This window comes from Helianthus annuus, chromosome 3, assembly GCF_002127325.2.
Source record: "Helianthus annuus cultivar XRQ/B chromosome 3, HanXRQr2.0-SUNRISE, whole genome shotgun sequence".
Lineage (NCBI taxonomy): Eukaryota > Viridiplantae > Streptophyta > Magnoliopsida > Asterales > Asteraceae > Helianthus > Helianthus annuus.
Window position 1 is genome coordinate 70,348,437 of NC_035435.2, and position 72,089 is coordinate 70,420,525.

Below are 72,089 nucleotides of genomic sequence, written 5' to 3' on the forward strand. Positions count from 1 at the left end.
AGTATCCTCTGCCTCGCATTGATGATCTCTTTGATCAACTTCAAGGGGCTCAGTTCTTCTCAAAAATCGACCTGAGGTCTGGGTACCATCAGCTAAAGGTCAAGAATGAGGATGTTCCCAAGACCGCTTTTCGTACTCGATATGGTCATTACGAATTTTTGGTTATGCCCTTTGGGCTAACTAATGCCCCCGCAGTCTTTATGGATTTGATGAATCGCGTATTTCACAAATTCCTAGACAAATTCGTTATTGTCTTTATCGATGACATTCTGGTGTATTCTAAGAGTCGCGAAGAGCATGAAGCACATCTACATGAAGTACTTGGAACCTTGCGGCATGAGAAATTGTACGCGAAGTTCTCCAAATGTGACTTTTGGCTTAGCCAAGTGTCATTTCTAGGTCATGTCATATCAGCAGAGGGAATTATGGTAGACCCAACAAAGGTTGAAGCTATTACAAAATGGCCAAGACCCAGTTCTGTTACCGAAATACGAAGTTTCTTGGGTCTTGGTGGCTATTACCGAAGATTTGTTGAAAGATTCTCGGTAATTGCTTTACCACTCACAAAACTCCTCAGGAAAGGGGTGAAGTACTCATGGAATGAAGAACAAGAGAAAAGCTTTGAAGAATTAAAGAAACGACTCGTATCCTCTCCGATACTCGCTCTTCCTTCTGGATCAGGAGGTTACCAAGTCTACAGTGATGCCTCAAAGAAAGGATTAGGTTGTGTGCTAATGCAACATGGGAAGGTTATCGCTTATGCCTCCCGTCAGTTGAAGCCTTATGAAGTTAACTATCCTACACATGATTTAGAATTAGCCGCAGTCGTCTTTGCACTTAAGATTTGGCGACATTATCTGTATGGTGAAAGTTGTGACATCTTTACCGACCACAAGAGCCTCAAGTATATATTTACGCAGAAGGAGCTAAATATGAGGCAAAGAAGGTGGTTAGAACTTTTAAAAGATTATGACACAAATATTCAATACCATCCAGGCAAAGCCAATGTAGTAGCTGACGCATTAAGCCGAAAGAACTCCGGGACTATATCTTGCCTACAAATCCAACCTCATGTTAGGAGGGATCTCGAAAGGATGGACATTTGGCTTCAGGTTAGTAACTCTGATGGATATCTAGCTAGAATGCAGATTGAACCCAACCTCATATCCCGGATCAAAGAAGCACAAAAGCAGGATGGAGAACTTTGGGCAATTGTGCAAAATCTCGAGGTGGGTAAGCAATCTGAATTTAGTATAGACCATCAAGGGGTGATTTGGTGCGGCAAAAGACTTTGTGTACCCGATGACTCCACCCTTCGTGAGTCATTGTTAGCCGAAGCTCACAGCTCACCATTTTCGATTCACCCAGGATCTACCAAGATGTATAGAGATTTAAGACAGAACTTCTGGTGGAATGGCATGAAGGAAGACGTTGCTCGATACGTAAGTAAATGTCTCACTTGCCAACAAGTGAAAATTGAACACAAACGAGCAAGCGGTCTGCTGCAGCCATTGGATATTCCCATATGGAAGTGGGATGAGATCACAATGGATTTTGTTACTGGTCTACCTAAGACATTCAAGAAGAATGATGTTGTATGGGTGGTTGTCGATAGATTATCAAAGTCAGCACATTTTCTACCAATTCAGCAAGGATTCTCGGTTAATAAGTTATCCGAAATATTTCTTCAAGAAATTATTCGACTCCATGGCACACCATCTTCCATTGTTTCCGATAGAGACCCACGTTTCACCTCACGATTTTGGAAAGGTTTTCAGGCAGCTTGGGGGACACGACTAAAGTTTAGTACGGCTTTCCATCCACAAACAGATGGGCAGTCAGAACGTACGATTCAGACCTTGGAGGACATGCTCCGAGCATGCGCACTTGAATGGTCTGGAAACTGGGATGAATATCTATGTCTTGTTGAGTTCGCTTACAACAATAGTTGGCAAGCAAGTATTGGCATGGCACCTTTTGAGCTTTTGTACGGTTGGAAATGTCGCGCACCATTATGCTGGGATGAAGTCGGAGAAAAGATTATTGAAGGGCCAGAATTAGTTCAGATTACAAATGAAAAAGTCACTATGGCCCGAGAAAAACTGAAAGAAGCTCAGAGTAGACAAAAGAGCTATGCAGATCAAGATAGACGACCCCTCGAATTTAAAATTGGTGACCACGTATTCTTAAAGGTATCACCTTGGCGTGGTGTTCGTAGATTTGGAATTAAAGGGAAACTTAGTCCCCGTTTCATCGGTCCATTTGAAATCCTTGAAAGAATTAGAGAAGTGTCATATCGACTGGCTTTACCGCCTCAACTCTCTCACGTTCATAACGTTTTTCATATATCCTCTTTAAGAGGATATAATTATCATCCACTCCACGTCATTAGTTATCCGTTACTTACGATTCACGAAGATTTGTCCTACGAAGAGGAACCAGAAGCCATCTTAGATCGACAAGAAAGGGTTTTGCGTAGGAAAGTAATTCCGTTTGTTAAAGTCCTTTGGAAAAATCACTCTGAACACGAAGCAACATGGGAATCTGAAGAATCAATTCGTTCTCTATACCCTAATCTATTCTCGCAATAGAATTTTAGTCGAGTAACGGTAAATCTTGCTATTTGATATATGTTCATTTGTTTCTGTTTACGGTCATTTATGCTTTACCTTATGAGAAGATATTTTAGCTATGACTAAGTATATCTATGTAGGAAATGTCAGTACTAATAGTCACTCTAAGTATCTGTAAGTCTCTATTAACTTTTCATACGGAAAGAATATTTTAAGAAGGACCATTAGGGCACATATATAGGATAATTGACAAGTATAGTCATGACCTTAGTTATAAATTTCAGATACACATGTGTGGTTAGGAGGTTCTAGTTATATAAGTTAGTAACTCTGCTATAAAATTTTCATTTCTGGTACTTATGCGATAGGTTATATGCTTATTTGCAAAAATTTCGAGGACGAAATTTCTTTTAAGGGGGTAATAGTTGTAATGCCCCTAAATTTAAAATCATTAACCACTAAGAAAACCCTAATTAAGACACCCAAGTAATTCTGCACTAACCCTAAAATTTTCAGAATCATCAGAATCAGGATCAGGGCCCCTAAAACTCAGGGGGGGCAAAACCCTAGTTACGATTATCCTCATAACTATCTGTCAAATTCGAAATTTAAGAAACTGTCAACACAGCAAGCCTAGATACACACGTAGCTACCCTATAAACATAGGTTACCCCTCGCGTAGCGCGACGCCCATGGGGGTACCCCTCGCGCTACGCGAGAGGGTCAAATTTCGGGTATAAATAGAGGAGTCTGGGACTTGAAATTGGGCACTTGAACGACGAAAAAACTCACAGTATACGCTGAGTTATAGCAGAAATCGTTCACAACACACACAATTCACGAATCGCTGCCGCAATCAGGGTAATAACTCGATCGCTATTACGATTCAACATCCGATCGATTATAACTATCCGACGATTGTCCGAGTGCTGCTCAAAATTGAGCTTATACTTTATTGTTCATCGTGATTTCGACTTGAATATTTGAGTGCTGTTCGAATTCGGACTATGCTCTGTTATTCGTTGTGAATCCGATCGAATTATTAAGTATTATACTTTGTCGTTTGTCGATAATTCGATAAATGAGTTGAAGTATTGCACTTGTTAATTGTTGTGAAGGTTTAATCTCGTGAATTGACGTAAATGCTGTATTAAGTTACTAACCTAGTTTGTGTGCATGTTATTTAAATTAGGTTAAAAGATTAATTAGTAGTCTAAACTCTGCCCGTATAAATCTAAAACCTTAGCACAAGGTAGCTTCACTTTGGAGTTATTAAGGTACGGATCCTTACCCCACTCTTTATTGCTTCATATTCAAATTGTTATAAAACCACTAAATTACTATATCTGTTAAAAACTCCTCACGTCTTTGATTATCGATTCATTTGACAGTCCGTTCGATTCCTATCCTAATCATTTGATTTAGCTTTCATGTCATGCGATAGTATTATGTTATACTCATTATCGCATGTTCCAATATATGTTCCGTTTTGTTATGAAAATAAGTTTTATAAGTTATGTGAATAAGACCATTTGTACTCTGATACCCTGAGTATCGCTTCTCGTGGAGTGTCCCACGAGCATGTTGTTGTGGCATCAACATCATGTGCTCCATCCGTGACGGAGAGATCAGTTCACGGCGTCTCTTAAGTACAAGTGTGGTACATAAGGCTATTAGGAGGCGTATGGATCGATCCTAGGATTTAAGTATAAGGAGGTGGATAACGGGTATGCCAATTCGCCATCTCATGTGATAATTATGCAGGAGTAGCTACCTGAGTATTGTCACGTTTTAAGTTTGCTCTTGGGTACATCCGTAAGATATGATGATGAAATTATGTTCTTGCATCGTATCATTTTCGCATAAAGTTCCATCCGGATAAGATTTCATATGAAGCATTATTTGTTATTTGAGCCTAAAATTCCGTACTGAGCATTCGGCTCATTCCGTAAACTTTTTGTATATACAGGTCCACAGGTTACTTTGGGAGGGGAAAAGAGAGAAGAATAAAGCCTAGAAATAAATCTGAAGATATTAGTTAAATAAGATGAATGTCTCCGCTTGTATATTAATCTTAATTTTAAAAGTCTTGTGGTTGTATCCTTATCAAATAAATAAATGGAATTATGACTTTTGTTTATGTTACCGTTATTGTGACACGTCAGCCCTTCCGGGTTGGGGTGTTACAGGAAATAAGCTCCAGCGTTGGGAAACTCAGCAACCAGATTAATATTGCTCATAATTCGGTCCAATTTTTTAAAGATAATACCCCCCTGTGTTGGTTGTTCGACCATGTGTAATGAACCCCTGTGCTATTAACATCGAACACATCAATAGAGTTGACACACTCTCTAAATTCACGGGTTCCAATACTATAACTAGATGAACCAGAACTCGAATCATCATGGGATAAAGAGGCATTAAAGTCTCCCATAATTACCCACGGCTTGTCTTTCATGAAAGAGCTATGAGTACACAAATTGTTCCATCAATCCCTTCGATTTCTATAATTGTTATCCGCATAAACAAACGTGCAAAATAAGGATTTTCTATCAAGTTTAAACATTACTTGAGTATGAATCACCTGGTCAGTTTGCGAGAGGACCATAACATCAGCCATATTCGGATCCCATCCAATCATGATCCGAGTCCCTTTTAAACAGCAACTAGCATTTGAGTTCCACATCCACGAGCTAAACACTTTCTGGCAGACCTTAGGAACATTTAATGTGTCGACATGGGTCTCCATAATGGCACAGACTTGAACATGATTATCCACAACTATTTGACGAACCTCCTTCTGTTTGAGGGAGCGGTTCAACCCCCTAATGTTCCAAGAAGCAATACTACCCATTAAACACCCATTGAACCGGGTGTGCTTGCACCCTCAGAATTGTTCGCGATCTTATTTTCCATATATTTAGGAATATCAGCCAGAAGATTGTCGACATCTGTGTCATCGGTCATCATCTCCTCATCAGTGATCTGGTTCTTTCCTTTAGGTTGTACTCTTGCTCGTGTGTTGGTTCCTCCCCCCGTAACATCAGCCATATTACTATTCTCCTCGTTTAAAACATCAAAAGGGTTTGAAGTTTCAATCTTTTCCCGAGTCAGACCTCCATTACCCTGGCTTGACTTTGGTTTTACCACCGGTCTATAAGTAACCTTTGGCTTTTGGTTCTTTACATTCACACCTTGAGTAAACGGTTTTTTGGTTCTCAAAACGGTCCCCTGGAATTCATCATTGTGTTTTTTATTAACCTCATTCCTAGCCATAACAGGTTTCTTTGGACATGAGTTATCACAATGGCCGAACACACAACACAAAGAACACCTCAACGGTTCCCAATCATAATCGACTTTTATCTCTGCTTTCGCATGGCCAGTTCCATCCAAGTTTGGAACAGCGACTATGATACTTTTCTTCAGTTCCTTATCCGCATGTATTTCAACCATGGCTCTTGCAAAGCTGCTCCTCCCCCATGATTCCGTGCACATAGTCGCAGTGTAAGAATCCAGCATTTTTGGTGTGCCAATCTTTGATGCCAACAAGCTCAGCCCATCCTCTGTAAAAGCAGTCAGAGGAACATCATGCATTTTAATCCATACCGGAACAGTTTTAATATCCTGCTTTTCCACCATCACATTCGATGACCATTCCTTTAAAATAATTGGCACATTCCTGATCGTCCATGGACCATCTTCCAAGAGCTTAGCCATCCCCTCTCTCGATGTAAATTTGAAGAAAAAGAAGCCCTTTGCGTTCATCATTACTCTTGAGAGCCCATACTTCACCCAGTTATTTTTAACAAAGTAATCGACAACCGGGTACGCTAGTCTTTTCCCCAAAAAATAACCATACAACGTATTTTCGTATCTATTATGCACCTGTTTTACTGAGGAGATTGGTATCACAACATCAGCACCATCAACTGTTTCATTTGATTCCATTGCCCTGAAGTTGACTTTAACTGGCTCCTTCTTAGATTTCACAGCATTCGCAAAAGACATTGGTTTTTCAGCATTGTTCGTTGAAGACGATCCCATATCATTATCCTTCGGCAAATTTTGAGAGTCCAAGAACGACACACTCTCATAACCATCTTCACTCCGAAAGTCAGCCATGTTGTTCACCGTAACAGGTTTAGTAAAAATATTCTCCACAGGTTTCGATATTTTTTCCAACCCATCGAGAATCGACGCATCAGCTGTGGAGAACATCCCCCTTCTTGGGAGCTTCAGGTTGCCTTCAATGTTCGTAACACGCAACCCTATTCCCTTTTTTGATGACAAACTCCCAGACTCGTTCCCTGACCCGTCACTATTATTCCCCATGCAGCCGCCTCACGTAAACAAAAAAAGAATCCTGCACGAATCAAGAACCCTATCCGCAATAAACAAGAACTTGAGAATGAAACAATCTTGGGTATATGGAAACCCTAATCCGCCACCAATCAGCTAGAATCAACGAACCAGAATAATGAACAACCAGAACGATTTGGCAGTAAACCCTAGTAACAAAAACGAAAAGAAGCAAACCCTAAACCTGATTTCAAAAGATTAGGAACCACGGTAGAAGTCTAGAAACCTTACTCAGAAGGATCGACAACACCACAATTGCTAACCCAGATCAATCAAGAATAAGATCAGAATGAACGAACAAACTAGGGTTTCTTAGGAGAGCCAAAATCGCCCAGAGCCAGGAGGGGATCCAGCTATAAACATAGTCGGCCAAAAGGTTCCCCTGTTGGTGTAAGAGTTTACGGAAACATCCACTCCTTACTTCAGCCCCTAATCTGATCACGAAAGCAAGAAACTGATCCCTTAGAGATGTCGGCCAACAATTATGTGACAAACCTGAAAAAACCTAGCTGCCAACCCTATTTCAAACAAAAGAAACCTGAAAAACCCTAGCAGCCGTCAAGAACAAAATCGATCAAGAAAGGATGAATCAGATTGTAAATGCAGCAAACACAATCTCTCTTTGTATACCTAGTCCAGATTAACAACGAAACCAAACAACCAGCAGCAGCCAAGTGTAGAAAAAATGAAATACGAACCCTAATCTTGAACAAAAACGAATCAAAGAATGATTATATTGAATCGTAAGTGTAAATCAGAATTGACGAGACTCTAATCACACAAAACAATCCCTACAATCATCAAGAAAAACGAATTTTAGGTCAAGGTAGCAAGAGGGTCGATTTTCTCCATTAGAGAGAGAAAGAACTGTTTGCTAAAAACTATGATAAGTACGAATATCCTGTTGGTTTCCACCAGAATTGTTAAGTTCATCCATTCCAATAATGACAGTATGCCGGCTGAAACAAAGGCAACCGTGACAAATCCTAGCCGAACTCAACAACTGAAAACAATCAAAACCCTAGCCGCCGTCAAGTTAAGTTCGATCAAAACCCAACCAGAAGCCAAGTTATCGACAAACCCTAGCTCAGATTTGCAGCCTCCAATAAGATTTCTTTCAGCAATCAGATAACACCCACTAGACAAGACGCTAATAAGTAGCTTGTTGAATGGAAGCTCTGGGCGAAATTGGCGACCACGTGAAACCCTAGCTTTCTTGTTCATCTTGTTCTTGCTGATCTTCTTCTTGATTAATCTGGGTTAGCGATTGTGGTTTTGTCGTTCCTTCTGAGTAAGGATACTAGACTTTACCGTGGTTGCTAATCTTTTGCCGTCAGGATTAGGATTAGTGTTGTTTTTTTTCGTTTTCTCTGCTAGGGTTTGCTGATTTCGTTTGGGTTGCTTGTTTTTTTGATTTGTCTGCACGGTGCATGTTCTAGTTTTTGATTGCCATGGAAGCGAGTCAGATCAAACCGACGGATAACGATGCAAGACATGCAAAGCCGCCGGATATTTTGACATCCACGTTAAACCCTAATAAGGGTTTTGCTTCGAGAACTCTAAACATTGATGGGAAAACGTTTTGTCCACGAAGGGGGGTCTCGTCTGATAATCAGCAAGGGCAGAAAGTTGTGAACATAATAGATGAGCTCACCAAAATCACTGTTCCAGTTGATGTCCAAACTGATGGCCAACATGATGCTAATCTAGAGACTGTGAATTTGGTAGGTGACCGTTCAAACCTGAATCTTTCTCCTCAGGCTACATATGCAGATAGGGTTAAAAATAACATGAAAGGGAAACGTGAGGTTAACTTCAGACTTCTTGAATCCATGGAGACTGTGGAGGAGGCTGATGTGGTTATCCCGAAAGAAGCTGTTCGGCAGGTACAAAAGAAATTCGAGAACGTTCTTTATGGTTATTTTCTGGGTGATAGGTTACCGTTTCCGGTAGTAGATTATTATGTTAAGAATGTCTGGGTGAAGTATGGGTTTGTTAAGGCAATGATGAACTCTGAGGGGTTTTTCTTTTTCAAGTTTGCAACCAAGGAGGGTATGAATCAAGTTCTAGAGGGGGGACCATGGTTGATACGTAAGATGCCATTATTCTTGAATGTATGGGGTCCGACAGTCAGTCTAAAGAAAGATGGAATTAAGTCTGTGCCTGTGTGGGTAAAGTTTCATAATGTTCCTCTTGCTGTTTACTCTGATGATGGTCTTAGCCTTCTAGCTTTGAAAGTTGGTATCCCCAAGAGATTAGATGCTTACACAGCTGATATGTGTATTGATAATTGGGGCCGGACTAGCTATGCTCGTGCCCTGGTAGAGATAAATGCAGAAAACGAGCTAAAGAGTCAAGTAGTTGTAGCTATTCCAAAGATGGATGAAGAGGGTTTTGTAAAGGAAAGCATCAGGATTGAGTATGAGTGGAAACCACATCGCTGTGATACTTGTCGGATATTTGGCCATAATAATTCGTCTTGCCCGAGTAATCCTAAGGATAAAGCTAAACAGGTTACTATCGATGATGAGGGGTATATTATGGATAGAAGGAAGATAGCCAAGCATGGCTTCCCGCAGAAAAAACAGAAGCCGAGATTTGTTTATAAACCTAAGCCTAACTCAAATGGGGCTAGCACTTCAGGTACAAAGGAACAACCGGAAACAAAAAAAGCGTCTTATCATGTGGATACTCAGAATAAGTTTGAAAGTCTAGCCGATGACTCGTTGAAATCAGGAACTTTGAATGAGCTGAATTATGGTGATTCGATTTATGAGAAGCCTCAAAGTTCAGGAAGTAGTCAAGTTGAGAAGAGTCCAATGCATCAAAACCCGTATGATCTTGAGGAGGAGGGATTTCGTGATCCTTTCCATACAGAAGTTTCGTCATTCATGAGTTTGAATAAAAAGAAAGATAATTCTGAGGGGGCAAGCACTCCCGGTGACATGGGTTTACATGGATAGTATAGCTGCATGGAATATAAGGGGCTTGAACCGGCCCCTGAAACAAAGGGAGGTTCAGCAAATAGTTAAAGAAAATCATCTGAATGTATGTGCTATATTAGAGTCTCATGTAGAGGTCTCAAATCTGTCAAAGGTGTGTGGTAGAGTGTTTAAAAAGTGGGATTGGACGTCTAATGGAGCGGTTTGCAACAAAGGAACCAGAATTATTGTGGGATGGAATGATGACCACGTTCAGCTTATGGTGCTAGCTCAAACAGACCAGGTGATGCATGTTCAACTTAAGTCAAAGATTGATTCCAAAATTTTGTTTGTCTCTTTTGTCTATGCTAAGAATACCTATCAAGAACGACGGGTTCTCTGGCAAGATTTATGCAAGCATAGTTTGGTAGCTGGGAGCCATTCGTGGATAGTTATGGGGGATTTCAACTCGGCCCTCTATATGGATGACTGCCTGCATGGTACGTCTACTCCAACAATAGGTATGAGGGAGTTTTTTGAATGTGTTCAAAAGAATGAGTTAATGGACATTCCAGGCCATGGTCTTCACTTTACGTGGAACCAAAAACCTAACGACGGTGTAGGTATCTTAAAGAAGATTGACCGGGTGATGGGTAACGTTGCTTTTTTGGACGATTTTCCGAATGCCCATGTGGTTTATCATCCGTACCGGTTGTCGGACCATACTCCATGTATACTGAAAACGGCTAGAGAGATCCGAATGAAGCCAAAACCTTTCAAGTTTGCGAACTTCATTGCTGCTAAAGATGGTTTTAAGGAGTGTGTTAAGGCTGAATGGAGTAAAAACATGGTAGGTATTCCGATGCTATCAGTGGTGAAGAAGCTTCGAAACCTCAAACACCCGTTACGGAGCCTTCTTCACAAGCAAGGTAACTTGCATGTTAAGGTTAATGATCTTAGAGCTCGTTTGGATGATGTTCATAAACTGATTGATCAGAACCCGTTTGATGCGGATCTACGGGCCAAAGAATCACAGATTATCAAAGACCTCCAGAGCGCTGCTTATGATGAGGAATTGTTTGTGAAACAGAAAGCCAAGCTTGACTGGCTTAGTGCGGGTGACGGTAACACGACTTATTTTCACAATTTCGTTAAGAGTAGAAATGCAAGGAGCAAAATTCATTCTATTAACGATGTTGATGGTAATCATTTTGAAGGCCCAGATGTGGAATGTGCTATAGTTGATCACTACATGAAGTTTTTGGGTATAGAATCTGCGGTGGAGGACATGAATATAGAGGAGTTGTTTTCAAATACCGTAAATCCGGTTGATGCTAATCACATGATTCGGCCTGTGACTCGTGAAGAAATAAAGGCTGCAATGTTTAGTATTGGAGATAATAAAGCTCCAGGGCCAGATGGTTTTACGTCAGTTTTTTTCAAGAAAACTTGGGATATAGTGGGTGAAGAGGTCTCGGATGCGATTATGCAGTTTTTTGATAATGGTAAATTGCTTCAACAGGTTAATCATACTATAATTGCTCTTGTCCCTAAAGTTCCTACTCCTTCGTCGGTGCTCGACTACAGACCCATCTCTTGCTGCAATGTTATTCTTAAATGTATAAGCAAAATTTTGGCGGATCGAATAAAAGGGAGTTTGGGTGGTTTGGTGAATATAAATCAATCGGCTTTCATTCCGGGTAGGAGGATTTCTGATAATATCCTGCTCACTCAGGAGTTAATGCATAATTACCATCTTCATAAGGGAAAACCAAGGTGTGCCTTCAAGATTGACATTCAGAAAGCCTACGATACGGTTAGCTGGTCTTTTCTAAAGTCTATTCTAATCAAGTTTGGTTTCCCTAGTAGAATGGTTGATTGGATAATGACATGTGTGTCCACTGTTTCGTTTTCCTTGAGTGTTAATGGGAATCTTTGTGGTTACTTCAAAGGTAAAAGAGGCCTTAGGCAGGGAGATCCTATATCCCCTTATTTGTTCACGTTAGTTATGGAAGTTCTTTCGTTGCTGTTACAAAAAGCTGCTGATCAACACCCTGCGTTCAGATATCATGATAAGTGCAAGCAGCAGAAGATTATCAACGTGTCCTTTGCCGATGATCTTTTCCTGTTTATTAACCCGGACATGGTCTCTGTTAAAGTGATGCGTGATACATTGGAATTGTTTACTAGAATGTCGGGATTAACTCCGAATCTAGCTAAAAGCACTACATTCTTTTGCAATGTCTCTCATGTGGTCAAGCAGGAAATTCGGTCGCTATTGCCGTTTCAAGAGGGAGAGCTCCCTGTGAAGTATTTGGGAGTGCCTCTTATATCTACTAAGCTTATGTATAAGGATTGCAAGATTCTTGTGGACCGGGTAGATAAAAAGATCGATCATTGGATGAATAAAACTCTTTCTTTTGCGGGTAGACTCCAACTGATTAAATCAGTCATATCGGCTATGCATATTTATTGGGCATCTGTGTTTATGCTTCCGGCGCGTATTATTGGTGATATTGAAAAGCGTATGCGGAATTTTCTATGGAGCGGGGGGCTGAATAAAGTTAGCCATCCTAAAGTGGCATGGAAAAATGTTTTTCTTCCTAAGACGGAAGGGGGATTGGGTATTCGAAGGATCCAGGATATGAATAAAGCTCTTCTTGCTAATCATGTTTGGAGTATTTTGCTTAAAAGGGAGTCGTTGTGGGTTAAATGGGCCCATTCCTACAGGATTAAGGGTAAGAACTTTTGGGATATACCGTTTCGGGGCAGCATGACTTGGGGGTGGCGGAAAATTCTTAAGCTTCGTGCTTCTATTCGTCAGTTTACTTGGTATGAGATTGGTAATGGCCGGAGCACGAATGCATGGCATGATAACTGGTGTAATCATAGTCCCTTGGGAGCCTTCATTACGCCAAGACGCATACATGGGGCGGGATTTAATATGAGCTCTAAAGTTGCGGATCTTGTCAGTCACCGTAGTGAGTGGATATGGCCTAGCTCGTGGCTTCAGTTATATCCGGGTTTGATGAGTCTTGTGCCGCCTATTCTGAACCAAAATGTTCCGGATAAGTTGTTATGGAAGGATAGATATGCTAAGCATAGGGAGTTCAGTACATATGAAGCTTGGGATAACGTTCGTTCGCGGGGGGAAGAGGTTCATTGGGCTGAGCTGGTGTGGTTTTCTCAGTGTATCCCGAGGCATTCGTTTCACATGTGGCTTGTTATAAAAAATAAGCTCAAAACTCAAGATCGGATGGGGATATGGGACGCAGGTAGTGCAACTAATTTAAACCTCATGTGTTGTCCGCTTTGCTGGAACGGTAAAGACTCTCGTGATCACTTATTTTTCCAATGCTCGTTTGGGTTGCAAGTGTGGAATATGGTTAAAGATTTGGCGTACATGGAAACAGTCGATGCCAATTGGGATTCTATTATGAATTGGTTTTATCAAAATCCTTCGGGTAAGTCGTCAGAATTTTTAGTTGGTAAAATGGTTGTTGCGGCTTCAACTTATTTTATATGGCAAGAGAGGAACAATAGATTATTTTCTACAAAGCAGCGGGAGGCTACCTTGATTGCAAATATTATTCTCCATACGGTCCGCATGAAGTTGATGACGTTCAAGCCAGGGAGAGGATCCAAGAGTCCGTTATTGCTAGAGCGGTGGAAGTTCCAAGTCAAGACTATGAGCATTGATCCAGGCTAGAGTGGATATGTAGTCTTTGTGTGTCTTGTTGTTGCCATTGTTTCGGCTTCTGGTCGTGTTTTGATGTGGTTGTTTTTGTTTTGTTTGGTCGTGATTGCTTGTTGGTGTTTTTGGTTTTGCTAGTCTTGGTATGCCAAGGCTAGCCCTAGTGTGCCTCTCTGGCCCACTCGTGTAATTCTTTATTCTTTATATAAAATTCACCGGGGTAACCCTTTACCCAAAAAAAAAAAAACACCCACTAGACACTCCCAATCTGCCGTAATCAGATTGTAGAAACCCTAGCAACCGTACCCAAATATGCAGAAACGAAACCTGACAACCTTGGCGCCGTCAACCCTAATGCAATCAGGAGATGACGAATCAGCGAACAGCAATGATACTCTCTTGTAGTAAACCCAAACCAGATTAAACTTGAATCCAAATAACCACAGCAGCCAAGTGCAAAGAGCCCAAGAACAGAAGAAAAAACGTAACCCTAATACCTAAAAACGGACCAAAGATGATTATAATGAATTGCAAGGATAAACTAGAGATCATAAGACTCTAATCACACAAAAAATCCTCATAATCAGCAAGAGATCACGAATTTTAGGTCACAGAAAGGTGGTCCTCGTTTTTCTCCATTAGAGAGAGAAAACTAGGGACTTAACGGGCTCATTGTAAGGTGTTTGGTCATTCTGATGATTCCTGCCCGAGACAGCCTAGGAGGGCTCCTAAGGGGCCGATCACTGGTCAAAACAAACAAGAGGGAAGCAATACCCGGAAGCAAGTGAAACAGCCGGCTGTAGACAAAGAGGGATTTACGGATGTGGAGCGCAAAAAAGCGGCTAGGAAATCAGGGTTTCCTGTTAATAAGCAGAAGCAGAAATTCGAATATCGGCCGATTGGATCCAAGCCGCAGGGTGGGGCTACTACCTCAGGTCCGCCACCTAGTGTCAAAACGCACAATCCGTTTGATGTTCTTTCGGATACGGGTAAGAATGTGGGTAAAAATGGTGAAGCTCAGCATGATCAGCAGGAATCGGATGAGGAGGAGGTTGAAGAAGTCTACAATGAAACTGGTGCATTTATGACATCGGGTACTCATCCTTTCTCTTCGAAAGCAGGGGCAAGCACCTCTTCTACCAAGTTCTCGAATGGATAGGCTAGCTGTTTTTCGTCTGAAGGGGCTGCTGTTTTGTGGCTACTTTATATTTGATGATGGTGGTTGAGGATTTTGTTTTGTATTTTTGCATTGTTTGTCTACTAGATGTCGTGTCATGATGTATAGTAGACTAGGTTATGGGGTGTTATTGGTCTTTGGTTTTGTTTTGATTTACATATATGGGGCATGTCCTGTATATGAACTAGTGTGGAACATATCCTCACTACTTGTACTTAATTGCGGTTGCATTTTAATAGAATCACCGGGGTAACCCTTTACCCAAAAAAACTAGGGACTTAACGGACCTAACCATTAATTAACACTAGAAGCACAATAACATACCGAGCAAACCAAGGTGAGTTCACACTCTTACCAAGGCATGGGATTCCCGGTGGGTAGGGAATGGGATTGAAGGAAAAGGATTGATGAATTATTTGGACTTACACTGTTACTAGACTATCTACCATCGTGTGACACCTGTGTCACCGCGACCATCAAACAAATACCAAGCCGATAAAAAATATTGTATTTCATACTTGGGACCTTGTATAAATATGTGTATCTTTTGCACATAACAATTCTTGTTCAATTTCAAACTTTATTTCGCTTTCTGGAGAATTATACGCAAGCTGGTGCGTAAACGTACTCAGTTTAAATGCGACAAATACTCCGGAACACCATCATATACTTAACATACCTTAAATAACCTTTACATAACTTAGAAATAAGTTTTTAAGGCTTTGGTATGGCAAAAACAAGTTAATTCGCTTACAGGGACTAAACTTGACAAACTGTGAAAGTATGCCAATCTGAACTGTAACGAGCATTCCGGAACACGTCCATAAGTTAAAAATACCATAAATATCCTTTGCATAGCTTAGAAATAGGCTTTGAGGGGTTTGGTATCCTAAAACAAACTTTTGGATCATTCAGGGGCTAAAAGTGTCAAAAAGTGCACAAGTTTGCACTTTCGCGCATAACTTACGTTCTGAATACATCCGGACATCCAAAAATTTATGTAAGCATCCTTATATTATGCCTTAGTGTTTGGCATGAGAAAAATCCATTCGTCGCGTCATTTGGATCGTTTTTCGCGCTTATGCGCATTCCGTCGTAATTAACTGAACATCGCATTCGTACGGCCAAACGAACCAACACCCGACATATTTTCGAGCATGTTTCATGTCCACAATGTTTAGGCATCATTTTAGGGCCTTAAAGCTGGCTTTACGGGCCTTAGAAGTGTCGGAAATGGCTTAAACATGCAACAGGGACCAAAACTACCATTTCTGAAAAATTGTGCAGATCAGGCATGCCCAGGCGGCCCGCCTGAGTTTTGTGCATATCCTGACGCGGGCCGCATGGCCCCTGCAGATGCAGAAACTTGTTTTCTTGGCTGAACTTGGCCTTTCAAACACGCCAAAGGGCAATACCCTTTCACAATCTCAGGAGCTAAGGGTCATTATGAGCCACCACAACTTTGCGACAAGTGTACGGGTTGGATCGTGACACGATATTGAAGAAACGATCCTAACGGTCTTGCTTTTCCTATAAATACCCCCACCCTTTTTTGCTAAAAACCCACAAAATCTGATCTAAACTCTAAGTTGAGGCCTTTGCTTCATACCTGAGCTCCTGGATCGAGATTAGCTTTCGGGGACCCTTCGTAAGTGTTCTTTCGTCCTTTTATTCGCTTTTCGAGTCCGAAATTCAACGTTTTGTTTGACTTTCTGCGTTGACCAGCCTATGGTCAACACGAAGTTCAATAGAACTTCATAACGTGAGCGTGATCACGATGGTTATAGTCCGTAGTGACTATACCTACTGATTACCACGTTATCTAGGCTCAGTGACGAGTCGTAGTTTCGGCGTTCCAGACGCGTTATACGCGAACGTCGTTAAGGTAGCATAAGCTACCTAAACGGGTCGTAATGGGTCGTAAGCACTTAGGTTAGGTTTCATTTTAGTATGTAGGCTTTGTTAAACCATATTTCACGAGTCTCCATGCTCGTTTGGTTTACGAACCCGCGTACTATCCGATCTTCCGATTTAGGTCCGGTATATTAACATAGCTACCTATTAGGTGCCGTTTGATATTCCGTGATCTCTAGCATTGTGTGATTATTACACAAGAACTTCAAAGCAATCTCAGGTGAGTACATCGAACCCCTCTTTTACTGTTTTCCAAATTGTTTTGGGGTGGAACACATGTGCCTACTTGTTACTTTCATGCTTTCCATGTTTTCACATCGTATACCTGCTATATTCGTTAATACATTATAGTACATGATTTCATTACATCTCATGTTATGTATGCCCATTGTGTGCGTACTTAGTACATGGTTTTACATTACCTTTCATGCTATGTATGCCCCATTGTGTGCGTACTTAGTACATTGCTTTACATTACATTTTATGCTATGTATGCCCATTGTGTGCGTACTTAGTACATTGTTTCACATTAAATTTCATGCTATTTATGCCCATTGTGTGCATACTTAGTACATCACTTTACAATACATTTCATGCTACGTACGCCCATTGTGTGCATACGTAGTACATTATTCTACATTGCATTTCTGTTGCATATGCTCATCCAGCATATGAACACATTATACTACATTTTGAACCGTTGTAACCATTTGACTATGTGGACCGTCTAAACCCTTTGATTATATGAACCGTTCGTAACCATTGAACCGTGTGAACCAGTTGTATCTGTTGACATGATTTACATTTGACAATAGACATTCGACTATACATGAGCATTTCTACAATTGTTAAACACTTCATCTTGATGGTTTGGTTTGAGCAAGTGATCTAAGTAACAAGGCATGTGTAATATGATACAAGCATGGTGGATATACCGCTGGTACTTCCTATATATAAGTGTTTGTATGGTATTACATATCGTAGCGTTACTTGAATCATTTCAATTTGAGACATATAACATTTTATACAAATAACACACTTTTCACGAGACATTGATTTACAAACGACTTATCTTATACAAACTCATTTTACATGGTTATCCATTTAACCACACAGCGTTCTCTTATTTTTACATATCATCTGATCCTACCGTTTTTCAAATGATTTACAAGAAAAGCAAAATACAAGGTTCATGACTAAACATTTTCTCAAAACATAAGTCATGAATTCCGTTTTCACAAAACCAATGTATCTCACAGGCATTTTTATGCTGACGTACCTATTTTCACATGTGTTTTCAGGAGATGATGCATTGGACTTATCAAGACATACTTAGGCGGACCTGTGCCTTAGTGACTTAAAACGAGATAAGAACTAGTTAATTTATGTTATGTACTCTTTGGTTCTTGTTTAAACAATGTATACTTTCATATTTGTTTAATAAAACGAAACTTCATTTGCCATGGATTTGAAACAATAAATTCTGTTACAACACTCCCCGATGTTTCCCCCATGATTTGTATGTTCTTCGTGGTCGGGGTGTGACACATCGTCCTTGGATGTGAAGGACCCATACGTAAAACCTACGTATACATGTACTTACCCCTATCCTCAGGTTGCGAAGGACACTTACGTAAAACCTACGTAAACTTATACTTACTACTGCCTCGGATTGTGAAGGGCACCTACGTAAAACCTATGTAACCCCCGCGTACCACTGTCATCGGGATAAGAAGGACACTTACGTAAAACCTACGTAAACCTCGTACGTACTACTGTTCTCCGGTTAAGAAGAACACTTATGGTTACCTCTAGTCTAGTACATACACACATGGGAAGCCTCCACTAAATGAACATACAATTGACTTAGTTAATGACGCATGGTGATGTAACGAACTTACTTACTGTGAACTCGCTCAACTAGTTGTTAACTCTCTGTTACATGCCTTGCAGGTCGTTAGGTAGACATGGAGCTTGCACTGGGAGGCGCGGTCGTTGTGGACAAGGATCGTGAATGCTTTGATTAAACATTTTGACATTACATACTCATACTTATGTTGGGTTTATTTATATGCTTCCGCTAAACATTGATATTGCACTTATGTTAAAAACGCAGTGGAAAAAACTAAATGGTAAGGCTACGGGGGCGACTTGGGCGATTCGTGAATACCCTACTAGATTTTGTTGTTCCTAATCTCGTTTGATCTTGATTATCATCTTACGGATTTCATTGATCCTTCGAAGGCGATAATCAATCAAGTATAATCAGGTCAGGGTTTTGTGTTCTTGGGTTCCGTATTTTTTATTGAAGTTAGCGGCGGGTTTCTTTATCTTTGACTAGGGTTTCGTATCCAAGTGGGGGACAAAGATAGATTACATTAATTTCTTTGTCTGTTACTTGTTCCATTGTTCGAGGTTGTTCCTAAAGGCTGCTGGGGTTCCTTTTAGTCACGGGCACTTTGTGTTTTACGAGGATTCGGCTGATTCTTTGTTCCATTGTCCGAGGTGACTATTACGGCTGCTAGGGTTTCTTTTGTCAACCGTTTTTGTCTTATTCAAGCCGGCACACATATCATACTTTAATCAGTCTACGCTACATTTGTTTAGTGTGTACGAATTTAGTTTCGGGATGGATGATCTAACCGGCTCGGGTGGTAAGAAACAGGATATTCAAGCGACACCGAGGGCAACGTTTGAAGAAATTGCAGCAAGGTTTAAAATCATTGACGATCTTTCGGCTCAAACTGAACCTCGTAATGTTAACATAATTGATGAATTGGTTAAGAATTCAGATCCAATTGAAGCTGAAAATCTACGGTCAGCAACTAGGGTTTCTGATTGGGAAGGGATTAAACAAGCTACCAAGAGATATGCGCAAAGATTGGATGCTGCTGCTCTGGCAGGTCATGGGAATTTGCAACCTTCAGCGACGACGGAACCATTATCATTTGCAAATGCAGTAAAGAACTTGAATGAGAAGGTGACGGTGAACTTTAGGGAGTTGGAGTCTTCTGAGGTTGTTGATGGAGCTGATGTTGTTATTCCGTTGGCTTCGGTTAAGCAAGTCACGGACAGGTATGCAAACACTCTCTATGGGTATTTCTTGGGTAAACGGCTAGCGTTTCCGGTGGTGGATTACTTTGCTAAGAACAACTGGGTTAAGTATGGTCTGGCTAGATTGATGATGAATGCGAATGGCTTCTTTTTCTTTAAGTTTAAAACTAAGGAAGGGATGGATAAAATGTTAGAGGATGGGCCATGGATGATAAGAAATGTTCCGATTATCTTGAAGATGTGGTCGCCCTCTATCAAACTAGAAAAAGAGGATATTAAAGCTATTCCGGTGTGGGTAAAGATGCACGATGTGCCGCTAACAGCTTATACCGAGGATGGTCTTAGTTTGATTGCATCAAAGTTAGGGGTGCCTAAGATGTTGGATACGTATACTACTACGATGTGTGCTGAATCTTGGGGTAGAAGTAGTTACGCTAGAGCTCTTATTGAAGTGTAGGCGGGGGCTGAATTAAAAAGAAGTGTCACTGTTGCCATTCCATCTTTAGATGGTAATGGTTATTCTAAGGTAGTAGTCAAAATTGAATATGATTGGGAGCCTTTAAGGTGTCCGTCTTGCTGTGTTTTTGGTCATGATGATAGTTCGTGCCCAAAGAACCCTCAGGTTGTTCCGAATGGGGATTATGGAAAAAAGGGTGATGATTTTCAGGTTGTGGGTGCTAAAAAGAAGAAAGCTACTACTCAAGGGCTTCATATAAAAAATCAAAAACCTAAAGTAGTCTATCGTCCAGTTGCCAAACCTAAACCGAATTCGGCTGTAAAAAATTCGTACCAGGTTTCAACGTCGAACCCTTTTGATAGTCTTAAAGATGACGATGGTAATGGTACCATGGTGGGGCGAGTGGCTGGTAATCAGGGAGGTACCAACGTGGGTCGGGTTAAGAAGAAACCTTCGAGGGACGGGCAGGAATCGGATGAGGAGGAGGTCGAAGAAATCTACAACGAAACTAGTGCATTCATGACATCGGGTACTCATCCTTTCTCTTCAAAAGCAGGGGCAAGCACCTCTTCTTCCAAGTTCTCGAATGGATAGATTGTCTGCGTTTCGTCTGAAGGGGCTGCGGTTTTGTGGCCACTTTATTTTTGATGATGGTGGTTGAGATTATGTGTTTGTGGTTTGCTTTGTTTGTCTACTAAATGTCGAGTCTCGATGTATAGTAGACTAGGTTATGGGGTATTATAGGTCTTTGGTTTTGTTTTGTTTTACATATATGGGGCATGTCCTGTATATGAACTAGTGTGGAACACATCCTCACTACTTGTACTTAATTGCGGTTGCATTTTAATAGAATCACCGGGGTAACCCTTTACCCAAAAAAAATATTGCACTTATGTTTTGAACACCGTACATATTGGTTTGGTTGAATTACATTTACACTTACTTATTATTTACATGTTCAATATGATTGGTGGCTTGATCCTGGTCATGTCACGCCTCCAAGCGGTGGTACTCCGCGTGTGGATTTTGGGGGTGTGACAGCTCAGGCAGGAGGTATAACCTGCCATTGCAACTCACTCTAGGATCTTTAGATCCTACCCTCGTGAACCAACGCTTGTGTTTAACTTGTCTCATCTTACTCACACGACAGGTCAACCTGCTCAGCCTCGTGTGTGCACTTTTAAAACTTTTATGGACTGTCGACCTACTACTTTCAACGGCACTGAAGGATCTGTAGGCCTCCTCCACTGGTTTGAGAAGCTCGAGTCTGTCTTCAAAATGTGTGAATGCCCTAAGGCTCGAAGGTTGAAGTATGCTACTGGTACTCTTGAAGGTGTAGCACTCACGTGGTGGAACGCTCAGGTTCAAATGTTGGGGATTGTTGCTGCTAATGCCACCCGAATGACTTCAAGGATTTGATCAAGGAGGAATACTGCAACCGTGATGACATCCACAAGCTAGAAGTGGAGTTCTTCAACTTAAAGATGACGGGATCGGAAATCGAAGCTTATACGAAGAGATCAAACGAACTGGCTATCTTGTGTCCTACTATGGTGGATCCTCCTATCAAGCGTATCGAGCTGTACCTTAAGGGTTTAGTGCCAGAGATCCAGAGTCATGTGACTGTAGCAAACCTCGCTACTATTCAGCAAGTTATTCGTTTGGCTCATAGTCTCACTGATCAGGCAGTCGAGCAGAACAGACTGCCCAAGCGTATTGGTACTACTACTACCACTTCTGATGCCCCCAGCGACAACAAGCGCAAATGGGATGGAGTCTCAAGCAAGGGTTCAACATCAGCTCAGTCTCAGTCTCAGCAGCGAAAGACAAATTACTACAAGAGCCCTGGTCAACAATCTTCTGGTAGTCAAGGGCAGAGTGGGTACAAGGGGAACCACCCCAGATGCAATCAATGTGGTTTTCATCATAGCGGACCGTGCACTAAGGGCACTTGTCAGAGGTGCAGCAAACCTGGCCATGCGGCCAAGGATTGCAGGAGTCTCTACCCTGCAAATCAGCGACGACAGAACCAGCAACAAGCTCCACAGAATCACCGTCAGCAGCAGCAGCAGGGCAACAACAAAGGATGCTTTCAGTGTGGTGCTGAAGGCCACTTCAAAAGAGACTGCCCCGAGCTGAATCAGCGACAAAACAACAACAACAATCAGGGAAATGGAAACAATAATGGGGGAAACAATGGTGGCAACGGTGCCAGGGGTCGAGCTTTTGTGATTGGTCAGGGTGACGCGAGGAACGATCCCAACGTGGTGATCGGTAAGTTTCTTTTGGATGATTTCTTTGTTACTGTTTTATTTGATTCGGGTGCCGATACTAGTTATGTGTCTCTAAAAGTTAGTCAAATGCTTAAGCACGCCCCAACACTTTTGAGCACCAAGCACATGGTAGAACTAGCAAACGGTAAAAGTCTTGAAGCCACACACATAGTTAAGGGTTGTAAACTTATCCTAGCTGGTCAGACCATCTCTATCGATCTTATTCCCATCGTTCTTGGTAGTTTCGACATCGTTATTGGTATGGATTGGTTATCTCAACATCGAGCAGAGATCCTTTGCAAGGAGAAGATCGTCCGCATTCCTCATTCTGGTAAGGAACCTTTAGTGATTCATGGCGACAAGAGTGGTGCTGTTGTGGGCATCATTTCTTTTCTTAAGGCCCAGAAGTGTTTACGAAAGGGCCACACTGCTATTCTAGCCCTCGTTACTGACACCTCAGCGAAAGAGAAGAAGATAGAAGATATTCCGATTGTACGCGACTTCCCTGGGGTATTTCCTGAGCAATTACCTGGTCTCCCGCCCCATCGTCAAGTTGAGTTTCAAATCGAGCTAGCTCCTGGAGCAGTGCCCATAGCTCAAGCACCTTATCGTATAGCCCCATCAGAACTTGAAGAACTATCCACGCAACTATAAGAGCTCTTGGACAAGGGTTTCATTCGTTCTAGCTCTTCACCTTGGGGAGCTCCAGTGTTATTTGTGAAGAAAAAAGACGGTACCTTTAGAACGTGTATTGACTACTGCGAACTCAACAAGGTGACCGTAAAGAATCACTATCCTCTTCCACGCATTGATGACTTATTCGACCAACTGCAAGGGTCGAGCTACTGCTCGAAGATTGACCTGAGGTCAGGCTACCATCAACTGAGAGTCCAAGATGAGGATATCTCTAAGACAACATTCAGGAGTCAATATGGGCATTACGAGTTTCTGGTTATGCCTTTCGGATTGACGAACGCACCTACGGTCTTCATGGATCTTTTGAACAGAGTGTGCAAGCCCTACCTGGATAAGTTCGTTATTGTTTTCATCGACGACATCCTGATCTATTCTAAGAGTTAGGAGGAACACGAGCAACACCTGAGACTTATTTTGGAACTCCTTCGATCAGAGCAGCTATATGCCAAGTTTTCGAATTGCGACTTTTGGCTTCGGGAAGTCCATTTCTTAGGCCACGTGGTAAACAAGGATGGGATCCATGTTGATCCATCCAACGTTGATTCGATCAAATACTGGCCTGCACCTCGTACACCAACAGAAATCCGCCAATTCTTGGGTTTGGCGGGCTACTACAGAAGGTTCATCATGGATTTCTCCATGATTGCGCAACCTCTCACCTCACTAACTAAGAAAGGTGTCACCTATCGTTGGGGTGATGCACAGGAGTCCGTGTTTCAGCACTTAAAAGATAGACTTTGTAGCGCACCGATTCTTTCATTGCCTGAAGGCACAGACGATTTTGTGGTTTATTGTGACCCGTCAATTCAGGGTCTTGGTTGCGTGTTGATGCAACGGGATAAAGTCATTGCTTATGCATCGCGCCAACTTAAAGTTCACGAAAGGAATTACACTACACACGATCTGGAGCTGGGAGCTGTGGTTTTCACACTTAAGATATGGAGACATTACCTGTACGGTACCAAGTACACCATTTACACCGATCACAGGAGTCTCGAGCATATCTTCAAGCAAAAGGAGTTAAACATGCGATAACGTCGATGGGTCGAGCTCTTGAATGACTACGAATGCGCGATCAAGTACCATCCGGGCAAAGCCAATGTTGTGGCCGACGCTCTCAGTCGAAAGGATGCTACACCTAAACGCGTGCGTGCATTACAACTTACCATCCAATCTAGTCTTCCTACTCAGATACGAGATGCTCAGGTTGAAGCATTGAAAGCAGAGAACGTCAGGGCGGAGTCCCTACGTGGATCAAGGAAACGGTTAGAACAAAAGGAAGATGGCGCTTACTACATTACAGGGCGCATCTGGGTCCCATTTTATGGAAATTTACGCGAACTGGTGATGGATGAAGCACATAAGTCTCGTTACTCAGTACATCCTGGTTCGGATAAGATGTACCACGACTTAAAGACTACATTGGGTGGCCTAGTATGAAAGCCCACATAGCAACTTACGTCAGCAAGTGTTTGACTTGTGCGAGAGTCAAGACCAAATATCAGAAACCATCGGGCCTACTCCAACAACCAGAGATTCCACAATGGAAATGGGAGCAAATTTCCATGGATTTCGTTACTGGCCTGCCTAGATCTCAACGTGGAAAGGACACTATTTGGGTGATAGTGGATTGATTAACTAAGTCTGCACACTTTTTGGCTATTAAAGAAACAGACAAGTTTTCTACCTTAGCAGACGTTTACTTAAAGGAGGTGGTTTCGAGGCACGGGGTGCCAACCTCCATTATTTCCAATCGTGATGCGCGTTTTACTTCTGAACTGTGGTCGGCAATGCACAGGTCCTTTGGCTCACGTTTAGACATGAGCACCGCTTATCATCCACAGACGGATGGGTAGTCTGAGCGCACCATCCAAACCCTTGAAGACATGCTTAGGGCATGTGTGATTGATTTTGGCAACGGCTGGGAGAAACATCTACCATTAGTGGAATTTTCGTATAACAACAGTTACCACACCAGCATCCAAGCCGCTCCGTTTGAGGCATTGTACGGTCGTAAATGCCGATCACCTCTTTGCTGGGCAGAAGTTGGAGACAGGCTGACAGCCAAATCACGGGTCCAGAACTTGTAGTAGACACAACGGAAAGGATTGCCCAGATACGACAACGAATGGCGGCATCTCGTGACCGTCAGAAAAGCTACGCTGATAAGCGTAGGAAACCACTCGAATTCGAGGTTGGGGATCGAGTGCTACTCAAAGTCTCACCTTGGAAAGGCGTAGTTTTTTTTGGGTAAAGGGATTACCCCAGGTAAATGTTATAAATGAAAATACGAACAAGGGCATGCCCAAAGCGGACACACCAACTAGGCTTGACATACCAACGCCTAGGACACAAGAACAGCACAACCCACAAACACAACCATCAAAGAACAAACTATAACAAAATGACCAGCACTATACAAGAACAACTAAACGAAATAAAATCAGCTAGCCTGGATCGTTTGCCTCATCATTCGAACCGATCTTCCATGTCCTTAGTAGAGTCTCAATACTCGATTGTCTTCGAAACTTGAACCCCATTAACCGTAAACGGACAACTTCCTTAATCCTCTGAATCACCACATTCTGATCAGCAAAAACATTGGAAAATAGGCAATTATTTCGCTCTTGCCATATGAAGTAAGTCGAAGACGCAATAACCAGCTTGCATATAATATGCCCCGTCTTCTTCGAGCTTGCATTTTGTTCCATCCATGTCATAATCGATTGCCAAGTGCTATCAACATTACCCATTTGAACCATATTCTTAACTTCGTTCCACACTTTTGAAGCAAACGAGCACTGAAAAAACAAATGATCTCTAGAGTCCCGATTGGTTCTACACAGCGGACAACACATGAGGTTTAAATTCGTTACACTTCCCGCCTCCCAAGCAACAAGCCGGTCTTGGGTTTTAAGTTTATTCTTTATGACTAACCATAAGTGAAATGAATGTCGTGGGATGCATTGAGAGAACCATACCCCATCAACCCAGGAGACTGGGTTCTGCCTACACCGAATAGCATGCCACACTTCTGATGAACGAAACGAGCATGAGTTCCCATCCAAATCTTTCCAAACCGTTCGGTCCACCATATTTTGCATCAATTGAGGAACATTTAACCCAATCAAAACCGGGTATAAATCATACCAAGCCTGCGGCCACCTCCAGTTTCCGTTTTCATCAATTAGATCCAAAATAGAAGATGAGATGTTGAAGCCCGCATTAGTTATTCTCTGTGGAGTAATGAATGAGCTTAGCGGACTAAGATGACACCAATTATCCCACCAGACATTCGTTTGAGCCCCACTTCGAACAACTTTCCATATAAAAGGCCTAACAACACTACGAAGAGATAAGATTTTCCTCCATCCCCAGCTCATACTACCTTTGTGTTGATATCCCAAAAACTCCTACCCTTCAATTTGTGTGTATGTATCCATTGAACCCAAAGAGACTTCCTATTAACCAGAATGCTCCAGATATGATTAGTCATAAGGGCCTTATTCACATCCGAAATACACTTTATGCCTAAACCACCCTCACTCTTCGGCAAGCAAACATCAGCCCAAGAGACTTTCGCCTTAACTCTACCCAGATTGTTACCATTCCATAAAAACCGTCGCATAAGCTTCTCAAGATCACTGATGACCCGAGAAGGAATAATAAAAACGGATGCCCAATAGATATGCATGGCTGACAAGACAGAGTTAATAAGTTGTAGTCTACCAGCAAAAGATAGCGACTTATTCAACCAGCTATTAATTCTCTTCTCCATCCGATCTAGAAGAGGTTTGCAATCTTTAAAGGCTAACTTGGATGAAATTAACGGGACCCCCAGATACCTGACCGGCAACGACCCTTCCTGGAAAGGCATGATCCGAAATATATCTTGTTTAACATTATGTGGCACATTACAGAAGTAAGCCGTGCTTTTTGCTGACCAGAAAGGTTAGTAAATTTCTCAATCGCATCTCGAACCTTTTTCACCGAAACAACATCCCCATGCACAAAAATGAATAAATCATCAGCGAAGGAAACGTTAATAATCTTCTGCTTAACACAGTTAGCATGAAATTTAAACATAGTGCTAGGATGGGCCGCTTGTTGTAGAAGCAAAGAAAGAACCTCCATAATCAATGTGAATAAGTATGGCGACATAGGACACCCTGCCTCAAGCCCCTCTTACCCCCGAAAAAACCATGCAAATTACCATTAATACTGAGAGAATAAGTGGTCGTGGTTACACAAGCCATAATCCACGCGACCATCTTTTGGTGAAACCCAAAGCCATGCAAAACATCCTCCAGAAACGCCCAACTAACGGTATCATAAGCCTTTTGGATATCTATTTTGAACGCACATCTAGCCGGACCCCGATTCAAGTGATAATTGTGTATCAATTCTTGAGTAAGCAGGATGTTATCAGATATTTTCCTACCCGGAACAAAGGCAGACTGATTGATACTAACCAAATCACCCAGACTCCCTTTCAATCTATCTGTAATTATCTTGCTGATACACTTGTATAAGACATTACAGCAAGAGATAGGACGATAATCCAGAACCGAATCCGGAGTCTCCACTTTTGGAATAAGAGCCAGAATAGTATGATTAAGTTGCTTCAAAATCTTACCATTATCAAAAAATTCTAAGATGGCCATAGTAATTTCATCACCCACAATATCCCATGTATGTTTAAAAAAAGCCGACGTATAACCATCAGGACCCGGAGCTTTATTCTCGCCAATACTAAACATAGCTTTCTTGATTTCTTCACGAGTAACCTGTCGAACCATATTATCAGCAACAGCAGGACTAAGAACATTAACAAAAAGATCCTCCTGATTAAAATGAATAACTTGGTCCTCCTTGCCCAGAAAGTTTGCATAATGGTTGACTAGAGCAATCGGCACATCTTCACCCTCAAACCGGTTGCCAGCAACATCCTTAATAGATTGTATTTTTGATCTAGCATTTCTACATTTCACACTGTTATGGAAGAAAGAAGTATTAGAATCCCCCGCCATAACCATTCCACTTTAGCCTTTTGCTTTAGAAAACATTCCTCATCATACGCCGCTGACTTGAATTCTTTTAAGTATTCATCCAATTTACTTCTCAACTCAGATACTTTATCATGCAGATTACCTTGTCGAAACAGAATTCTCCGCAAAAACGGCTTCAAATTCTTAAGTTTCTTAGTAACCGAGTACATAGCCACCCCATTAATCGTTTTCCTCCACTCCTGCTCAACCGAAGACCTGAATTCTGGTTTAGAAGTGATAAAGTTTGCAAATTTAAAAGATTTCGGCTTAGCCTTGGTCGGATTTCCCATCCTTAAAATACACGGAGTATGATCCGAAACACGGAAAGGATGATAAAGCACAAAAGCGTCCGGACATGTCTCTAAGAACTTCATATTACCCATCACCCGATCAATCTTTTTCATCAACCTAATTCCCTCCTTAGGCTTCTGGTTCCACGTAAAATGCAACCCATGGCCCATAATATCAATCAGCTCCGTTACCTGAACACAATCATAAAATTCTCGCATACTAATAGTTTGAGTGGATGAACCGCATATAGAATCTTCATGATGCAGAGCTGAGTTAAAATCTCCCATAACTACCCATGGTTTATCATGAGATAAGCCCTTATGCTTACAAAGGTTATTCCAAAGCCCTCGTCTATCCTGATAATTATTCTTCGCATACACAAACGAACAAAAAATAACTTTCATACAAGCCTTGTAGTGAAGTTGAACATGAATAACCTGGTCCGTTTGAGACAAAACCATGACATCAACATCATCCGAATTCCATCCCAAAATTATTCTAGTACCACGATCACACAAGTTACCATTGGACGTCCAACTCCAATTCCTGAAGACCCCTTTACAAACTTTATCAAGCTTCCTGATATCGACATGAGATTCCAGAATGGCACAAACAGCTAACTTATTTTCAGACAAAAGAATCCGAACCTCATTTTGTTTCAGGGGTTGGTTCAAACCCCTAATGTTCCACACAGCGATGCTATCCATTCAAACCATCTGGACCGGGAGTGCTTGCCCCCTCAGATTTATCTTTTCTGTTATCATTCCTCATAAACTTGGACATTTCAGTAGGAACCGAATCCACAACCTCATCATCAATGTGCACTTGGCACCCGCTTGCATTATTCATTACCGGTCTTGTTTCCAACCCGTCATCAGGATCTAACACATCTGCATCTCCATCATTCTTTGAAAGCACCTCAAAAGAATTCTTTATATTAACGTTACCAGCTTTATCATTATTCAGCTTATCATCTTTTGTACCTGAAGTGCTCGGCCCTGTTTTATTTATCTTAGGCTTGTAGATAATTTTCGGCTTTTGATTTTTCTGCACTGGTTTCAATCTAATCGTCTTCCTCTTGTCTGAAATAAAACCCTCATCATCAACAACCACCTGTTTCTTCTTGCTCTGAGCATTCTTACTACAGTTTTGGTCATTATGTCCGAACACACAACACAAAGAGCACCGTAATGGTTTCCATTCATACTCCACATCCACTCTCTCCATTAAATAACCCTCCTCATCAAGTTTCGGAATTGCAATAGTGATATGATCCTTTATCTCATTCTCCGCATTGATTTTAATTAAAGCCCTGGCAAAACTGCTCCTCCCCCAGTTCTCAGCACACATGTCCGTAGTATAACTATCTAATCTTTTTGGAACTCCTATCTTGGACGCTAGTAAGCTGAGCCCATCATCCGTGTAAACAGCTATCGGTACATTATGTAACTTAACCCACACCGGAACCGATTTAATACCCTCTTTTTTAAGGCTTATAGATGGAGACCAGACATTTAGAAACAATGGCACCTTCCTAATCAGCCATGGCCCCCCTTCAAGAACCTTAGCCATCCCCTCCTTTGAATCGAATTTAAAGAAAAAGAAGCCACTAGAATTCATCATCGCTTTAACAAACCCGAACTTTGACCAGGCATTCTTTGCATAATAATCAACTACCGGAAAAGGAAGCCTATCCCCCAAGAAATAACCAAACAAAATATTATCAAGTTTTTCCTGAACTTTTCGAATTACCTCACGAGGAATAACTACATCAGCATCTTGCACCTTCTCCAACGCTTCTAGCTTCCTGAAATTAACTTCCCGTTTCGGGGATGTCTTTTGCTTAACCATATCAGCATACGACCCTGGTTTGGTGCTATTCTCCGGCTTATCATCAAGAATCTGATCAATACTACTCTGAAGCTGGATTGGAACAGTAATTTTCTCAAGCTCATCAATAACGTTAATCGGTCTCGGCTCCTGATCATTGTTCCTGATAACCCCACGTCTCGGAGCTAAAGGATTGCCATCAATGTTAATGCTCCTGCCAGAAAAACCCTTCGTACCATAAGTTTTACCCTCAATATCCCCAACTCTCTCAACATTACTCATGTACGGAAAACTTTGTTTTAGACGGTCGTCCAGCTGGAGATTCCCAGACTTAAAACGATCATCCATGCTTAACGAAAACAACTCTCTTTGATCAAGAAACACAGCTAACCATGCACGTAAACAAAACAACAAAACCCGAAAGAAAACCACAGCCGCACAGAACACAGAAAAACCCTAAACAAGCAAAACCCTACCCCATGTGCCTTTTGAAATCATATAGAGGAATCAGTAAGTAAATAGAATACAAACTCACACCACTATACAACCAGATCAACACAAGAAACTAGGGCGGCGATTAGAAAAACAAGAAGAAACCCTAATTTAAACTCAATCCTTTTGCTAACAAGTTCGAATTGTATGTATTGATAAATCAATACTCCAATGATCAGACTGTTATACAAAGATCATGAAGAAAAATCAAAGGTTACGTGAAAGATGAATAATCGCCATGCTTGAGAGAGAATTAGGGTTATTTTCTTGGAAATGCGTAGTTCGTTTTGGCAAACGAGGCAAACTTAACCCGCGATACGTTGGACCTTTCGAAATCATAGAGACAATAGGAAAAGTGGCCTACAAACTAAACCTACCCGCAGAACTCAGTGGAGTTCACAACGTATTCCACGTGTCAAATCTGAAGAAGTGTCTGTCAGATGAGACCCTCATAGTTCCTTTGAAGGAACTCACAGTCGACGATCAGTTGCGAAGAACCAGTTGAAATCACAGACCGAGACGTTAAGGTTCTCAAGCGCCCCAGAATACCTCTTGTTCGCGTTCGTTGGAACTCCCGTCGTGGCCCAGAGTTCACCTGGGAACGAGAAGACGAAATGAAACTCAAGTATCCCCAGTTGTTCAAGAACAGTGCAACCAATACTGAGGCTGAAGCTACTACAGAATTTCGGGACGAAATTCCAAACCAACGGTGGGATGATGTGACACCCCAGGAAAACCAGGAAACAACGCAACACAACTAGCTTCCTTAGTAACCACGTGCTAAATTTCGGGACAAAATTTCTTTCAAGTTGGGGATAATGTGACAACTCGAGTTTCCAAGGTTTCTCCTTTATGCATTACTTGTTACATACTGTCTTTTGTGGTTCGTTGCATTGAAACTATGTATCGTGATTAGTTCATAAGTTGTTTATGTGGACTTATGTTAGTGTTATTTAATATAGTAATGAATCATTTATTTTAGAACTTGTGGAAAAATGTTGGAGCCTTGGCCGAAAACACCCCTCCCCACGAAAACACCCCCTCAGTCTATAATTAGAGCGAATCGTATGTCTTAGCTTAAATTTCGAGGACGAAATTCCTGTAACATGGGGAGAATGTGACAACTCGAACCCTTGATCCTGATCGTCGTGAGACGAGCCTGATATTATTATTATTATTATTATTATTATTATTATTATTATTATTATTATTATTTTATTATTATTATTATTATTATTATTATTATTATTATTATTATTATTATTATTATTATTATTATTATTATCATCATCATCATCATCCTTACTAATATTAACATGTATTTACAAAATAACGACGCACGCGCGGATATAGTTTAGAATATCCGGGCCAGTATAATTAAAAGAGACGTGCGATCGGGTTCATGCACTTGGGCTAGGCCCAACCCAACTAACCTAAAGCTAAACCCTAGCCTATATAAACATCCTAAATCCCCACCCCCTTTGGATACAAAAACCTTACAACCCTAAATACTAGACCAGCCGCACATCTCCTGCCTTTCTCCCCCACCTCACCGGCGACCGGAGATGTAGATTCCGGCCGGTGCCCTCCTCCTCCGGCGAGCACAAGCACACACCCAAAACCCATCCCCTTCCTTCTATCCGAACAAGCTCCCGCAAAAACTCCACTCCCCTTATCTTGTTCCCTCACGATAGAGAGAGAGAGTCAGAAGTGAGTGAGAGGGAGAGAGAGAGTGAGAGATTCTGTTTAACTGGCGAGTAAAACCGGCCAGTCACGTCGGAGCTGGAGCTGCATTGCCGCTCGCAGCAGTGGCAGTGGAGGTGCAGACGGCTCTGGTCATTCCGACGAGCTTCACCGGTAAACCTTGGACCTTTCATCTGCTTCTTTTAATTGTTCTTTCTGAATTGATGTTGATGATGATGAAACTGGGGATGTCCGATGGATGGATGACGACGGGAGTATCGAGCGGTGCTTTGGATGGTGGCAACGGAGAACTCACCGGCGACAGCCGCGGCGGACCGCCGGAGCTCCGATCCAGACCCCTAACGGTGACAGCAAACCCCCCCTTTTTGTCTCGATGGTCTCTCGGTCAGTACATTTTGGCCAGTGCTTGTCTTGTAATCTATTGGTTCGTGATTTATATGCGTGTTTGCTGTTTGCTAATTGAATTAATGTGATTGTAACTATTTTATGAGTAAAATAGGATTTTCTTTATGTGATGTGTGTTTGAATAATGATAAGGTCATGGATTGGTTAACCTATCCTAAATCTTGATCTGCTGAGATGATAGAAAAAGCTTTAATATGTTTTGTAATGTTAAATGATGACTGTTCTGTTCATGGTATTATGTTAGTGATCACAAGAACAATAAGTTAGAGGTTTAGGGAATTGTGGGGTCATTGAAATCTGATGAAGGTAACTAAAAGGTGATATTGAAATTTGATGTAGATATATAAAATAGGAAGTCTTTGTAACATGTTATCGAAACATTAAATCCCGTTAGATGGTGCACATGATGCTGTGGCTGATGATGATCGTAGGAGTTCTCATAGGTGAAATAGATGAGGGTATTATGTTGATAAATCAATGTTAGAATTATTTAGGTTAGATTGGTCTGGACCGATGTGAATAAATAAAAATGAAGAACATGATGAACTATTTGAAGATGCTATGAATGTTTAAAATTGATGTGTTTTGATCTGATTCCAGGAGTGTACGGTATTGAAAACATGTTAACGAAATTTGATTGGACAGTACATGTTAATGAAAATTTATTGGATAGTACTGATCTGGATAAGGATTCTAGAAGCATCTGCATAAGTTGCGACTCGAGACCTTATGGTCGCGACTCGAGACCATTGATGGAAAACTCGAAACCAGATAACACGCTCAAGGAGTCGAGACCAGCTTGGTTACGACTCGAGATCTCCAGATCTCGACTCGAGACTTGACTCGAGACCTCTAAGGTTGTGACTCAGTCATGCACAACTCGAGACCGTGTGGTTGCGACTCGGAACTTCATGGTTGCGACTTGAGAACTCTTGGTCTCGAGTCGAGACCACCCGACTTCGATTGGGCTTCCTTGCTTATTTGCTGGGCCACAATGTGTAATGACGTGCTTGGACTGTGTGTTTAACTTTACTACATACCGCTACTGGTCGACTGTTTATAGGATTAGGACAGGCCCAATAACATTGGTATGCCTTATGTACTATGTGTTAACTGATGTTTTGGACTGTGCTAGTATTAATGTCTAACTGTTACTATTTAACTGTTTACATGCTAGAATAGGCCCAATACCGTGTATGCTTGTATGACATGCATGCTATGTGTTAGATACGTGTAAGATTTTTCGTGACACTACTTGCATACGAACCTAATAAATACTTAATAACGATAATAGGGTATGGTTGACCAACGTAACACAAGTAAATTAACTACCGAGCAAAGCAAAGGTGAGTTCACTACTTTTTTACTTAATGAATGCATTCCCGGTGGTTGGGAAACGGAACAAAACAACTTTTCCTAGTTTGGAATTGCTTACTATCTCCTTATGCGGGATGCGGTATTTCTATCTCCTTGTGTGGGATACGGGTAACAACACTATCCCCTGTGAGAGATACAAACCTACTTTTCTCCCCTTGTGCGGGACCCTTAGTTAATTACTGTTTATACGGAATGCAACAAGCAACACTAAACGAAACTCTATCACTCAAGTCCCTACTACTTAATACCGATTAGTCGCCGGGGCCAGGCGAACGGGATTATTAGTTGATAGCGCTATTTAGGTCTGACCAGCCTCACACCGACCCTTGTTACTAGGAACGGGCGTCAATAATGATAGAACATTGACAAACGGGGCACTGCGGAAACATGGGGTTAATTAGTATTCGGTATTGGAAAAACAGTTTAGTCGCTTACTTATGGGGTAGCTCCCCATGGCATGTATAAACGGATAAATTAACTGGTGAAACAAGTTTTAGGTAATTAAAAACTGGACAACTCGTGAACTCGCCAACATTTTTGTTGATACTCTACTGCATGCTTTGCAGGTTGCTCGATACAGCTCTGGACGGACGTTGCAATCGGATGGAGTGCGTGGATCGTAAGTAACATGATAACAAACTTGTGGTTTTCAATTATGATGCGTTTTCTTCCCCTTTCCGCTGTGAACTTAAACTATGTTTTGAAAATTTTAAATTAGGTCACTAATTAGGTTAATGTTTATAACAATAGCTATTCCGTTCAAAATAATTAGTGGCTAAGATCCTGGTCGTCACACGCCTCGCGGTAATACTCCGCGTGTGGATTTTTGAGGGTGTAACATGATTTTTACAAGTAAAATGGTTAAATATATATTTAGAATATATAGAACACTTGTGTGGATACTTGTTTATTTTGTGAGATAGATATATTATTTTAGGGTAAAATAATATAACTTAACAAAACTCTAGCAATTGGCGATCATGAACCTTCAGCCGTAACCCTAATTTCATTCGATCTTTTCTGTTGCTGATTCGTTTTTTGATCTCTATTATCAAAAACGAATTTTAGTTTCGCAGATCTGTTCGAATTTCTTTAGGGTTTCATTCAATTCGCCGCCTAAATCCATCCTTTGAAGGTGTTTTCATTGGTATTCGGCCTGATCTTTCCAAGTAAGATATCTGAATCGTTCGAAGCATGGGTTAGGGTTTCTTGCTAGTTTAGGGTTTCTGTTTTGTCTTTTCGGTTTGTTTGGTTTGCTGGATTTGTTTGGTGATTGGTTTGCTTCGAGTTTGATTCTGCAATCGATTGAAGAGAGTTGTGAGAGTTGTTTTTGATTATGAATGGAAGAGCATAACACAAAGGTTGACGGCGGCAGACCTTCATATTCTTTTGAGGGTTTGGCCAGCCGAATCATGGATGTCGAAGGCAATACATGGTTTCCTAGACGGGGCACAGTTCAGACACCTACAACTGAACCCTGTAAGATTAACATAACTGATGAACTTTGAAAGATTTCGGTTCCAACCATGGCTGAAAACCTAAGCCCGGTTACTAGGATATCTGATAAGAATGGGACCGATCAGTCAAACAAGAGATATGCGCCAAATTCTAATTCTGGTTTGGATTATGCTGAATTGGCTGGTCAAGGGAACATAAAATCTTCGGGAACCCAGGTACCGTTATCGTTTGCTAAAGTTGTAAACAATACTACGGAGAAGGTGAAGGTGAATTTTAGGGAGATGGAGTCTACAGAGACTGTAGATGGAGCTGATGTTGTTATTCCGTTGTCTTTAGTCAAGCAAGTCACGGACAGGTATGCAAACACTCTGTATGGGTATTTCTTGGGCAAGCATCTAGCATTTCCTGTGGTGGATTTTTTTTTGCTAAAAGCAATTGGGTTAAGTATGGTTTGTCGAGGTTGATGATGAATGCAAACGGATTCTTTTTCTTTAAGTTTAAAACAAAGGAAGGGATGGACAACATGTTAGAGGACGGGCCATGGATGATAAGAAATGTTCCGATAATTTTGAAGGAGTGGTTGGCCTCAGTTAAGCTAGAGAAAGAGGATATTAAAGCTATTCCAGTTTGGGTAAAGATGCATGATGTGCCGTTAGCGGCATATACTGAGGATGGTATTAGTTTGGTTGCCTCTAAGATAGGGGTGCCCAAGATGCTGGATTCGTATACTGCCACGATGTGTGCTGAGTCTTGGGGCAGGAGCAGTTATGCTAGGGCTCTAATTGAAGTTCAGGCGGGGGCTGATTTAAAAAGGAGTGTTACGGTTGCAATTCCTTCGTTAGATGGTAATGGTTACTCAAAGGTGGAGGTTAAAATTGAATATGATTGGGAACCTTTAAGGTGTTCTTCTTGTTGTGTGTTTGGTCATGAAGATAACTCGTGCCCAAAAAGCCATCAGGTTGGTTCGAATGGGGAAGCTGGTAAGAAGGGTGATGATTTTCAGGTTGTGGATTCCAAAAAGAAGAAAGCTAACAACCAAGGCCTCTGTAACACCCCAAAATGCGCAATTTATTTATGCTATTTTAAATGTCTAATATTGTAATATTAACTAAGTTAAAACAATGTGGTAATAGTTCAACAAGAATGAAAGTTTATGAGTTAATTGTCAACCATTAGAATTAGAGGGGCTAAACTTGTATATAGTAAAGAAAGTTTACAATTAAATGAAATAAAACAAAACACACCTCCTGGTGTGTTCTGTGGATCGACCAAAGAAGGGAACCAAGGGGAAAACCCTAAGTTCTACAAATCTGCAAGATTGAAAGGGAAATCAAGACCAAATAACCTGCATGAACTCGATTCTCTAGTAATCTAAGCTTGTCCTACAAAGAGGTAAGTCGAAATTCTGAAATTGATGAGTTATAGAATGAGGGTTTCGACCCAATCATGAATGCATGCAGAAATTTGTGTGATTAAGAGTTAGGAAAATACAATAGAACAAGAATTATGTTTGATTCTAGATAGTTGGGTGATTTTTAGCAAAAACCCACTTGAACTAGGGTGATGATGAAGAACATGGAATGAAATTATATGCTAATTATTGCAATAGTAAGTATAAGAGTTATTATTGATAGATTAGTAATAGTTAGAAACTGATTTGGAATGATTATTGTGGGAAATTTGATTGTTTTAATGATCTAAGAATGAACTAGTAGAATCATGCATTGAACACTTGTACCCTATGCTTTATTCATGTTATGCACACCAAGTGTTTGACAAAATGCCACAATAAAGATGTTAGTCTTGTATGTCATAAACCTTATGTGAATTGAATGTGTTTAAGAAGTATGAGCCAAATTGTGTATAGTTTTTATCAATTGATGTATGTAATTGAGCATGAAACATAGATTAAAAGAATGAATGGTTACATGTAGGCGTTAAGGAAGAAAGTTCGAGTCAAGTGAAGCAACAAGGGGATCAAGACCGAGGTACGCTACTTGTACAAATTTTGGTTTTACTTTAGATATGTGTTTATCCATAATTATGCTAATTTGAGTTAAGCATGGTTAAGCTATATGAATGGACCCTTCACTTGAATGGGTCGAATGATGAAATTGTAAGACTAGAAAGATTGGCATGAAGTTCCGTTGGAACTCACTACCGTACAAGTATGAAAGAATGTAGTTTAATACAAGTCGTGAATGCCACGTTTATTTCAAGTTCGTAAGTTAAATTTCTTGGGTTAGAAGGAAACTTTGTTCTAATGATTTTTGATGTTGTTGTGGTCATGTAGGTAAATCTCATGTCTAGCTATCAAGCTTTGCCCGGATCGAACACATCTCAAGCCCGTCAAGCGCTCCGCATTTTGTATAAAGTCAATGTCAAATTACCTAGTTACTTATGTCAATGTTTTGTAATTAAAACTAGTTTGGTCATGGTTGTCTTTTGAAAAGTTATCGTAAGTGCGTACATAAACTTAATGGTTTTGAAACTAAAAATAGGTCATCTTTTGTTGTGTATGTCATGTCTTTTGAATGTTTGCGTACAGTTTGAATGAAATTTGGTTATGAAAAACAGGGTACCACCCGTTTACAAACGGGTCATGCCCAAATTTTGTTAGAAAAGTATGTTGTCATTTAATAAGTTAAAAGGAAAAATTATGGACGTTACAAGTTGGTATCAGAGTGTAGGTTTGAGGGATTCAAGCATCAAATGCTTGAACTCAAACCGGCAGCTCATGTGAAGAGTGTGTTCGACCCGCGGCGCGAAGCAAGTAAGTACCTTTAAAGTTGATTTCGTATTATGAATGAGTTGGTTAGGGAATGTTAGGAAAATCATCACGGGATGATGTGTAAAAGTTTGGGACGAAACGGACTGGTACGGGTTAAAACGGGTTGAACAGATGGCTGCTAAATAAGAAATTCATCAAAGTATGCTGGGCGTCACCATAAATTACGGTGACACCGTAACTTACGGTAGACACTGGAACGAAATTCTTCTGCCGTAAGGCAGTAGCTTTACACCGTAAAGGAAATATTTTACGGTGACACCGTAATTTACGGTGGAGCCTGTTTTCAGCCTTTGTCAATTGCGATGTTCTGTTTAATGTTTTCTATCATACGTGAAGTATTGCAAGCGCTATAATAAGACTCTAAAGAATAATAGTATGCATGAATGTTAACTTTCAAGGAAGTTATGTACTAAAAGAATGATTATTTGACGGAAAGGATGATTGAATGCTTGGAATAAAGAATGATGTTTATGTGTAGATGACGGATACGAATGAGGATGAAGCGACACGACAAGAACAGCTGAAAACTATGATCTCGGAAGAGATTGGAAGGGCAATGCAAGCAAGTATTCCTCATTTAGCCCAAGAAGTAGAAAGTCATGTGTTAGAAGTGGTAGAATCCATGATGGCGAGTAAGATAGACGAGTTAAAAGGAATGATTAATGCAATGCAAGAAAGGAAAGGAACTCGCAAGTGCACTTACAAAGAATTTATGGCGTGCAACCCGTTACCATTCAAAGGAGAAATTGATCCTATAGTATGTCAAAGGTGGATTGCAAGTACGGAAGCGGTGTTCGTAAGGAGTCATTGTGAAAAGGAGGATCAAGTGATGTTCGCCACCGGTTTGCTACAACTCCGAGCTAAGGATTGGTGGGATGTTTATAGTAAAGAGCTTGGGGAAGAAAAAGTTCAAGTCTTGACATGGCAAGAGTTCAAGGAACCTTTTCTGAAGCACCACTGTCCACAATCTGCCATCGACAAGATCCAAGAAGATTTCTTACATCTTCGTCAGAAAGATGAAACCATTGATGAAATCACCAACGTTTTCCTTGACAAGCTGAAGTTCTGTAACGAGATAGCAGGAACGGAGAGAATGAAGATAAACCGTTATTTCGGTATGTTGAAGGCTGAGTATCGGGAGTTCATAATTCCCGCTAAATGTGAAACTTTGATTGAGCTCATTGAACTGGCCCGAGATAGGGAGATTGAAATGAGAAGACAGGCAAAAAGAGGCGAAAAGAGAGTATCTGAAAATGTTTCCAGCTCGAGCCCTTCAAAGAAACCAAAATTTCAAGATCAAGGCAAGAAGGATAAGGCGAAGGGTAGTATTCCGAAATGCAAAACGTGCGGAAAGTTACACACGGGGGAGTGTTTGAAAGGGAAGAAGGGTTGTTACAATTGTGGTCAAGAGGGACACCCATACTATAGGTGTCCTAATCCTTCAAGAACGTGTTACAACTGTTTCCAACCGGGTCATATTAAGGCTGAGTGTCCCAAGCTTCAACAGAAAACTGATGAGGAGGCAAGAAAGGAGGAAGCCCCAAGAGCTAAGGGGAGGATGTTTCAGATCACAACCGAGGAAGCGAAGGACCACCCGAATGTTGTATCAGGTATATTCTCATTGAACTCGATGCCTACGTATGTGTTATTTGATACCGGTGCCAGTAGATCGTTTGTATCAAGCGAATTAGTGTCACACCCCTCCTTTAGAATCGAAAGACTGCGTGTACCATTAGAAGTAGAAATAGCCGATAGTAAGAGTTACTTGTTACACGAAGTTTGTAGAGATTGTGAAATAATCATTGAAGACGAGAAGTTTGCTATTGACCTTATTCCCATGATATTGGGGGAATTTAAGGTTATAGTTGGCATGGATTGGCTAGCTAAACATCAGGTCGAAATTCAATGTGAGAAGAAGGTAATTCATGTGTTAACATCGGAAGGAAAACGAGTAAGCATACAAGGGGAAAGGAATATCAATTCGAAGCTTTGTTCTATAGTCCAAGCATACAAGTACGTACGAAATGGAAGCAAGGCATTTCTAACTTACGTGGTGGATACTAAGCAGAATACCCCTAAGATAGAAGAGGTTGAAGTTGTGAATGAGTTTCTTGATGTTTTTCCGGAAGATTTACCGGGGCTTCCACCAGAACGTGAAGTGGATTTCAAGATCGAATTGTACCCTGATGCCAAACCCGTAGCCAAGGCCCCTTATAGGCTGGCCCCAACAGAAATGCGGGAGCTAATGGTACAAATACAAGAATTGCTCGACAAGGGATTTATACGCCCGAGTGTGTCGCCATGGGGAGCGCCTGTACTTTTTGTCAAAAAGAAAGATGGTTCGATGCGCATGTGCATCGATTACCGCGAGTTGAATAAGCTGACTGTGAAAAACCGATACCCATTGCCCCGAATCGATGATCTCTTCGATCAGTTACAAGGGGCAAGTTGGTTTTCAAAAATAGACTTGCGGTCCGGGTACCATCAGTTAAGAGTACGAGATGAGGATGTGGCGAAAACGGCTTTTAGAACGCGATACGGGCATTACGAGTTCTTAGTAATGTCCTTTGGATTAACGAACGCGCCTGCCGCGTTCATGGATCTTATGAATCGAGTCTGTCGGCCCATGTTAGACAGATTCGTTATAGTTTTTATCGATGACATCCTGGTTTATTCCCGAAGTAAAGCCGATCATGCATGCCATTTACGTGAGGTTCTTGAAGTGCTTCGCAAGGAGAAATTGTACGCGAAATTTTCCAAGTGTGCTTTTTGGCTTAGAGAGGTACAATTTCTCGGTCATGTTATTAATGCGGATGGTATCTTAGTAGACCCGTCAAAGGTGGAAGCCGTTATGAAATGGGTACCTCCCAAGAACCCAAGTAAAGTAAGAAGCTTTTTGGGTTTAGCAGGCTATTATAGGAGGTTTATCCAAGACTTTTCTAAATTGGCCTTGCCGTTGACCAAGTTAACCAAGAAGGATGAGAAGTTTTCATGGGGTGCAGATCAAGAAAGGGCGTTTCAAACCTTGAAAGAAAAGCTGTCGAGTTCCCCGGTACTAACCCTACCAGATGGAACGGAAGACTTGGTGGTGTTTACGGATGCGTCACACCAAGGGTTGGGATGTGTTTTGATGCAAAGGGGTAGAGTCATTGCCTATGCTTCTAGGCAATTGAAGACACACGAAAGTAATTACCCAACCCATGATTTGGAGTTAGCTGCAGTAGTATTTGCTTTGAAGATATGGAGGCACTATCTTTACGGCACGAAAAGCGTTATTTATTCTGACCACAAAAGCCTTAAATACATTTTCGAGCAAAGGGAATTAAATATGAGGCAACGAAGGTGGTTAGAACTTCTTAAAGATTATGATTGTGAGATCCTTTATCATCCGGGTAAAGCTAACGTAGTAGCCGATGCCCTGAGCCGAAAGGATTACCCGCCTCCAATTCAAGTAAAGTCCATGAAGATGGTAATTACTCCTCGATTTCTCGAAATGGTTAAAGAAGCCCAAATCAAGTCACTAAGCGGAATGGATTCCAAAAAGGAAAGAACAAAGGGGTTTGTGGATAAATTCGAAGAAAGATCCGATGGAATTAAAACCATGTATGGTCGTATTTGGATACCTCGGTTTAGCGAAGCAAAGGGTGTATTACTCGAAGAAGCTCACAAATCCCGATTTTCGGTTCATCCTGGAGCTACAAAAATATATTTGGACTTGAAGAAAAGTTATTGGTGGCCCGGCATGAAGCGTGATATTGTCAAGTATGTTGCCAAACGTTTGACATGTCTGCAGGTAAAGGCAGAACATCAGAAACCATATGGGAAGTTGCAACCGTTAGAGATTCCGGTATGGAAATGGGAAGAATTGACGATGGACCTAGTGACCAAGCTTCCTAAGACAAGGAAAGGTCACGATGCTATATGGGTGATCGTAGATCGCCTCACCAAGAGTGCGCATTTCTTACCCATTCGGGAAGCTTTCTCCTCCGAAAAGATGGCGGAGATCTATGTTAACAAGATAATATCACGACACGGAGTTCCTGTATCTATTGTGTCGGATCGAGATACCCGATTCACATCTCGATATTGGCAAGGTTTTCATGAAAGTATGAGTACAAAATTACATTTCAGTACCGCTTACCACCCCCAAACAGATGGTCAGTCCGAGCGGACTATACAAACACTTGTCGACATGCTGCGGGCATGTGTGATAGACTTCGGGGGAAGCTGGGATGACCACTTGCCGTTGGTGGAATTTTCATACAACAACAGCTACCACAACGGCATTCGAATGGCACCGTATGAATTGTTGTATGGAAGAAAGTGTAGAACTCCAATTTGTTGGGGAGAGGTGGGACAGAGAGAAATTGCACCCAACGAGGTGGTGGCTAAAACTAACGAGAAGATCGATCTTGTGCGAGCCCGTTTGAAAGCGGCTCAAGATCAACAAAAGGCCTATGCAGATCAAAGGAGGCGACCCATCGAATTTCAAGTAGGTGATTATGTGTTATTAAAGGTTTCCCCATGGAAAGGTATAATCCGTTTCCGTAAGCGAGGAAAGCTAGGTCCCCGCTACATAGGACCTTTCAAGATTTTAGCCCGGGTTGGGGAGGTAGCATATCGGTTGGAGTTACCGCCAACTTTGGATGGAATACATGACACATTCCATGTATCACAATTGAGAAAGTGTTTAGCGGATGAGACGGCATATGTGCCCCTTGACGATATTGAGCTGGATGAAAAATTGAATTATATCGAGAAGCTGATAGCTATCAAGGATTCTAAGGTAACGCACCTTCGGAACAAAACTATAAAGCAAGTCTTGGTGCAATGGCAACATCGGAAGGGATCAGATCTTACATGGGAGTTAGAGGATGAAATGAGGAAGCTCTACCCGACATTATTTGGTATGTATTCAGGTTTCGGGGACGAAACCTCTTTTAAGGAGGGTAGACTTGTAACACCCCAAAATGCGCAATTTATTTATGCTATTTTAAATGTCTAATATTGTAATATTAACTAAGTTAAAAGAATGTGGTAATAGTTCAACAAGAATGAAAGTTTATGAGTTAATTGTCAACCATTAGAATTAGAGGGGCTAAACTTGTATATAGTAAAGAAAGTTTACAATTAAATGAAATAAAACAAAACACACCTCTTGGTGTGTTCTGTGGATCGAACAAAGAAGGGAACCAAGGGGAAAACCCTAAGTTCTACAAATCTGCAAGATTGAAAGGGAAATCAAGACCAAATAACCTGCATGAACTCGATTCTCTAGTAATCTAAGCTTGTCCTACAAAGAGGTAAGTCGAAATTCTGAAATTGATGAGTTATAGAATGAGGGTTTCGACCCAATCATGAATGCATGCAGAAATTTGTGTGATTAAGAGTTAGGAAAATACAATAGAACAAGAATTATGTTTGATTCTAGATAGTTGGGTGATTTTTAGCAAAAACCCACTTGAACTAGGGTGATGATGAAGAACATGGAATGAAATTATATGCTAATTATTGCAATAGTAAGTATAAGAGTTATTATTGATAGATTAGTAATAGTTAGAAACTGATTTGGAATGATTATTGTGGGAAATTTGATTGTTTTAATGATCTAAGAATGAACTAGTAGAAACATGCATTGAACACTTGTACCCTATGCTTTATTCATGTTATGCACACCAAGTGTTTGACAAAATGCCACAATAAAGATGTTAGTCTTGTATGTCATAAACCTTATGTGAATTGAATGTGTTTAAGAAGTATGAGCCAAATTGTGTATAGTTTTTATCAATTGATGTATGTAATTGAGCATGAAACATAGATTAAAAGAATGAATGGTTACATGTAGGCGTTAAGGAAGAAAGTTCGAGTCAAGTGAAGCAACAAGGGGATCAAGACCGAGGTACGCTACTTGTACAAATTTTGGTTTTACTTTAGATATGTGTTTATCCATAATTGTGCTAATTTGAGTTAAGCATGGTTAAGCTATATGAATGGACCCTTCACTTGAATGGGTCGAATGATGAAATTGTAAGACTAGAAAGATTGGCATGAAGTTCCGTTGGAACTCACTACCGTACAGGTATGAAAGAATGTAGTTTAATACAAGTCGTGAATGCCACGTTTATTTCAAGTTCGTAAGTTAAATTTCTTGGGTTAGAAGGAAACTTTGTTCTAATGATTTTTGATGTTGTTGTGGTCATGTAGGTAAATCTCATGTCTAGCTATCAAGCTTTGCCCGGATCGAACACATCTCAAGCCCGTCAAGCGCTCCGCATTTTGTATAAAGTCAATGTCAAATTACCTAGTTACTTATGTCAATGTTTTGTACTTAAAACTAGTTTGGTCATGGTTGTCTTTTGAAAAGTTATCGTAAGTGCGTACATAAACTTAATGGTTTCGAAACTAAAAATAGGTCATCTTTTGTTGGGTATGTCATGTCTTTTGAATGTTTGCGTACAGTTTGAATGAAATTTGGTTATGAAAAACAGGGTACCACCCGTTTACAAACGGGTCATGCCCAAATTTTGTTAGAAAAGTATGTTGTCATTTAATAAGTTAAAAGGAAAAATTATGGACGTTACAGCCTCCACATGAAAAATCAGAAATCCAAGTTTGTTTATAGACCAATTATCAATCCAAAACCAAAACAGCCCTTGAGGAGTTCGAACCAGGTTTCAACATCTAACCCTTTTGATGTCCTCAAGGACGATAATGGAGATCAGGGAGGTGTCACTGTGGGTCAAGTGGAGAAAAAGGTTACTCAGTCGAACGGCAAGCAGGATTCGGATGAGGAGGTTGTTGAAGTCTATAATGAAACTAGTGAGTTTATGACTTCGAGTACATGTCCTTCATCTTCAAGAGCCGGGGCAAGCACATCTTCCACAAAATTCAGCAATGGATAGACGGTTTTCGTGTCGCGTTAAAGGAAGGATGGTGTGTGATTATTTCGTTTTTGATGATGGAGGTTGAGGGTTCTTTATTTTGGTGTTTATTGTTTGTCTACTTTATTTTTCATGATGTAAAGTAGGCTAGGTTTTTGTGGTGTCATTTGAAAAAAGGTATTTTAGAATACCTTATTATATTCTTATTTCATCTTCTTCTTCGGTACCAACCTCGAACTTGCGACCTCCCGATTCCAATAGAAACATGGAAACCAACAAACCACAAGAAGGGCGGTGGTTTTTGTGGTGTCATTGATACATTTGTGTTTTGGTTTACATATATGGGGCATGTCCTATATATGAACTAGTGAGGAACTCATCCTTACTACTTGTACTTATTTGCGGTTTGTTTTAATCGAATCACCGGGGTAACCCTTTACCCAAAAAAAAAATATAACTTAACAAAGTACCTTGACATTAAAATTGCGTGGTACGTGATAGAAGTAATGAGTAGATAAACCATACGTAGGATACGTGTTATGCATGAGAAACTGATTGTTATCTGTACCTTATTAGGACGTGCTTGATTTCCTGATTATTAGAGTAATTAATCTAACCGAGCAAACCGAGGTGAGTTCACACACTTTCTAAGGCATGGGATTCCCGGTGGTTGGGAATGGGTTAAAGAATTAAAACGGAACTACATATCCTCCTTGGGTAGGATGCCAATATAAATCATGCGTATTCTCCTTGGGTAGAATACGTAAGTTCGTTCTCCTTGGGTAGGACAACAACCTTAAAACTTACTAGATAAAACTCTATCATGAAGTCCCTCATTTTATATTGACTTAATCGCCGAGGCCAATGGTGAGCGGGTCATTAGTTAATATCGCTATTAGGTTTAACAAACCTCACACCGTGCCAGTCGGACGGGCGTGTACTAATGGACTATGGCAAACTGTTAATGACGATAGACATTGACGTAGGGCATAACTTACATTCGTTAGTAGTCGATATGGTAACGGTCTAGTGGTTCACATGGGGAAGCCCCCACTGATCATGGATATGGTTTGGGTAATAAAGAAGGAACTGGTTAAGCATATTTTCAACTATGGGGTAACCCCCACGACAAGTAAGCCAGCAAAAGACAAACCATGTTTTCGGAAACAACTTAAAACTAAATAACCAACCGTGAACTCACTCAACTTTGTTGTTGACTCGTTGTTACATGCCTTATAGGTCGTTAGATGCTTATGGAGCTTGCACGAGGAGGAGGCCGTTGTGGGATATGGACTGTTATGTCCCGTGCTTAATATTTGAACTTTATGAACTTATAAGACTTATGTTTTGGTTTCACGTTTTATGCTTCCGCTGTTTAATTTGAAGTTGGTTAACTAGCTTTTGATCACCAATTATATTGTGTGGTTGGATTTTATTTACTTAATTACGTTGTTCAATATGTTTGGTGGCTCGATCCTGGTCATGTCACGCCTCCAAGCGGTGATACTCCGCATGGTGGATTTTGGGGGTGTGACAGATTGGTATCAGAGCCATTGGTTATAGTGAACTTGGTTTTAAAAAGGGAAAAGCTTTTTGATAAAAACCAGACTATAACCTGTACAGTGCTCAACGATCCACAACGACATTCGCTCCACGTGTAAGACTCAACACTATAGGTAATATGGTTTATGTTTGTATTGCCTACCTACTAGTAGCGCATTTGATCATGGTATGCTTAGTTAGCGTAACAACTATTGATTGAAACCCTGTGTGTGTTTGCTCTCTTCTGTCACTCCACACTTACGCACTTTCATGACACTTTTCTCACTTACGTTGCTTCGTTGTGAAGATCATGAGCGGACGCGGAGGACGTGGTGGTATCAACCTAACTCAAGCCCAGTTGACGGCTTTGATCAATGAACGAGTTGTTGAGGCACTCGCAGCAGCTCCAGCAGGAGGTATAACCTGCTATTTCGACCTATCCTAGGATGTTTAGATCCTACTCTCATAAATCAACCCTTGTGATAAACTTTGTCCTTCCTTACTCTCACGACAGGTCAACCTGCACAGCCTCCTGTGTGCACGTTCAAAACATTCATGGATTGCCGACCTAGTACTTTCAGCGACACAGAAGGAGCTGTAGGCCTTCTTCACTGGTTCGAGAAGCTCGAGTCTGTTTTTGAGATGTGTGAATGCCCTAAAGATCGTAGGGTAAATTTTGCTACTGGAATACTCGAAGGTGCTGCGTTAACCTGGTGGAAAGCACAGGTTCAACTGCTAGGGTTGGCGGTTGCTAATGCCACCCCATGGAACGACTTCAAAGAATTGATCAAAGAAGAGTACTATAGTCATGACGACATCCACAAGCTAGAGGTGGAATTTTTCAATTTGAAGATGACGGGGTCTGAAATCGAGGCATACACAAAGAGATCGAACGAATTAGCTATCTTGTGTCCCACTATGGTGGATCCTCCTATCAAGCGTATCGAGCTGTACCTTAAGGGTTTAGTGCCAGAAATTCAGAGCCACATGACCTCGGCTAATCTTGGCACCATTCAGCAAATCATTCGGTTGGCTCATCGTCTCACTGATCAGGCAGTCGAGCAGAACAAGCTGCCCAAGCGTATTAGCGCTACTACTACTGATGGCCCCAGTGATAACAAGCGCAAGTGGGATGGAAATTCGGGCAAGGGTTCTACTTCAGTTTAGTCTTAGTCCCAGCAGCGAAAGACAGATGAGTACAGGAGCCCCGGTCAGCAGTCTTCTGGGAATCAAGGTCAGGGTGGGTACAAGGGAAATCACCCTAAGTGCAATCGATGTATTCTGCACCACAGCGGGCAGTGCCACAAGGGTCGTCGTCTGAGGTGTAACAAGTTTGGTCATGAAACAAAGGATTGCAGGAGCGCACGACCAGCAAATCAGAATCGCCAACAACAACAACAAGCTCCACAGAACCACCAGCAGCAGCAACAGCAGGGCGATAAAGGATGCTTTCGGTTTGGCGCTGAAGGCCACTTTAAGAGGAACTGTCCTCAGCTGAACCAGAATCAGAACAACAACAACCAAGGAAACGGGAACAACAATGGAGGCAACAACGGGGGTAACAATAATGGCAATGGCGCCCGAGGTCGTGCCTTCGTGATTGGTCAGGGTGATGCGAGGAACGATCCCAACGTTGTGATGGGTAAGTTTCTTCTGGATGATTTCTTTGTTACTGTTTTATTTGATTCGGGTGCCGATACTAGTTATGTGTCCTTAAAAGTTAGCCAAATGCTTAAGCGCACTCCAACACTTCTGAACACCAAACACACAGTAGAACTAGCAAACGGTAAAAGTCTTGAAGCCACACACATAGTTAAGGGCTGTAACCTCGTCCTAGCTGGTCAGACCTTCTCTATCGATCTTATTCCTATTGTTCTGGGTAGTTTCGACGTTGTTATTGGGATGGATTGGTTATCTCATCAGCAAGCGGAAATTCGTTGCAACGAGAAAATTGTCCGCATCCCTCGTTCTGGTAAAGAACCCCTCGTGATCCATGGCGACAAGAGTGGTGCGATGGTGGGCATCATCTCTTTCCTTAAGGCCCAAAAGTGTTTGCGAAAGGGCCACACTACTATTCTAGCCCTCGTTTCTGATACATCCTCGGAAGAAAGGAAGATAGAAGACATACCTATTGTGCGTGATTTTCCTGAGGTATTTCCTGAGGAATTACCTGGTCTTCCGCCTCATCGTCAAGTCGAGTTTCAAATCGAGCTAGGAGTAGCGCCAATAGCTCATGCACCTTATCGTCTAGTTCCATCAGAACTTGAAGAACTGTCCTATATGCCCTAGCTCTTCGCCTTGGGGAGCTCCAGTGTTATTCGTGAAGAAGAAAGACGATACCTTCAGAATGTGTATCGACTACCGCGAACTCAACAAGGTGACCGTGAAGAATCGTTATCCTCTTCCACGCATTGATGACTTATTCGACCAGTTGCAAGGGTCGAGCTTCTATTCCAAGATTGACCTTAGTTCAGGTTACCATCAACAGAGAGTCCGAGACGAGGATGTCTCTAAAACAGCATTCAGGACTCGGTATGGGCATTACGAGTTTTTGGTTATGCCTTTTGGATTAACGAATGCACCTGCAGTCTTCATGGATCTCATGAACCGAGTGTGCAAGCCTTACCTGGATAAGTTTGTCATTGTATTCATCGACGACATCCTGATCTATTCTAAGAGTCAGGAGGAACACGAACGACACCTGAGACTTATTTTTGAACTTCTTCGAACAGAGCAGTTGTATGCCAAATTTTTGAAATGTGACTTCTGGCTTCGCGAAGTCCACTTTCTAGGCCATGTGGTAAACAAGGATGGGATTCATGTTAATCCATCCAAGGTTGACTCGATCAAGAACTGGCCTGCACCCCGTACACCAACAAAAATCCGCCAATTCTTGGGTTTGGCAAGATACTACAGAAGGTTCATCAAGGATTTCTCCAAGATTGCGCAACCTCTCACCTCACTAACTTAGAAGGGTGTCACCTATCATTGGGGTGATGCACAGGAATCTGCTTTTCAGCACTTAAAGGAGAGACTTTGTAGCGCGCCTATCCTCTCATTGCCTGAAGGCACAGATGATTTTGTGGTTTACTGCGATGCTTCCATCCAAGGACTTGGTTGCGTGTTGATGCAACGTGACAAGGTCATTGCCTACGCATCGCGCCAACTTAAAGTTCACGAAAGGATCTACACTACGCACGACTTGGAGTTGGGAGCAGTTGTTTTCGCACTTAAGATATGGAGACATTACCTGTACGGTACCCAGTGCACCGTTTACACCGATCACAGAAGTCTCGAGCATATCTTCAAGCAAAAGGAATTGAACATGCGACAACATCGATGGGTCGAGCTCTTGAACGATTACGAATGTGCGATCAAGTACCATCCTGGTAAAGCCAATGTTGTGGCTGACGCCCTCAGTCGAGATGCTCAGGTCGAAGCACTGAAAGCGGAAAACATCAGGGCTGAGTCCTTACGAGGAGCGAGGCAGCGGCTAGAAGAAAAGGAAGACGGCGCCTACTATGTGACAGGGCGCATTTGGGTTCCACTTTACGGAAACTTACGCGAACTTGTGATGGATTGTCACACCCCCAAAATCCACTCGCGGAGTATCACCGCTTGGAGGCGTGATTGACCAAGGATCAAGCCACCAATCATATTGAACATATAAGAAATAAGTAAAAGTCATTCATCAATACGAAAGGTGTTTCAAAACCAAACATAATCAAGTGTGTAGCGGAAGCAATAATGTAACCCAACATAAGTATAAGTTTGGAAAGTCATAAACGTTTAACAAAGCATTCACGATCCTTGTCCACAATGACCGCGCCTCCCAGTGCAAGCTCCAAGTGTACCTAACGACCTGCAAGGCATGTAACAGAGAGTCAACAACTAGTTGAGCGAGTTCACAGTGGGTTGTTTAGTAATAGTTTTTATTTCGTAAAACGTTTGCTTGCTTAGTAACCCATATATCGTTTATAATTACATCGCGGCCCTCCAGGAATGTTTGCGAAGATTAGTGGGGGTTTCCCATGTATTGTAGACTAGTTTTATTTGTATCGCGGCCCTCCAGGCATGTGTGCGAAGTTTAGTATCAGTATCGCGGCCATTCCAGGCATGTGTGCGAAGATCAGTATCAGTATCGCGGCCATTTCAGGCATGTGTGCGAAGAGTAGTGGGGGCTTCCCCATGTATCACTAGTCTAGCAGTATCTATAAGTGACCTTTCCCAACCGAGTTCAGTAATCCATAATTCCCTATAACAACGTAAGTACAGATAATCATCCAATTCCATTCCCTACCCCGGGAATCCCATGCCTTGGTAAGAGTGTGAACTCACCTTGGTAAGAGTGTGAACTCAACATATAACGGCAGTTAATCAATCCAGTTAACACTTGACAGAGTTAAATCAGGTTACTGTGCAAATTACCCATTTGGCGAAACACTCCCCTGTTTCGCCGTGAACCCTTGTCGACGAAACACTCGGTTTCGTCGTGTTTACCCATGACGAATCATCTTTTGTTTCGTCATCCCTAATCTCGGTGAAACACCCCCTTGTTTCGCAGTGTCTGATTCGTGGTGACTAATGTTGACGAAACGCATCAGTGTTTCGTCGGTATTTGCGTTTCGTAAAGTTATCAGTTTCGCCACATAACGGTTACGTACAGAAAACCCTAATTGCCGTCACACAGAATCATACAGTCTTCAACATACAGGAATCATCACACAGAAATCATACGGTATTCATTCAACAATTCAACAACATCATAGACTACCGATCATAATTTGATCATGCGTTAACCTTATGAAATCTAGCATAGATGATAGTCATTATATGAAAGTGCATCACAGTTTCTACAATATTATCATCCTAATCCGATCATTGAGAACAACAATTCCAATCACCTAATTGTAACCGATAATATAGATCATTACATAGCCAAATTTCATCACTCAATCATGAACACAACCATAATCTAGCATGATCCCTACTGATTTCAAGCAAGAACAGTAATAGATGGCACAGAACAAGCTATGAAGATCACTGAAATTAATTTACATAAACACTAACCGGAGAACTAAGCGATTAGTATGAACGAGATAGGTAGACTTTCGAAAGGGGAGAGGTTGCCGTCGGTGCACAGGAGAGCTCTAGGGTTTTTGATTGCTAAAAGTGACGAATGAAACAGAATGCCCGGTATATAGTCACGTAACGTGTTGGGCCTTGAATGGGCCTCGGCGAAACTGGGCTCGGCGAAACACCTTTGTTTCGTCAAGGAGGTTGTGACGAAACAACATTTGTTTCATCGGGATGCACTTGGCGAAACACACTTGTTTCGTCGGGTTGGTTCGGGGTGTAACCGTTTAATGTTTTTAACTTTTGAACAGATTACATGTTAAGTCACCAAGCATATAAATGTAACAATCATATAATGTCACAACATATAACAAACGTGTACGATTACAAAGCAACAAGTCGTGTAAACAAACACTTTAACAATTAACGTGCAATTAATGTGAATAAGGAATCTTGGAAACTCGAGTTGTCACATTATCCCCAACTTGAAAGAAATTTCGTCCCGAAATTTAGCATGCGGTTACTGAGGAAGCTAGTTAAGTTGTATCGTTTACTGGTTTTCCTGGGGTGTCACATCATCCCCTCGTTGATTTGGAATTTCGTCCCGAAAATCGGTAGTAGCTTCAGCCTCAGTAGTAGTTGCATTGTTCTGGAATAACTGGGGATATTTGAGTTCCATTTGGTCTTCTCGTTCCCAGGTGTACTCTGGGCCACGACGGGAGTTCCAACGAACTCGTACAAGAGGTATTCTGGTGTTTTTGAGGACCTTAACATCCCGGTCCGTGATTTCAACTGGTTCCTCAACGAAATGTAACTGTTCGTCGATAGTGAGTTCCTTCAAAGGAACTATGAGGGTCTCATCTGACAGACACTTCTTCAGATTCGACACGTGGAAAACGTTGTGAACTGCACCGAGTTCTGCTGGTAGATTCAGTTTGTAGGCCACTTTGCCTATTCTTTCAATGATTTCGAACGGTCCGATATATCGCGGATTAAGTTTGCCTCGTTTACTAAAACGAACCGCACCCTTCCAGGGTGAGACTTTGAGTAGCACTCGATCCCCAACTTGGAACTCGAGTGGTTTCCTGCGCTTATCAGCGTAGCTTTTCTGACGGTCACGAGCCGCCGCCATGCGTTGTCGTATCTGTGCAATCCGTTCAGTAGTATCAACCACCATTTCCGGGCCTGTGATCTGACTATCCCCCACCTCTGCCCAACAGAGAGGTGACCGGCATTTACGTCCGTATAATGCCTCGAATGGAGCAGCTTGAATGCTGGTGTGGTAACTGTTATTGTACGAGAACTCCACTAGTGGGAGATGTTTTTCCCAGCTGTTGCCGAAATTGATAACACATGCCCGAAGCATGTCTTCAAGAGTTTGAATAGTACGCTCAGACTGCCCATCCGTCTGAGGGTGATATGCTGTGCTCATGTCTAATCGTGAGCCGAAAGATTTGTGCATTGCTTGCCACAGTTCTGAAGTGAATCGTGCATCACGATCCGAAATAATAGAGGTTGGCACTCCGTGCCTCGAAACAACTTCCTTCAAGTAGATGTCTGCCAACGTAGAGAACTTGTCTGTTTCTTTGATAGCCAAGAAGTGTGCAGACTTTGTGAGTCGGTCCACGATCACCCAAATAGTATCGTTCCCACACTGGGATCTAGGTAAGCCGGTAACAAAATCCATGGAAATTTCTTCCCATTTCCATTGTGGTATCTTGGGTTGCTGAAGTAGGCCTAATGGTTTCTGATATTCTGTCTTGACCCTCGCACAGGTCAAACATTTGCTAACGTACGTTGCTATGTGGGCTTTCATGCTAGGCCACCAATACGTAGTTCTGAGATCGTGGTACATTTTATCCGAACCTGGATGTACCGAGTAGCGAGACTTATGAGCTTCGTCCATTACAAGCTCGCGTAAGTTGCCATAAAGTGGGATCCAAATGCATCCTGTTACGTAGTAGGCGCCGTCTTCCTTTTGTTCTAATCGTTGCCTTGAGCCGCGTAGGGCTTCAGCCCTGACGTTTTCTGGTTTCAATGCTTCTACCTGAGCATCTTGTATCTGTGCAAGGAGGCTAGACTGAATAGTAAGTTGTAATGCTCGTACGCGCCTAGGCGTAGTATCCTTTCGACTGAGGGCGTCACCCACAACATTGGCTTTACCCGGATGGTACTTGATGGCACATTCGTAATCGTTAAGTAACTCGACCCATCGGCATTGTCGCATGTTCAATTCCTTTTGCTTGAAGATATGCTCGAGACTCCTGTGATTGGTGTAGATGGTGCACTTGGTACCGTACAGGTAATGTCGCCATATCTTAAGCGTGAAAACAACAGCTCCCAGCTCTAAATCGTGCGTAGTGTAGTTCCGTTCGTGAACTTTAAGTTGCCTCGAAGCGTAGGCAATGACTTTATCCCTTTGCATTAATACACAACCAAGACCCTGTATTGATGCCTCACAATAAACCACGAAGTCCTCTGTGCCCTCTGGCAAGGAGAGAATAGGTGCACTGCATAGTCTATCCTTTAAGTGCTGAAAAGCTGTTTCCTGTGTATTACCCCAATGATAAGTAACACCTTTCTGTGTCGGTAGTGTAAGCGGCTGTGCAATCTTTGAGAAGTCTTTGATGAACCGTCTGTAATAACCCGCCAAACCCAAGAATTGGCGTATTTCCGTTGGTGTACGCGGTGCAGGCCAGTTCCTGATCAAGTCTACCTTGGACGGATCAACATGAATCCCATCCTTGTTTACCACATGGCCTAGAAAGTGGACTTCACGAAGCCAGAAGTCGCATTTTGAAAACTTGGCGTACAGTTGTTCCTTTCGAAGAAGTTCCAAAATGAGTCGCAAGTGCTGTTCGTGTTCCTCCTAACTCCTGGAGTAGATCAGGATGTCGTCGATGAAAACGATCACAAACTTGTCCAAGTAAGGCTTGCACACCTTGTTCATAAGATCCATGAAGACTACCGGTGCGTTTGTTAACCCGAAAGGCATGACGAGGAACTCGTAGTGGCCGTAGCGAGTTCTAAATGATGTTTTGGAGACGTCCTCATCCCGGACTCTCAGCTGATGGTAACCTGACCTCAGATCTATCTTTGAATAGTAGCTCGACCCTTGCAACTGGTCGAATAAGTCATCGATACGTGGAAGAGGACAGCGATTCTTCACAGTCACTTTGTTTAGTTCACGGTAGTCAATACACATCCTGAAGGTACCGTCTTTCTTCTTCACAAATAGCACTGGAGCTCCCCAAGGCGAAGAGCTAGGACGAATGAAACCCTTATCCAAGAGTTCTTGTAGTTGCTTAGACAGTTCTTCCAGTTCAGTTGGAGCTAAGCGATACGGTGCACGAGCTATTGGTGCTGCTCCAGGAACTAGTTCAATCTGGAATTCGACCTGGCGATGAGGCGGTAGCCCAGGTAAATCTTCAGGAAACACTTGAGGAAAATCGCGTACAACTGGTATATCTTCTAATCTTTTCTCTTTCGTTGATGCGTCTGTAACAAGTGCCAAAATGGCAATGTGACCCTTTCGCAAACATTTCTGAGCCTTCAGAAAGGAGATGATGCCAACCACGGCACCACTCTTGTCGCCTTGAACTTCGAGAGGTTCTTTACCAGGACGGGGAATACGAACGATCTTCTCCTTGCATAAAATCTCTGCTTGTTGCTGGGATAACCAATCCATACCAATGACGATGTCGAAACTACCCAGAACTATAGGAATGAGGTCGATGGAGAAAGTCTGACCGGCTAAGACGATGTTACAACCTTTGACTACATGTGTGGCCTCTAAGTTTTTACCGTTGGCTAACTCTACGACATATTTGGTGTTTAAGGGTGTTGGTGTACGTTTTAACATTTGACTAACTTTTAGAGACACATAACTGGTATCCGCACCCGAATCAAACAAAACAGTAACATAAAAATCGTCGAGAAGAAACTTACCCATAACCACGTTAGGATCATTCCTTGCGTCACCCTGCCCCAGCACGAACACACGACCCCTAGCATCGTTGCCATTATTATTCCCCCCATTGTTGTTCTCGTTGCCCTGATTGTTGTTATTGTTGTTGTTCTGGTTCTGGTTTAACTGGGGACAGTCACGTTTGAAGTGGCCTTCAGCACCACATTAATAGCATCCTCTGTTGCCTCACTGTGACAACTCGAACTTTAGACTTACTTTAATGTAACGTTACGTGTCTATGTGATACCTTGAATTAGTGAATGTTACGTGAACCTTGTGCATAATGTGTTATGTATGTTGTGTATATATTGTATGCATGTATGAAATTGAACCGCACAAGCTCACATCACCCGCACAAGGCCGTTTGGGCCTTATTCTTGTACGCGGACCATTAGGGCAGCCCATTGAGGGTTCGGCCCACTTTCCTTTCACGTGAACAAACTACCGTAAGGGGTTTTTGTTCCTCATTTGTTACCTAATATCACACACACACAAGAACCCTAGACTTCTCTCTCTCGTTTGCTCGGAACCGACGGCAAGACCTTTCCCTACTCGGATCACCTCTGCTTCTTCTCTAATCGGTTAGTATGTTTGGTTATGTTCCTGTATGATTCGGGTGGTATTGTTTGTGTTCTTGCTAATCGTTTGTTTACCGTATGAGTGTAATCGGATGAGATATGTTATTAAGATAAACTGATTTGTTATTGCTATGCCGAGTATGCGAGGTGGTGATGTTTGAGTGTTATTAATGTTCATAAATCGGCTCACATGTTTTAGAATTGCATGATGATAAACTAGGGCTAATCCGGTTAGGGTTCATGTAATCGGTGATAATAAGATGTATGGTAATCGATGGTGTTTGATAAATCAGTCGATGTGCTAGATGGTTCGGATTGAATGTTATGATGTATGCTCTTGTAAATCGCTATATTATTGTTCATATGTTTAGATTAAGGTTCATACGATGTGGATGTTAAAATGCCATGTTTGATCGATTTTGTGTTAACTAATTTGTTGGAATTGTGTTAATGGATATGATAAGTATGGAAACTTTGAATGAGTGTAACTGATTTGCTTAAATCATGGAAATTGGTTAATCAATCGCACAAGACTTCTTGGTTGAACAAGAAGTCCAATCGCACAAAAGAAGCACACAAGCTATCGGTCGTACAAGACTGACCTGGTCGCACAAGTTAATCTGGGCCTACCTGTTGGGCCGGGCAGTCCAATTGTCCATTCGCACAAGTTAAGCTGCTATGCTGTTTGGGCCGGACAAGCCCAAAGGCTGGTCGCACAACCAAGTTCACTCGCACAAGGTCACTGAACCGCACAATGTGACCTCAGGCCGCACAAGTTATGTTGAATCGCACAAGACCGTCATTTGTTTAATGTGTTGGGCTGATATGTTAATGGATTGTTATATTATTGTTGGGCTGGACTAATCGGATCGCACAAGCCGAGCTGGACCGCACAAGGCCCTCATGTGCTATCGGCTTGGGCCGAGAATTGTTATTGGGTTTGTCTATGTTATTGGGCCAAATCATTCAATCGCACAACGTAGGATTTCATTATACTAATTGACTGTTATGTCTGATTGCTATGTGGTTTGCCATGATCAATACATGTTAGTAACGTGGTTATTTATGTGATTCATACGTGCATTACTTGAGTCAAAACCTGACTTGTATGGTAACCCTGTTAGGACGTGGTTGACCATTTACTAGCTTACCTGTACTCTTTGTGTATCTGCCGAGCAAACCAAGGTGAGTTCACACAGCCAAGGCATGGGATTCCCGGGTTGGGAATTGGGTTGGATATGTTGGATATGTTGGATATGGAATGATTACTCGTACTTACGCAATCACTAGACTATAGACCATCGTCCTCAGGGTAGTCAGGACACGTTTCGTAAATCCTGCGTAACCCAGTAATTGCCAATTGTCTCCCGGGTCGGGAGGACACGTTACGTAAATCCTGCGTAACCCAATACCTTCTACTGTCTTCCGGGTCGGAAGGACACGCTGCGTAAATCCTGCGTAGCCCCCCACACGTACCACTGTCCTCGGGGAAGGGCACGTCACGTAAATCCTGCGTGACCCTGTACGTATTCCTGTTCTCGGTTTAAGAAGAACACATGGTTGGAAATAGTCTAGTAAGTACCATAATGGGAAGCCCCGTTATAAAAGATAAACGTGAGAATCCCTCACCAATAGAATATTCTTGCTTGGGAAGCCTTATTAGATGAACTTACGCATGATTATTACGAACTTACTTTCTGTGAACTCGCTCAACTAGTTTGTTGATTATTTGCTGCATGCCTTGCAGGACCTTAGGTACTTTATGGTGCTTGCACAAGGAGGAGCAGGTCATTGTGGACAAGGATTCTTGAATGCTTACTAAACACTTATGATATTTCATACGTTAACACTTATGTTTGGGTTTTGCTTAAATTCTTCCGCTATACTTAACTATATTACATGTTCAATATGATTGGTGGTTAAGATCCTGGTCATGTCACGCTCCCAAGCGGTGGTACTCCGCGTGTGGGATTTTGGGGGTGTGACAGATTGGTATCAGAGCCATTGGTTATAGAGAACTTGGTTTTAATATGGGAAAACGTTTTTATTAAAACCAGACTATAACCAGAACAGTGCTCTCAACGATCCACAACGACGCTTCGCTCCACGTGCAAGACTCGACATCCTAGGTAATAAGGTTTATGTTTATTGCCTGTTTGCTAGAACTGCTTAGAACTTTGCTTGCATTACGTTTAGATACACATGATACTATAGCATGAGAATCCCTACGTGCTTACACTTTTCTGTCATCGCCCTACTCGCGAACCACTCTCACTTACGTTACTTTTATTATGAAGAATCATGTCTGGACGAATCAACATGACTCAAGCCCAGTTAGAGGCTCTCGTTCAAGCTCAAGTCGCTGCGGCACTTGCAGCTGCTCAAGCAGGTAGTATATCTCGCAGTATAGGCACACACTAGGATCTCTAGATCCTACATTAACTCTCGTATTTAACTTCGCCCTATTCGTACACAATAGGTCAACCAGCACAGCAAGTTTGCACCTTTAAGAACTTCATGGACTGTCGTCCAAGTACCTTTAGTGGCACTGAAGGAGCAGTTGGACTCCTCCACTGGTTCGAGAAGCTAGAGTCAATTTTTGAGATGTGTGAATGCCCTGAGGCTCGCAGGGTGAAATACGCCACTGGCACGCTAGAAGGAATAGCACTAACTTGGTGGTTGGCAGCTGCTAACGCCACACCCTGGAACGACTTCAAGGAACTCATTAAGAGGGAATACTGCACGCGTGATGACATCCACAAGTTGGAGAACGAGCTTTATCACTTGAAAATGACGAGGTCAGAGATTGAAGCCTATACGAAACGGTCAAACGAACTGGCCATTCTGTGTCCAACTATGGTGGACCCTCCAGTGAAGCGCATTGAGTTGTATCTCCAGGGACTTGCGCCAGAGATCCAGAGCCACGTTACGTCGGCTAACCTCGATAACATCCAAGACATTCAGCGTCTTGCTCATCGCCTCACGGATCAGGCGGTGGATCAAAACAAGTTACCCAAACGCATCAGTGCTACCACTTCAGCCGCTACTCCCACTACACCCAGTGACAACAAAAGAAAGTGGGATGGGGATTCAAGCAAAGGTTCAGCATCCGTTCAGTCTCAAGCTCAGCAACAGAAGACTGACCACTACCAGAGTCCTGGTCAGCAATCCTCTGGTGGTCCTAGACAGAAAAGGTATCAAGGGTTTCACCCCAAGTGTCACAACTGCAACAGACATCACAGCGGCCAGTGCAACAAGGGTCGTTGTCAAAGATGTCTCAAGATGGGTCACGAGGCCAAAGACTGTAGGAGCCCACGGCCTGCAAATCAGGACCAGCAACCGCAACAACCAGCTCCACAGAACCTACAGCAGCAGCAGCCACAGCGTGGAAACCGGGGATGTTTCCAGTGTGGAGCAGAAGGTCATTACAAACGCGATTGTCCTCAATTGAACCAGAACCAGAACCACAACAATAACCAGGGCAACGGGAACAACAACAACAACGGGGGAAACAACAACAACAATGGCAACGAGGCAAGAGGTCGAGCTTTCGTGTTAGGACGAGGAGACGCAATGAACGATATTTGAACTTATAACTTATTTTGGGTTTTCATTATTATGTTTCTGCAACTTAAACAAAGTTTGGTTTGAACATCAATCGTGTTGGGTTTTATGAATTATTTTAACTGCTATACCCTATGTTTGATATGATGGATGGTTTGATATTATTGAACGCGCCTGCCGTATTTATGGATCTTATGAACAGGGTGTGCAAACCCTATCTTGACAAGTTCGTCATTGTTTTCATCGACGACATTCTGATCTACTCCAAGAGTCAGGAGGAACACGAGCAGCATCTTCGCCTTATTTTGGAACTCCTTCGGAAGGAACAGCTATACGCTAAGTTTTCGAAATGCGACTTCTGGCTTCGTGAAGTCCATTTCTTAGGCCACGTAGTAAACAAGGATGGGATCCATGTCGATCCATCCAAGGTAGACTCGATCAGGAACTGGCCTGCACCACGAACGCCAACGGAAATACGCCAATTCTTGGGTTTGGCAGGTTACTACAGACGGTTTATCAAGGATTTCTCGAAGATTGCGCAGCCGCTTATGCTACTGTCACAGAAGGGTGTCACCTACCGTTGGGGAGATCCCCAGGAGACTGCTTTTCAGCACTTAAAGGATAGACTTTGCAGCGCACCTATTCTCTCTCTGCCAGAGGGCACAGATGACTTCGTGGTTTATTGTGATGCATCCATTCGGGGACTTGGATGTGTGTTAATGCAGCGCGACAAGGTTATTGCTTACGCTTCACGCCAACTTAAGATTCATGAACGGAACTACACGACGCACGATTTAGAGCTGGGAGCTGTTGTTTTCGCGCTTAAGATATGGCGACACTACCTGTACGGTACCAGGTGCACGATTTACACCGATCACAGGAGTCTCGAGCATATTCTTAAGCAAAAGGATTTGAACATGCGTCAACGGCGATGGGTCGAGTTGCTGAACGATTACGAATGCGCCATCAAGTACCATCCAGGCAAGGCCAATGTTGTGGCTGATGCCCTCAGCCGGAAAGACACTCTACCACGGCGCGTGCGAGCGCTACAGCTTACAATTCAGTCTAGCCTTCCTACACAGATACGAAATGCTCAGATAGAAGCATTGAAGCCCGAAAACGTCAAGGCTGAAGCCTTACGCGGCTCACGACAGCAAATGGAACAGAAGGCAGACGGCGCCTACTATGTAACGGGGCGTATTTGGGTCCCACTTTATGGCGGTCTACGCGAACTTGTGATGGACGAAGCACACAAGTCTCGCTACTCGGTACATCCAGGGTCGGACAAAATGTACCACGACATCAACACTACTTATTGGTGGCCTAGTATGAAGGCCCACATTGCTACGTACGTTGGAAAATGCTTGACCTGTGCGAGAGTCAAGGTTGAATATCAGAAACCAGCTGGCCTACTTCAGCAGCCTAAGATACCTCAATGGAAATGGGAAGAAATTTCCATGGATTTTGTTACAGGCCTACCTAGATCCCAGCGTGGGAATGATACCATATGGGTGATCGTGGATCGACTCACCAAGTCTGCACACTTCCTAGCTATAAAGGAAACGGATAAGTTCTCCACTCTCGCAGACATCTACCTTAAAGAAGTTGTTTCGAGGCACGGGGTGCCCACATCCATCATTTCGGATCGCGATGCACGATTCACGTCAGAACTTTGGCAAGCAATGCACAAATCTTTCGGCTCACGATTAGACATGAGCACAGCATATCATCCTCAGACGGATGGGCAGTCTGAGCGAACGATCCAAACTCTAGAAGACATGCTTCGGGCATGCGTTATCGATTTCGGCAACGGCTGGGAAAAGCATCTCCCTTTGGTGGAGTTCTCGTATAATAATAGTTATCACACCAGCATTCAAGCCGCTCCATTCGAGGCATTGTACGGATGTAAATGCCGGTCACCTCTCTGTTGGGCAGAGGTGGGGGATAGTCAGATTACGGGTCCAGAGATTGTAGTGGACGCCACAGAAAAGATTGCACAGATACGACAACGCATGGCGGCAGCACGCGACCGTCAGAAAGCCTACGCGGACAAGCGTAGAAAGCCTTTGGAATTTCAGGTCGGGGACCGGGTTTTATTAAAAATTTCACCCTGGAGGGGTGTGGTACGTTTTGGCAAACGGGGCAAACTGAATCCGCGGTACGTTGGACCGTTCGAAATCATAGAAAAGATTGGCAAAGTAGCATACAAGCTAAACCTACCAGCTGAACTCGGGGCAGTTCACAATGTCTTTCATGCGTCGAACCTAAAGAAGTGCCTATCAGATGAAAACCTCATCATTCCTTTCAAAGAACTCATTATCGACGAGCGGTTGCAGTTCGTCGAGGAACCAGTTGAAATCACGGACCGGGATGTGAAGGTCCTCAAAAACAAGAGAATCCCTCTTGTTCGAGTACGTTGGAACTCCAAACGTGGCCCAGAGTACACCTGGGAACGCGAAGACAGGATGACAGAAAAGTACCCCCAGTTATTCGAAACCAATACAACCACTACTGAGGCTGAAGCTACTACTTCGGAATTTCGGGACGAAATTCCAGATCAACGGGGGGAGGATGTGACACCCCGGGAAAATCAGTGAACAATACAGTTTACCTAGCTTCCTCAGGGAGTGCATACCAAATTTCGGGACGAAATTTCCAATTAGTTGGGGATAATGTGACAACTCGAACTTTAGACTTACTTTAATGTAACGTTACGTGTCTATGTGATACCTTGAATTAGTGAATGTTACGTGAACCTTGTGCATAATGTGTTATGTATGTTGTGTATATATTGTATGCATGTATGAAATTGAACCGCACAAGCTCACATCACCCGCACAAGGCCGTTTGGGCCTTATTCTTGTACGCGGACCATTAGGGCAGCTCATTGAGGGTTCGGCCCACTTTCCTTTCACGTGAACAAACTACCGTAAGGGGTTTTTGTTCCTCATTTGTTACCTAATATCACACACACACAAGAACCCTAGACTTCTCTCTCTCGTTTGCTCGGAACCGACGGCAAGACCTTTCCCTACTCGGATCACCTCTGCTTCTTCTCTAATCGGTTAGTATGTTTGGTTATGTTCCTGTATGATTCGGGTGGTATTGTTTGTGTTCTTGCTAATCGTTTGTTTACCGTATGAGTGTAATCGGATGAGATATGTTATTAAGATAAACTGATTTGTTATTGCTATGCCGAGTATGCGAGGTGGTGATGTTTGAGTGTTATTAATGTTCATAAATCGGCTCACATGTTTTAGAATTGCATGATGATAAACTAGGGCTAATCCGGTTAGGGTTCATGTAATCGGTGATAATAAGATGTATGGTAATCGATGGTGTTTGATAAATCAGTCGATGTGCTAGATGGTTCGGATTGAATGTTATGATGTATGCTCTTGTAAATCGCTATATTATTGTTCATATGTTTAGATTAAGGTTCATACGATGTGGATGTTAAAATGCCATGTTTGATCGATTTTGTGTTAACTAATTTGTTGGAATTGTGTTAATGGATATGATAAGTATGGAAACTTTGAATGAGTGTAACTGATTTGCTTAAATCATGGAAATTGGTTAATCAATCGCACAAGACTTCTTGGTTGAACAAGAAGTCCAATCGCACAAAAGAAGCACACAAGCTATCGGTCGTACAAGACTGACCTGGTCGCACAAGTTAATCTGGGCCTACCTGTTGGGCCGGGCAGTCCAATTGTCCATTCGCACAAGTTAAGCTGCTATGCTGTTTGGGCCGGACAAGCCCAAAGGCTGGTCGCACAACCAAGTTCACTCGCACAAGGTCACTGAACCGCACAATGTGACCTCAGGCCGCACAAGTTATGTTGAATCGCACAAGACCGTCATTTGTTTAATGTGTTGGGCTGATATGTTAATGGATTGTTATATTATTGTTGGGCTGGACTAATCGGATCGCACAAGCCGAGCTGGACCGCACAAGGCCCTTATGTGCTATCGGCTTGGGCCGAGAATTGTTATTGGGTTTGTTTATGTTATTGGGCCAAATCATTCAATCGCACAATGTAGGATTTCATTATACTAATTGACTGTTATGTCTGATTGCTATGTGGTTTGCCATGATCAATACATGTTAGTAACGTGGTTATTTATGTGATTCATACGTGCATTACTTGAGTCAAAACCTGACTTGTATGGTAACCCTGTTAGGACGTGGTTGACCATTTACTAGCTTACCTGTACTCTTTGTGTATCTGCCGAGCAAACCAAGGTGAGTTCACACAGCCAAGGCATGGGATTCCCGGGTTGGGAATTGGGTTGGATATGTTGGATATGTTGGATATGGAATGATTACTCGTACTTACGCAATCACTAGACTATAGACCATCGTCCTCAGGATAGTCAGGACACGTTACGTAAATCCTGCGTAACCTAGTAATTGCCAATTGTCTCCCGGGTCGGGAGGACACGTTACGTAAATCCTGCGTAACCCAATACCTTCTACTGTCTTCCGGGTCGGAAGGACACGCTGCGTAAATCCTGCGTAGCCCCCCACACGTACCACTGTCCTCGGGGAAGGGCACGTCACGTAAATCCTGCGTGACCCTGTACGTATTCCTGTTCTCGGTTTAAGAAGAACACATGGTTGGAAATAGTCTAGTAAGTACCATAATGGGAAGCCCCGTTATAAAAGATAAACGTGAGAATCCCTCACCAATAGAATATTCTTGCTTGGGAAGCCTTATTAGATGAACTTACGCATGATTATCACGAACTTACTTTCTGTGAACTCGCTCAACTAGTTTGTTGATTATTTGCTGCATGCCTTGCAGGACCTTAGGTACTTTATGGTGCTTGCACAAGGAGGAGCAGGTCGTTGTGGACAAGGATTCTTGAATGCTTACTAAACACTTATGATATTTCATACGTTAACACTTATGTTTGGGTTTTGCTTAAATGCTTCCGCTATACTTAACTATATTACATGTTCAATATGATTGGTGGTTAAGATCCTGGTCATGTCACGCTCCCAAGCGGTGGTACTCCGCGTGTGGGATTTTGGGGTGTGACACTCGCTGCTGTTGCTGGTTTCGTGGAGCAGGTGGTTGTTGTTGTTGATTCTGATTCGCATGTCGTGAGCTCCTGCAATCTTTAGCCTCATGTCCCATCTTGTGGCACCGCTGACAACGACCCTTGTTGCACTGGCCGTTGTGGTGCTTATTGAAAGTGTTGCACCTTGGGAGGTTTCCTCGATATCCACCCTGTCTTTGATTACCCGAAGATTGCTGACCAGGGCTCTGGTAGTTATCGGTCTTGCGCTGCTGAACCTGAGACTGAGCTGTAGCTGAACCTTTGTTTTTTTTTTTTGGGTAAAGGGTTACCCCGGTAAATTTTATATATCAACCAAATAAAACAGGGCGTATCAAGACATTGATACACACTACAAGCCTTGGCATACCAAGGCTAGGAATCCAAACAACCAGACACAACCCAAACAAACACAACCAAAAAACAACAAAAACAACCCGAGAAATCAAAACATCACGACCCAAAACGAACAGAAAACTAGAAGACTACAAACTCTCTAGCCTGGGTCTATATCCACGTTCTGCTTCCAGCCAAGCCATTTATCCAACAACCTCTTTTGCTTCAAGTCACCACCAAAACGGAATCCCATAAGCTTGAGTCGAACTGTCTCAATAATGATCTTCGAGAGCACACTAGCATTCCGCCGTTCACGAGAAAATAGACGGGAGTTTCTTTCTTGCCATAAAAAATACGTTGAAGCCGCCACCAGAAGGTTGGAAACTATGCTTTCTAGAGAACTAGATTGAGCATGACCTTCTATCCACTGAATAATCGAGTACCAAGAGTTATCAACATTACCCATATCAGCCATATCCCTAACCAAACCCCATACCTCCGATGAATAAGAACAACTAAAAAATAAATGATCCCTGGAGTCACGGTCGTAGCTGCATAATGGGCAACACATGAGCCGAAGATTGGTAGCACTACCCGCCTCCCAAACTGCCATCCTATCTTGCGTTTTCAATTTATTTTTTATGACCAACCAAAGATGGAAAGCATGCCTCGGTATGCACTGGCTGAACCAAACCGACTTTGCCCACTCAACTTTACTATCTCTATGTCTCAGGGTGTCCCAAACCTCCCAGGAACCAAAGCCCCGTAGGTTACCCTCTAAGTCTTTCCAACGAAACCGATCCTCCACCTCAGGCACTATATGGACAGAATCAATAGTAATAAGAACCGGAAACAGGTCATACCACTCCTGAGGCCAACGCCATTGGCCATCGTTATCAAGAAGATCCGCTACCGAGTCATTTACTGAGAAACCTGCTCTAGCTATAGACCGCGGGGTGATAAATGATCGTAAGGGGCTGCATGTACACCAGTTATCACTCCAAGCGTTTGTCTGGCGGCCGCTCTGGATAAACTTCCATATAAAAGGACGAACTATAGGACGTATGGCGAGAAGCTTACGCCAACCCCAAGTAATACTGTTCCGGCATTGAACCTCCCAAAAGCTTTTACCCTTCAACTTGTAAGCGTGAACCCACTGAACCCAAAGAGACGGACGTTTAGTAATAATACTCCAGATATGCGATGTCAAACGTGTTTTATTGACATCCACGATTCTTCGAATGCCCAAACCCCCCTCCTCCTTGGGCATACACACCTCCTTCCAGGCGACCTTAGCACGAACAGGCCCCTGGCTACCACCATTCCATAAAAACCTACGAAGCTTTTTCTCCAAATCCTTTATAACACTCGTGGGAAGCATAAACACCGAGGCCCAGTAAGCATACATGGCAGCTAGGACCGAGTTGATTAATTGAAGTCTCCCTGCAAACGAAAGGGATTTTGTCATCCAATTATTTATCCTTCTCTCCATGCTTTCCATCAAAATTTTACAGTCTCTAGCCGCCAACCTCGTTGAAATCAACGGAACTCCAAGGTAACGGACCGGCAATGAGCCCTCTTGAAAGGGCATAATGTGCAGAATCTGATCCTTCAAAGAACCCGAAACATTACTGAAGAAAACTGTGCTTTTTGGGACACTTGGAACAAGACCCGATAAATCCGTAAATTTCTCCAGAGCCTCTTTCATTTTTTTAACCGAAACACAATCCCCATGAGAAAACAAGAACAAGTCATCCGCAAACGAAATATTAATTATCTTCTGTTTAGCACAATTGACATGAAACTTAAACGAAGAGCTGGAAGCAGTTTGCTGAAGAATAAGGGTTAAGACCTCCATAACTAAAGTAAAAAGATAAGGGGACATCGGATCCCCTTGTCTAAGCCCCCGTTTTCCTTGGAAAAAACCATGCAACTCACCATTGATGCTCAACGAATATGACACCGTAGAAACACATGTCATAATCCAATTGACCATTTTAACATGAAACCCAAACTGATGCAAGACTGACTCCAGGAAAGTCCAACTAACCGTATCATACGCCTTTTGAATATCAATCTTAAAAGCACATCTTGGCTGACCTCTATTAAGATGATAATTGTGCATTAACTCCTGGGTAAGCAGAATATTATCAGTTATTTTCCTGCCTGGAACAAACGCCGACTGATTAATGCTAACCAACTTATCAAGGCTTCCTTTTATTCTATCCGTGATAATCTTGCTAATGCACTTATACAGCACATTACAACAAGAAATAGGCCGGTAATCAAGCACAGAGTTAGGGGTATCCACCTTAGGAATTAAAGCAAGAATAGTATGATTGAGCTGCTTTAAGAGTTTACCATTCTCAAAGAAATCTAGCACAGCATTAGTAACCTCATCCCCCACTATATCCCAAGCCTTTTTAAAGAACGCCGATGTGAAACCATCTGGGCCTGGAGCCTTATTATCACCAATACTAAACATAGCTTGCTTAACCTCTTCACGAGTGACCTTTCTAACCATATGATCCGCCGACTGCTGACTAAGTGTATTCAGAAACAAATCACCATCAACACTAGCAGGCCTCGTATGATCCGAGCCCAAGAAAGACGTATAATGATCAACAAGGGCATGAGAAACATTTTCACCTTCAAACCGGTTACCATGCACATCAAGAATGCACCTAATTTTGCTCCTCGCATTCCTACTTTTCACACATTTATGAAAATAGGACGTGTTAGAATCACCCGCACAAAGCCACTCAACTTTGGATTTTTGCTTTAAAAAGCATTCCTCATCGTAAGCTGCAACCTGAAATTCCTGAAGGCACTTTGCGGCTTTTTCTCGGATATCCACGTTTAACGGTTCAGAATCGACAAGTTTTTGAACCTCATCTAGTTCCTTACGTAGCCGAGACACTTTTTCATGGAGATTCCCTTGTTGATGCAATAACTTTCGAAAACTCGGTTTCAGATTTTTCATCTTCTGAACAACCGAGAACATAGTAAAACCTTGAATCTTTTTGGCCCACTCCAACGCAACAACCTGCCTGAACTCCTCTTTAGATGTCAAAAAATTCGTGAACTTAAACGGCTTATGCTTGGATCGAGCAGCCATGGATAACTTAAGAATACAAGGAGTGTGGTCTGACACTCTAGCTGGCTTGAACTCCACATAAGCATCCGGAAATAGGTCCAAGAACCTGACATTACCCATAACCCGATCGATCTTCTTCACTACTCCAATACCTGAACCTTTGCTGGAATCCCCATCCCGTTTCCGCTTGTTATCACTGGAGTAGCAGAAGTAGTAGCATCGTTGCACTTATACGTTTAGGCAGTCTATTTTGTTCCAGTGCCTGATCTGTGAGGCGATGAGCAAGACGCTGGATATCCTGGATATTATCAAGGTTGGCCGATGTCACGTGGCTTTGAATATCTGGTGCCATCCCTTTGAGATACAACTCTATACGCCTGATAGGAGGGTCCACCATGGTTGGACACAGGACGGCCAGCTCGTTTGACCTTTTAGTATATGCCTCAATTTCCGACCCAGTCATCTTCAAATGAAAGAACTCCACCTCTAACTTGTGGATGTCGTCACGTGTGCAGTATTCCCGTTTAATCAGCTCTTTGAAATCATTCCAAGGGGTGGCGTTAGCAGCTGCCAACCCTAAAAGTTGAACTTGCGCATTCCACCAAGTCAGCGCGATTCCTTCCAATGTGCCAGTGGCGTACTTCACCCTGCGAGCCTCAGGACATTCACACATCTCAAACACAGACTTGAGCTTTTCAAACCAATGGAGGAGTCCCACTGCTCCCTCCGTGCCATGAACGTGCTAGGACGACAGTCCATGAAATTCTTAAAAGTGCAAACAGGTGGCTGAGCGTGTTGACCTGTTGTGTATAAGAACAGGACAAGGTTAAACACAAGAGTTGGTTTAGGAGTGTAGGATCTAAAGATCCTAGTGTGAGTTACGACTGCAGGGTATACCTCCTGCTTGTGCGGCTGCAAGTGCCGCAGCAACTTGTTCGTTAATGAGAGCCGTCAACTGGGCTTGTGTCAAGTTAATGCGTCCAACCATGATCTTCATAGCAAAGGTAATATATATATGTGAGAGAGTGTTCGCGAATAGTGCGATGACAGAAGAGAGTAAGCACACAAGTGTTCTCAAGCAATAACGAATAGTAGGCAATGTAATCTAAGCATACCACAAGCAAAGTTCTATGTAATCCTAGCAAGTAGGCAAAGTAAACATGAATAGTAGTACCTATGGTGTTGAGCCTTGCACGTGGAGCGAAGCGTCGTTGTGGATCGTTGAGCACTGTACTGGTTATAGTCTGGTTTTAATAAAAACGTTTTCCCATATTAAAACCAAGTTCTCTATAACCAATGGCTCTGATACCAATCTGTCACACCCCCAAAATCCACTCGCGGCGTATCACCGCTTGGAGGCGTGACTGACCAGGATCAAGCCACCAATCATATTGAACATATAAGAAATAAGTAAAAGTCATTCATCAATACGAAAGGTGTTTCAAAACCAAACATAATCAAGTGTGTAGCGGAAGCAATAATGTAACCCAACATAAGTATAAGTTTGGAAAGTCATAAACGTTTAACAAAGCATTCACGATCCTTGTCCACAACGACCGCACCTCCCAGTGCAAGCTCCAAGTGTACCTAACGACCTGCAAGGCATGTAACAGAGAGTCAACAACTAGTTGAGCGAGTTCACAGTGGGTTGTTTAGTAATAGTGTTCATTTCGTAAAACGTTTGCTTGTTTAGTAACCCATATATCGTTTATAATTACATCGCGGCCCTCCAGGAATGTTTGCGAAGATTAGTGGGGGTTTCCCATGTATTGTAGACTAGTTTTATTTGTATCGCGGCCCTCCAGGCATGTGTGCGAAGTTTAGTATCAGTATCGCGGCCATTCCAGGCATGTGTGCGAAGATCAGTATCAGTATCGCGGCCATTTCAGGCATGTGTGCGAAGAGTAGTGGGGGCTTCCCCATGTATCACTAGTCTAGCAGTATCTATAAGTGACCTTTCCCAACCGAGGTCAGTAATCCATAATTCCCAATAACAACGTAAGTACAGATAATCATCCAATCCCATTCCCTACACCGGGAATCCCATGCCTTGGTAAGAGTGTGAACTCACCTTGGTTTGCAAGGTATGCTAAGTTATGTGCTCACGTTAATCAATCAAGTCCTAAAGTACGCACGTGTGCGGAAATCAGTTTGTATTCACGAAGTTCGCATATAAGTACAATCACAGGGAACAATGCATCAATAATCACCGAGTAGCACATTGCATGTATTCATAGTCATACAAGTTATGCTCAACATATAATGGCAGTTAATCAATCCAGTTAACACTTGACAGAGTTAAATCAGGTTACTATGCAAATTACCCATTTGGCGAAACACTCCCCTGTTTCGCCGTGAACCCTTGTCGACGAAACACTCGGTTTCGTCGTGTTTACCCATGACGAATCATCTTTTGTTTCGTCATCCCTAATCTCGGTGAAACACCCCCTTGTTTCGCGGTGTCTGATTCGTGGTGACTAATGTTGACGAAACACATCAGTGTTTCGTCGGTATTTGCGTTTCGTAAAGTTATCAGTTTCGCCACATAACGGTTACGTACAGAAAACCCTAATTGCCGTCACACAGAATCATACAGTCTTCAACATACAGGAATCATCACACAGAAATCATACGGTATTCATTCAACAATTCAACAACATCATAGACTACCGATCATAATTTGATCATGCGTTAACCTTATGAAATCTAGCATAGATGATAGTCATTATATGAAAGTGCATCACAGTTTTTACAATATTATCATCCTAATCCGATCATTGAGAACAACAATTCCAATCACCTAATTGTAACCGATAATATAGATCATTACATAGCCAAATTTCATCACTCAATCATGAACACAACCATAATCTAGCATGATCCCTACTGATTTCAAGCAAGAACAGTAATAGATGGCACAGAACAAGCTATGAAGATCACTGAAATTAATTTACATAAACACTAACCGGAGAACTAAGCGATTAGTATGAACGAGATAGGTAGACTTTCGAAAGGGGAGAGGTTGTCGTCGGTGCACAGGAGAGCTCTAGGGTTTTTGATTGCTAAAAGTGACGAATGAAACAGAATGCCCGGTATATAGTCACGTAACGTGTTGGGCCTTGAATGGGCCTCGGCGAAACTGGGCTCGGCGAAACACCTTTGTTTCGTCAAGGAGGTTGTGGCGAAACAACCTTTGTTTCGTCGGGATGCACTTGGCGAAACACACTTGTTTCGTCGGGTTGGTTCGGGGTGTAACAGTTTAATATTTTTAACTTTTGAACAGATTACATGTTAAGTCACCAGGCATATAAATGTAACAATCATATAATGTCACAACATATAACAAACGTGTACGATTACAAAGCAACAAGTCGTGTAAACAAACAGTTTAACAATTAACGTGCAATTAATGTGAATAAGGAATCTTGGAAACTCGAGTTGTCACATTATCCCCAATTTGAAAGAAA

The 72,089-nt window shown here is 42.3% G+C and overlaps 2 protein-coding genes and 2 long non-coding RNA genes across 4 annotated transcripts; 3 read left to right on the forward strand and 1 right to left on the reverse strand.

Moving 5' to 3' along the window:
• The first annotated feature begins 8,386 nt into the window (after window positions 1-8,386).
• On the forward strand, window positions 8,387-13,565 carry LOC110931776. The gene is made up of 2 exons (XM_022175154.1): window positions 8,387-9,884; window positions 10,000-13,565. The coding sequence occupies exons 1-2, from the start codon at window positions 8,387-8,389 to the stop codon at window positions 13,563-13,565; spliced, it is 5,064 nt and encodes a 1,687-aa protein (XP_022030846.1).
• Window positions 13,566-25,568: 12,003 nt separating this feature from the next.
• Window positions 25,569-30,638, reverse strand: LOC110931775. Its single transcript, XM_022175153.1, has 6 exons — window positions 29,236-30,638; window positions 28,155-29,138; window positions 27,369-28,113; window positions 27,040-27,174; window positions 26,510-26,986; window positions 25,569-26,357 (listed from the first exon to the last, which is right to left on the reverse strand). Exons 1-6 carry the CDS (start codon window positions 30,636-30,638, stop codon window positions 25,569-25,571), a joined length of 4,533 nt encoding a protein of 1,510 aa, XP_022030845.1.
• Window positions 30,639-36,980: 6,342 nt separating this feature from the next.
• LOC110927834 lies at window positions 36,981-38,135 on the forward strand. Its single transcript, XR_002585942.2, has 3 exons — window positions 36,981-37,118; window positions 37,661-37,714; window positions 38,020-38,135. It is a non-coding gene; the product is annotated as an uncharacterized LOC110927834 (long non-coding RNA).
• Window positions 38,136-43,695: 5,560 nt separating this feature from the next.
• On the forward strand, window positions 43,696-44,860 carry LOC110927835. The gene is made up of 3 exons (XR_002585943.2): window positions 43,696-43,820; window positions 44,363-44,416; window positions 44,722-44,860. It is a non-coding gene; the product is annotated as an uncharacterized LOC110927835 (long non-coding RNA).
• Window positions 44,861-72,089: the final 27,229 nt, after the last annotated feature.

What these genes read in the sequence shown, in the direction of transcription:
- LOC110931776 (XM_022175154.1), top strand. Translation starts at nt 8,387, where the DNA reads ATGGAAGCGAGTCAGATCAAACCGACGGATAACGATGCAAGACATGCA. An exon ending in AAGCACTCCCGGTGACATGG is followed by an intron (nt 9,885 to 9,999) that starts GTTTACATGGAT and finishes GTGCTATATTAG; the next exon opens with AGTCTCATGTAGAGGTCTCA.
- LOC110931775 (XM_022175153.1), bottom strand. Translation starts at nt 30,638, where the DNA reads ATGGATGATCGTTTTAAGTCTGGGAATCTCCAGCTGGACGACCGTCTA. An exon ending in GTTCCTACTGAAATGTCCAA is followed by an intron (nt 29,139 to 29,235) that starts GTTTATGAGGAA and finishes GTGGAACATTAG; the next exon opens with GGGTTTGAACCAACCCCTGA. An exon ending in CAAAAGGCTAAAGTGGAATG is followed by an intron (nt 28,114 to 28,154) that starts GTTATGGCGGGG and finishes CTTCCATAACAG; the next exon opens with TGTGAAATGTAGAAATGCTA.